This window comes from Equus asinus, chromosome 20, assembly GCF_041296235.1.
Source record: "Equus asinus isolate D_3611 breed Donkey chromosome 20, EquAss-T2T_v2, whole genome shotgun sequence".
Lineage (NCBI taxonomy): Eukaryota > Metazoa > Chordata > Mammalia > Perissodactyla > Equidae > Equus > Equus asinus.
The window spans coordinates 20,781,111-20,853,199 of record NC_091809.1 but is presented as its reverse complement, the minus strand read 5'-3'; the positions used below and the strand labels follow the sequence as shown (position 1 = coordinate 20,853,199).

At 38.4% G+C, this 72,089-nt stretch overlaps 2 protein-coding genes across 7 annotated transcripts; both read right to left on the bottom strand.

Annotated features, from left to right (window-relative positions):
• Positions 1 to 29,049: 29,049 nt before the first annotated feature.
• On the bottom strand, positions 29,050 to 45,581 carry LOC106830599 (zinc finger protein 426-like). 3 transcript variants are annotated; one of them, XM_070491920.1, is made up of 5 exons: positions 42,718 to 45,581; positions 35,117 to 35,225; positions 34,206 to 34,286; positions 33,382 to 33,476; positions 29,050 to 32,915 (listed from the first exon to the last, which is right to left on the bottom strand). In XM_070491920.1, the coding sequence occupies exons 1-5, from the start codon at positions 42,727 to 42,729 to the stop codon at positions 32,550 to 32,552; spliced, it is 663 nt and encodes a 220-aa protein (XP_070348021.1). In that variant the 5' UTR covers positions 42,730 to 45,581; the 3' UTR covers positions 29,050 to 32,549. The 3 variants fall into 3 exon arrangements, with proteins under 3 accessions (XP_070348021.1, XP_070348022.1, XP_070348023.1); XM_070491921.1 differs by having other exon boundaries at positions 33,391 to 33,476; XM_070491922.1 differs by having other exon boundaries at positions 35,121 to 35,225.
• A 1,646-nt stretch (positions 45,582 to 47,227) lies between these two features.
• Positions 47,228 to 68,892, bottom strand: LOC106823076 (zinc finger protein 177). Of its 4 annotated transcripts, XM_044751722.2 has the most exons (10): positions 68,719 to 68,892; positions 68,146 to 68,207; positions 67,519 to 67,600; positions 57,788 to 57,847; positions 51,973 to 52,058; positions 50,951 to 51,077; positions 50,422 to 50,514; positions 49,823 to 49,911; positions 48,274 to 49,282; positions 47,228 to 47,371 (listed from the first exon to the last, which is right to left on the bottom strand). In XM_044751722.2, the coding sequence occupies exons 1-10, from the start codon at positions 68,750 to 68,752 to the stop codon at positions 47,352 to 47,354; spliced, it is 1,662 nt and encodes a 553-aa protein (XP_044607657.2). In that variant the 5' UTR covers positions 68,753 to 68,892; the 3' UTR covers positions 47,228 to 47,351. The 4 variants fall into 4 exon arrangements, with proteins under 4 accessions (XP_044607657.2, XP_044607653.2, XP_044607656.2 ...); XM_044751718.2 differs by having other exon boundaries at positions 47,228 to 49,282; XM_044751721.2 differs by lacking the exon at positions 57,788 to 57,847 and having other exon boundaries at positions 47,228 to 49,282.
• Between the last annotated feature and the right edge of the window lie 3,197 nt (positions 68,893 to 72,089).

Here is a 72,089-nt window from a genome sequence, read left to right as displayed (position 1 = left end):
AACATTCTCAAGGATAGACCATATGTTGGGAAACAAGGCAAGCTTCTATAAATTTAAAAAAATTGAAATAATAAGAGGCATCTTTTCCAATCATAGTGCTATAAAGCTAGAAATTAATTACAATAAAAAAGCTGAGAAAGGGACAAAGATGTGGAGAATAAACAATAGGCTATTGAACAAGCAATGGATCATTTAAAAATTAAAGGAGAAATCAAAAAACATCTGGAGACAAATGAAAATGATAACATACCATACTAACTCATATGAGATGCAGCAAAAGCCATATTAAGAGGGAAATTCATCACAATTCAGGCACATCTTAACAAACAAGAAAAATCCCAAATAAGCAATCTCAAGTTACACCTAGCTGAATTAGAAAAGGAACAACAAACAAAGCCCAAAGTCAGCAGAAGAGAGAAATAATAAAAATCAGAGCAGAAATAAATGCTATTGAAACAAAAAAGGCAGTAGAAAGGGTCAATGAAACCAAGAGCTGGTTCTTTGAGAAGATAAATAAAATTGACAACCCCCTAGCCAGACTTACAAAGAAAAAAGAGAGAAAGCTCAAATAAACAAAATCAGAAATGAAAGAGGAGAAATAACAACAGACTCCACAGAAATACAATGGATTATAAGAGAATATTACAAAAAACTATACGCCAACAAAATGGATAACCTAGAGGAAATGGATAAATTCTTAGACTCTTACAACCTCCCAAAGCAGAGTCAAGAAGAAACAGACAATCTGAATAGAACAATCACAAGGAAAGAGATTAAAACAGCAATCAAAAGCATCTCGAAGAGTAAAACCCCAGGACCAGATGGCTTTCCTGGGGAATTCTACCAAACTTTCAGAGAGGATTTAATATCTATCCTTTTCAAGCTATTCCAAAAAATTAGGGAGGATGGAACACTTCCTAACACATTCTACGAGGCCAACGTCACTCTGATACCAAAGCCTGACAAGGACAGCACAAAAAAAGAGAACTACAGGCCAATATCACTGATGAACACAGATGCAAAAATCTCTCAACAAAATCTCGGCAATCTGAATTCAGCAATACATCAAAAGGATCATACATCACGATCAAGTGGGATTCATAGCAGGGACACCAGGATGGTTCAACATCCACAAACCAAACAATGTGATACACCACATCAACAAATTGAGGAATAAAAACCACATGATCATCTCAATAAATGCAGAGAAAGCATTTGACAAGATCCAACAGACATTTATGATAAAAACTCTTAACAAAATGGGAATAGAAGGAAATTACCTCAACATAATAAAGGCCATATATGACAAACCCACAGCCAACATCATACTCAATGGGCAAAAACTGAGTGCCATCCCCTTGAGAACAGGAAAAAGACAAGGATGCCCACTATCACCACTCATTCAACAGAGTACTGGAGGTTTTGGCCAGAGCAATTAGGCAAGAGAAAGGAATAAAAGGAGTCCAAATAGGGAGTGAAGAAGTGAAATTCTTGCTGTTTGCAGACAACATGATCTTATATATAGAAACCTTCCCAAAATCCATCAGAAATAGAAATAATGAAAAACTACAGTAAAGTTGCAGGGTGCAGAATCAACTTACAAAAATCAGTTGCTTTTCTATACTCCAATAACGAACTTACAGAAAGAGAACTCAAGAATATAATTCCATTTGCAATCGCAACTAAAAGAATAAAGTATCTAGGAATAAATTGAACCAAGGACGTGAAGGACTTATACAATGAAAACCATAACACATTACTGAGAGAAATTGATAATGACTTAAAGAGATTCCTTGCTCACGGATTGGAAGAATAAACACAGTTAAAATGTCCATACCACCCAAAGCAATCTACAGATTCAATGCAATCCCTATCAGAATCCCAATGAAATTCTTCACAGAAATAGAGCAAAGAATCCTAAAATTCATATGGGGCAACCAAAGACCCCGAATTGCTAAGGCAATCCTGAGAAAAAAGAACAAAGCTGGAGGGATCACAATCCCTGACTTCAAAACGTACTACAAAGCCACAGAGATCAAAATGGCATGGTACTGGTACAAAAACAGGCACACAGATCAATGGCACAGAACTGAAAGCCCAGAAATAAAACCACTCATCTACAGACAGCTAATCTTTGACAAAGGTGCCAAGAACATACAATGGAGAAAAGATAGTCTCTTCAATACATTGTGTTGGGAAAACTGAACAGCCACATGCAAAAGAATGAAGGTAGACCACTATCTCATGCCATACACCAAAGCAAACTCAAAGACTTGAAGATACATCCTGAAACTATAAAACTGGAAGATAATATCGGTAGTACACTCTTTGACATCGAACTAAAAGGATCTTTTCAAATACCATGTCTTTTCAGACAAGGGAAACAAAAGAAAAAATAAGCAAGTGGGGATTCATCAGACTAAAGAGCTTCTGCAAGACCAAAGAAACTAGAATCAAAACAAAGAGACAACCCACCAATTGGGAGAAAATATTTGCAAATCATATATCTGACAAGGGGTTAGTCTCCATAATATATAAGGAACTCACACAACTGAACAATAAGAAAGCAAACAACCCAATCAAAAAGTGGGCAGAGGAGATGAACAGACATTTTTCCAAAGAAGATATACAGATGACCAATAAACACATGAAAAGATGTTCAACATCACTAATCATCCGGGAAATGCAAATCAAAACTACAGTAAGATACCACCTTACACCTGTTAAAATGGCTATAATCACTAAGACTAAAAATAACAAATGCTGGAGGGGATGTGGAGAAAAGGGAACCCTCATACACTGCTGGTGGGAATGCAAACTGGTGCAGCCACTATGGAAAACACTATGGAGATTCCTCAATAAACTAAAAATAGAAATACCATATGACCCAGCTATCCCACTACTGGGTATCTACCCAAACAATTTGAAATCAACAATCCAAAGTAACATATGCACCCCTATGTTCATTGCAGCACTATTCACAATAGCCAAGACATGGAAGCAACCCAAGTGCCCATCGACCAATGATTGGATAAAGAAGATGTGGTGTATTTATACATACACACACACACACACACACACACACACACACACACACACACGTCAATGGAATACTATTTAGCCAGAAAAAGGCAAATTCATTCCATTTGCAATAATATGGAAGGACCTAGAGGAAATTATGCTAAGAGAAATAAGCCAGTCTGAGAAAGACAAACCCCAGATGATTTCACTCATATGTGGAATATAAACAAGTATTTGGACAAATAAAACAGTTCAGTGGCTACCAGGGGAAGGGGAGTGGGGGGTGGGCACAGGGGGTGGAGGGGAGCACTTATGTGGTGACAGACAAGAAATAATGTACAACTGAAATTTCACATTGATGTAAACTATTATGAACTCAATAAAAAAATTCAAAAAAAATTAGACATTTTTGGCTACAGAAAAATTAAGTGATTTGTACAGCAAAAGATAAAACACTAACAGAAAAATAGATATCAATTCAATAGATGCATAAAACACAGTTGATGCACATGAACAACTCTTGATAAAATGTATTACTAAATCCGTGTTTTAAAAGATCTTTATTAACTCCACAAACACCATCCACTGAAAACCACACCAAACATGATTACCTGGAGAAACTTTAGAACCATTCCTGAATAAGTGAAGAATGCCTGGTATCAGTGTTATTTTACAGAAATGGAAACAGAAATAGATATATGAAACAGAAAAAAAATTCACAGAAATTGTCATTATATTGGAGACAAAATCAATGATGAATCTGGCATGGTGTCCAAATAAGGCCCTAAATATGGGATTCATTGAATGGAGGACATAGACTATCTCATGGATTTGTGGGCTTATCAATATGGACAATCATTGTAAAGACTCTATGAATGCGGGGAAAGGCAGGTGGAAAAAGTTTTCTTGTGCAGGCTGTGGAGTGACGCCCTTCCCCCAGCCTTCCCTTCCACCTTCCAAACAGGAGCTGGGCCTCCTCCCACCTCCAACTCTGCCCCCACGTATGGGCCTCCGCCCTCCACCTGTAGCCCCACCCATACACCCTGTTCTAGCTTCAGCCCTGTCCTCTGTTTCTTCCTGGCCTCAGCCCCGGGAATGAGCAGACTGGGGGCCCCTCTGCACCCATGTGGGAGGAATCTACAATTTCTGTGTCTGAAGTGGTGGAACATACCTGACAGCTCAAACACTGAAGCACCGCCCCACCCCCCGCCCCCAGTCCCCAAGCAGGAAGCGGAAGTCAAGTCACACATTTTTTGTGTTCTTTTCCACTGCTTGCTAGGTGAAGTTTGGAGCTTATCAAGTTGGTCGTCGTCGGACCTAGGTCAGCTCTGGTGAGCCTCCTGTGAAAGGCAGGGAGGAGGGAGAGAAATCAAAGGATGGTTTGGGTCAGGGCCAACAAGGGGCCTGCTTAGAGACACCAGGCCTGTGCATTCGCATCCATCTAGACTGCCTGACCAGACTGCTGGTGCCATAGGTACCCAGGTTCTCTGGGTCAGAAAATGGGAGGACACACTCTTGAGGCCTTTTCATCCATGGTGCTCCCTCTTCAGAAGCCTCCAAAACAACCTTTGTGACTTTTCTCCAGAGGGATGAAAACTTCTGTTGGAGTGAACTTGACTCCACCCCTATGTCCTCACATCCTCGTGTCCACATGGGCTTGGCGATTCTAAAGTATTCCAAAGAGTACTGGGGGAAAATTGGTTCAAGAGAGCCTGTTTCCTTTTTGTATGCAAAAGAATGTTTTATCTCAGAATTTGGTTTTGTCTTTGCATGTTCTTTATTTATTTTGGACACACTACATTCAAGTAGAAAGATAATTTACTTTCTTAGATGTCTATGGTGTGCATATTTCAGTGTTTAATTAGAAACATTTGTAGATCATAAATCTTTCTGCTGAAGAGAAACAAGACTATTCACCTATCTCTTCATCTGGACTTCCTGGTCCTGTACATCTCCACAGAGCTTCAAACCAGGAGCCTCCAGGAGAAAAGAATGGAGGCCTTATTACACTACTTCTAGAATAACTGAATTTCCCACTAACAGGATTTTTGAACTATGCTTATTATTTTGACATTTTTCTTTTGAAAAAATCTTAAACCTCAAGAAAATGTAAAGGTTATTGGGTAAAGTCCCACTGCCCAATGAGCATAGAAACTAATACTATGGCACTGGCTTTTGAGAAAATAAAAGGCTGTATTGTCATATCAATTGGCAAGGAGGAAGGAGGCAAGCCTCTCAAATCTATCGCTAAGATCCAGGGTTTAGGGTAAAATTTAAGGGATTAGGGAGCAGAGACTGGTATGCAGAAGCCCTGGCAGGATAGGTTCGGATTGGAAGCACTCCAAACAAGACCATTTTGGTAAGGTATGGAAAATGGCTTTAACACTGGGTCTTCCTGGGCAACGGACCCCTCACTTCTGAAAAGGGTCTATCTTTCAAGTTCCAGTCATGTCCTGGTCCTTTGGATTCCACAGTGGAGAGAATCTTTGGTTCCAGGTTTTATTTCAGGTCACAATTTTCTTCTCTGCATAAGCTCCAGCCACATGACTTGTAGCGTTGGCTCACTGCCCTGCAAGATAACTTTGATATGATAGGGCCAGTTTGAACTGGTCCTGTGGTTACAAATCCCTCTTTTCTTCGTACATTCCTCAGTCTTGAGGGATATAGAGTGATGACCACTCTAGCTGCTTCCTGCTTATTAAGGGTGCAGATATGGTTTTTGTGAATCAAATTGTTTGGCAGTTAATTATAAATAATTGTGGGTCTTGGAGTGCTATTCACAGAGCGGTTGGTATCCTTGGGTCTCTTAGCTAATGTGACATAAAAACAATCCAGTGGCCTGCAGTCTTTGAGTAATAAATTTGACAAGAAAATTGAGAATTATCCCAAAAAGGAGGAGTAACAAGATCATAACCCAAGGACTATTACTGAGTATAGGCGTGTCCTGTTCGGAAGAAATCCTTATCTATGAAGAAATACTGATATGGGGGGAAGGCAACATCTCTATCTTTAGGGGCATCATTCTTGGCTTTGGGACATTGTAAATGTTAAAACAGATGTACAATGCATGCTCGACAGGCCACGTCATGCCTTTCTAGTAAAACAAGCTCAGACCAAATTAGTTTTAAACCAAATGTCTTCTTCACATACTCCAATATATTAACTTTCCTTATTTATTTTCATTTATTAATCATTTCCCCTTTTGACCCATAACCTTTCAATAGAAAGTGTTGATGATCAAAATATTGTCCCTCAATGCAAGGGTGGTTGCTCCCTGCCATGGGTCCATCATGTCCCTCAGTGTTATGTTTTTATTTCATTGATTTACCCCGTTATCCATGTTGGGAGAAAATAGTCAGATACAGTGGATAAACATAGAAGTATGTATTAACAGAAGAAGCATTTCATAGGTTATGTAATTTTTAAATTAATTTTAGATTGTCACACAAGCATTGTACATTTGCTTTTACTTGACTCCTTATGCTTAAGGGTATTCATCTGCCTTTTCATGTGCTTTAGCAGAGATGACACATTGGAAGATTCATCAGGTATAAAAATGGAGTATTCAGTTTGAATGATTGTACATATACCACCTTGGGATGCAGTTAGAATATCTAAGCCCATTCTATGTCTAAGTACAGCCTTTCTCACTAAAGACATTTCAGTATTTAATAAGGCTATTCCTGCTTGACTATCATTAAGGACTTGCTGAGTAAATTTATTCATTATACATGATTAGACATTATATGTGATATGACATCTTCTAGCCCCAAGGAAGGAACAAATATAACCACTAGATGGTCATACCAGTGGAATATTGAATGAGTTTATCTGGCCATAAAGAGAGAAAGATTGGCAACAGATGTTAGCTCAGGATGAATCCTTCCCTGCTTCCAAGAGAAACCCAAGGTTCAGCATTATAGCCATCAAGCTGGTAGCCAAGGGCAGAAGTTTGTTCCACATCAACGTTGAGTTCCATTAGGAGCCACCAAATCAATGCCTGGCCTTCAAGACTAGTCTGTTCCAAAGCAAACACTTTCTTTAAGTATGATAGTATTCTGTAAACCTTAAATGGAACAAATATAAAATGGATATATGGTTTAAGCATGACAAAGGTTTAAGTGAGGAGATATAACGTTGGGAATACAGGCCTCGTCCAGAGTCTTGGGACAGCTGTCTACAACAGATGCGATCTTCTTCTCATCCTGCTTTGGAGATATTTGTCTTGGTCAGTTGAAGTTGGGTATCAGAAATAGAAAATGAAACACACTCAGATGGTGAAGACTTTTTAAATGAGAAATGTGAATCTATGATTCTATGCTTTTTGACTTTACAGTGTATGAATTGGTTAAGAGTACCTGGTAGGGTTCTTTCCAATGGGGCTGCAAAGAGTTTTTCATATCGTGTCTTTTCCAACAAACAAAATCTCCAGGTTTTAGTCCATGATTCAGAAGGTCTTCATGTCCCAGGAGCTTGCTGTGAACGAAATGAGCTACCAACTTTTCTTTTTTTTTAAAGTGTCTCAATGAGACCTTGACAATAATGTAAGATTTCTCCTGTAAGCAAAATTCATCTAATTGTGTAGGCCATCCTGTTATTATTTCAAAATGAGACAGCTGATGCTTACCAAACAGTGTAGCTCAAAGATTGAGGAGCATTAGAGGAAGAGCTTTTGGCCTTGAGAGATTAAATGCTTCCAAAAGCTTTGCCAATTGAGTTTTGATAGTGCCGTTAGTTAAAATGTTTTTATTGCCCAAATGTCACAAATAGGTTTAATTATTTGCCTAGTGGATTGAGTTCCCCAGTCACTGTGTAACTCAGCAGGAATTCCCAAACAGGAATTATCCTTTCCAATAATAATTTACCTACTGCTAAATCCATTGTTCTTCTGCAAGGAATAGCCTCAATCATTACCAAGATATATGTATATCCTTGAAATGGTGGCATTTGAACAATGATCAATTGCCATGCCTCAAAGTGTCTCTTCGGAAATGGAATGTGGGCTTGTGATCCATGAAGTGGTTTCCCTGCATTATACTTTCAGCACAAAGCACAATGACCATAGGATTTAAGAGCCACTGTGGGAGAAATTTTCCAAAACTATTGTTTTTCCCATAAAATCATCTTTCCCAGTGCCCAATGGGTTAATTGATGAATATGCTGGAGCAGCAGCAATTGTGCTCTAATAGACACTGTGGGTTTTTTATCAGGTCCAAAACACATCTCCATGGTGGTGTCAAAAATTCCTCCTTTTCAATAAAATTGTCCCATTCACATCAACATGGATGGACCTTGAGGGTATTATGTTAAGTGAAATAAGCCAGACAGAGAAAGACAATCTCTGTATGACTCCACTCATGTGGAGGTTAAACATGTAGACAAAGAGAACAGATTAGTGGTTACCAGGGGAAAGGGGGTGGGGGTGGGGTGGGCACAAAGGGTGAAGTGGTGCACCTACAACACGACTGACAAACAATAATGTACAACTGAAATTTCATGAGGTTGTAAACTATCATAATCTCAATAAAATGTTAAAAAAAACTATTCCAACAACACTGAAAAAAATTCTCCCTTTTCATTGCCGTATTTCTTTCTCTTCTTCCATGGTGATTTCTCGAGCCTGTAGAAGGAAATCTTTTACTGGGTTTGCAGAGTTAATAGGAAGTAGCAGGCATTCTTGAGGCTTGACGGCACATCCAACCCAATAGTGACCTTGCTCATCGTTTAAGTAAGACCCATCTGTAAACCCAACTAGATAAAATGCAGCCATGGTCATTTTCTTTGCATGGTGCTGGAAGCAAGGCAGCAGGGTTAAGATAATAAATAATATTTACCCACACAGTATAACCTAAGAAGGTTTATCATTATTCACTTGACAATGCTTCCCAGGCAATTTAACATACCAAATAAACCTAATTAGTTTTAGTATTTTCTCTTTATAGGAAGAAAGAATCAACTCTTTGAGAAGTCCCAGGGACCCACTGGAAGTTCTCAAAGTTAATTTTTATGTCAAAAGAAAGACTTCAGGGGCCAGTCCTGTGGTCAAGTGGATAAAGGTTGGCATGGGGTCCAGGTTCGTGGGTTCAGATCCCAGGTGCGGGCCTACACCACTCATCAGTCATGCTCTGGTGGCACCTCAAATACAAAATAGTGGAAGACTGGTATAGATGTTAGTTCAGGGGTAATCTTCCTCAAGCAAAAAAAAGAGAAAGACAACAGATTTTAGCTCAGGGTGAATCTTCCACAGCAAAATAGTAATAATAATGATAAATAAATAAAATAAAGACTTCATTTAGGATTTGAATTTTGGGGGAGCTTGTCAAAAATCAGGTTTCAAAACACTTGATCAAACAAGATCATAGGTCACTGGGAAATAATGTTTAGTTATCCATTTAAGCATGACGACAAAGGTTTTCAGGCAAATACAGAAATGAAATAGCTGTAAGAAAATCCTTAGCTCCTATGGTTAAAGACCTGATAAAAACAATACAGGAAGTTAATTTTGATAAAACATAAAATCCTTACTCTTCTGGTAGACTACTTATAGGTAACAACAACAACAAAAAACCTTTCATAATCTCTTTATCAAGAGCAGACTAAAAGCCCAAAGAAATTATTCTTTAAAATAAAGAAAGCCAAATTCTAATTTTGCACCAGCTTAGTTTTGACGTTAAAACTCATTCTCTTAATTAAATTAATTTTAATCCATGCACAAAACTCTTTCCTCAGGGTTCCTCTTCCACAAACCTTCTGTAACTTTATTATGTTTAGACTTTGTCCCATGTCTTCCCTCCCTCCTAGTATTTTAGGACAAATTTGTCCTTCTTAACAAAACAAACAAAATTATCTCCATTCATTATACCTTCTTTACTGAAAAAATACATCTTACTTTCCTTAATATTTTACATCAGCAGCCTGTGGATTGGCAGACTCACAAATACTACCTAGAAACGTGTTTTTTCACAGAAAATTTCTCAGCATGACACAAAACATGTCTATCAATAAACCCAAGTATTTTTAAACTTCTCTGTAATTAGAAGCCAAAGATAGATAAAACTACGTTTAGTAATTAATATCTAATATTTTATCTCATGTGGAAATGACCTAGATACTCAATACATTTTATTGTTTAACTCAATTTAGCAAACTCTTGAAGTTTGGTAACTTCAAGTTACCAAAATGTTTTGAAGTTAAGTACATATATATTAACACATAATTATCGTTAAAAGTTCATCCAACACTTTTATCTTTCCACATCTATTTAGTTGACTTGCTCCTAATAATTATTTAGATTGCTTACAACCTCTCATGAAACATTAGGTAATATCAGCTATTACTCTTGTTATATTCTTTGTTGACAAATTTTATAACAAACGTTTGTGCCATATCCAATGCTGATAACTCTGGAAATATGTTTATTTCAATCAAACAAACAAACTTCAATAAGCTTTCATTTACCAGAGATTGTTTTATATCACATTAACTTGAAAGACATTTGGGTTAGTTTCCATTACATTTATATATGCACTTACTTTAAGCCAACTAAATAGAGTTCTTTTAAAAATTATACCATCCAGAGGTAAAAAAATACATAACACATATATAACATATATAGACACACATGCATAGAGACTCCACAGCTATTTTTTAAAGATTACTGTCATGACACTAGTTACGAAAGAGTAATTGAATGCAAATTTTGTTTTAAACTCTTTCTTCTAATATTTGTGAAGACACTTAAAATGTAGATTTTGAGCAAAGGTGACTCTACAGGCATTTTTCTTTCCTTTTTTCTTTTTCTTTTAGTCTTAGACATTGGTGATGGTTAGATAATAGTTTCTGAGGTTATTAGCTTTTTGAGAGAAAGAAAATGGGTGCAATCTTAACTGCCTCTAGAGCTGCATTTCCTCTTTGCAAGGATTTGTAAGTTAAGGACAGTTGTTCTTAATTCCCCAGAAATTGGGTTGTAACTGAAATGGTGTTATAGGTTGATCTACCTGTCCAACTACATCATCTTGAATATATTTCTTTCTTTCTGGGTGCTTAGTTTTATTTCGACTTAGGGAAGACCTAAAAAATTCTTATCAGACTCTGTATATCAGCTTCCAAGTTGGCTGAGTTTCTGATCATAAGTTGCTAAATCCTTTCAAATATCTTGTCAGGTTCCAGCTGGTATGAACAGTAATTATACCTGGCAGTATTGAACAAATCCATTAATCTTTAACGTAGCAGTTTCCCAGAAGATCTCTGAGTCTCGGTAACTCTGGGAGGGGCTCATATTGGGACCTCATTCAAAGGTAGATTACGGAGTGTCTGTAAAGCCCTGACCTAATAGGCTTTTCTTTTAGGTACCTTTTATAACTTAGTTTTCTAGGTTTTTGTGACAAAACTTCCAATAAGGCTATTTTGGAACTTTGAAGTCTTTGCTTTTAGGGCACTTTTTAAATGATCTTATCTAATTGGAATATTCCTTTTAACGGCCAATATAATTCCTCTGAGGCTGACAAGAGTTCAGTAGGTCCCTTATTTATATTGGTCTCATAAACTTTGCTATGGCCAACCAAAAGCCAACCTCTATAGCCAATTTTAAAGTGTAAAACAGTCAGACATAGACAAACATGAACAAACAAAGAAATCTAATACCCTGGATCTATAACCCAGGGTTCAGGACTGTAACCCAACCTTCTGAGAAACTCAGTGGTTGTAATCTTACATACTGTCTCCCAAGCTGGGAATATAGCCCATAATGCTAGCCATGGGACTCTAACCTAAGTCTTGGGACTCTAACTTGACTGAAATCTCTCCAGAATTGTGGGTTAACAATTCTGATGAGGTTGTTAGACAATTTGGGCACAAGCATGTGTTAACAAGGTCGCTCACCCAAAAGACATCTGATTCAGAAGAAGTTTCTTTTCACAAAAGTGAAAGAAAGGGCTGAGGAGCCTGGAGTACTGCAGCAGGAAATGGGAATTCAATCAGCTGAGTCTAGACACAAGTGCCTAGGCAGCCACTTAGGGCTGGTGATGAGACCATGCATCCCTACAGAACTTCAGACAGGCAGTGACAAGACTAAAATCCCTTCATGGTCACCAGACATTTACTGGGTAAGGGCCTACTGCCTGACATGCATAGAAGCCAATAGAATGGCAGTGGTTTTTGAGAAAATAGAAAGCTTTATTGCAAGCTTGACTGTCAGGAAGACAGCAGGCAAGTCTTTCAAACCTGTCTCCCTGATCCAGGGTTTGGGGTAAAATTTAAGGGCTTGGGGGTGGCACGCTGGTATGCAGAAGCACAGGACAGCTTTGGATGACAAGGACTCCAACCAAGACCATTTATGGCAAGGTGTGGAAAGGGGCTTTAACACGAGTCTTCCTGGACAACAGACGTCTTGCTTATGAAAAGGGTCTGTCTTTCAAGTTCCCATCATGTCCCAGTCCTTTTAGTTCTTGGAGGGGGCAGATCTTTGGTTCCAGGTGTTATTACAGGTCAAAATTTTCTCATCTGTACGTGCTCCAGCCACATGACTTGCAGTGTTAGCTCGCTGTCCCTCCAGGATAACTTTGATATGACAGGGCCAGTTTGAAGTGGTCTTGTGGTTACATCAACAACTAGTACAAGGAGTGTCCCTTGAAGTAGATTCACCCATTTTAGCATTTTGCATGTTTGCTCTCTCTCTAAATAAAGACATACATTTTTTGGTGAACTCTTTGAGAGTAAGAAGAAATTAAATTGCAGACACGATACTTGTTTAAATACTTGACTTAAATATCTAAGATATGCACTAAAACCATAATACTATTATTTCACCTAAGAAAATTAAAAATAACGTCATTTAATATCTACCCTGTAAGAATTAAAATTCTCCACACTCTTCCAAAATCTATATTTGGATCTAGAACCCCGTTAAACTTTATACATGACCATTGGTTATGGTTTTTTGTCTCTTTTAACCTAGAATAGAGCTACTGTTTCTCAAAAATACTGACTTTGAAGAGTCATGTGTTCTGTTAGAAACTCACAGTTTTTGATATTTCTGATTTTATTGTCATTGTGTGTTTAAATGTTTGCTTTATTTATTCTACTTCCTGTAAACCGATATATGGGTCCCATACAGAGATTGGCAAACCTTTCCTCTGCAGAGGCCCAGGGAGTAAGCAGCTTATTCTCTGTGGACCATCAGGTCTGGAATTACTCAGCTCTGCCTTCATAAAACACAAACAGTCATAAGCCTTAGTAGACAAATTGGTATGCCTTTGTTCCAACAAACCATTTTTTTTTTTTTTAAACAATAACAGGCTCGTGAGCTGCAGTTTGCCAAGTTCCTGTCCAGAGGCTTCAAAAGATCTTTTGCACAATTTTTTTGTAGGGTTATTTAGTGCACTTAAAATTGTATTCTATCAGGAAGTTATAAATTTATATTGAGCCATTTTTATTCCTCTCACATGCTTAAGTACTACTCAAATATAGTTACAATGTCATAAATATTTCATTACCTAAAGTCTAATACTATCTTATAATACTATCTTGTAACTTGTATATGAATAAAAGTGGAATGATATAGAATTGGATGGTTAGTATTTTTAAATACAGGCATATAAATAAACACATACAAATAACAAGCATAGAGAAAACATGCAGAACTAATACACTTTATGTTTCTGGAATTGACCTCAAGGTTGTTGTTGATACCTGTAGTTTATTTCTTTTATTGTGGTTATAGTAGTTTACAAAATTGTGAAATTTCAGTTGTACATTATTATTTGTCCGTCACCATATAAGTGCTCCCCTTCACCCTTTGTGCCCACCTCCACCCCCCTTTCCCCTGGTAACCACTGAACTGTTCTTTTTGTAAGTGTTTTTGCTTATCTTTCACATATGAGTGAAATCATAAGGTGTTTGTCTTTATCTGTTTGGCTTATTTCGCTTAACATAATACCCTCGAGGTCCATCCATGTTGCTGCAAATCGGGCAGTTCTGTCTTTTTTAAGGCTGAGTAGTATTCCAGTGTGTGTGTGTGTGTGTGTGTGTGTGTGTGTGTGTGTGTGTATACCCCACATCTTCTTTATCCAATCATCAGTTGATGGGCACTTGGGTTGCTTCCACACCTTGCCTAGTGTGAATAATGCTGCAGTGAACATAGGGGTGCATAAGTCTCTTTGAATTGTTGATTTCGAGTTCATTGGATAAATACCAAGTAGTGGGATGGCTGGGTCATATGGTATTTCTATTTTTAATTTTTTCTTTTTTCCAACCTAACTTATGTCTTCAGAAATTTTCTTCTACATTGTGGTTTACATTTATTCTGCTACCTTGTCTTTGATTTTTACATTGATGTGCTAAATCCATCTGGAATACATTTTATATATGGTGTCACTACATGCCTAATCATTTCTCTTGCATGGATATGAAACTCTCCAGGACCATTTATTGAAAAGGTCATTTTTCATTTTTTCTCTATGGTACCTTTCCTGTCATTTATCAGATTGCATATACATGTCTTTGTGTTTTTAATTATGATTCATTGATTTTTCCAATGTTAAATCAACCTTGTAATTCTAGAAGAAATCAATTTGGACATAATGAATTATCTTTTTAAAAATGCCTGAATTATGCTATTTACTGATAATTTTGAGAAGTTTTTTTGCAGTTATTTTTGGGTACCTGGTGTGCAATACTCTATCACTGCCTGAATTTTTTTTTTAATGAAACTGGGCCTCTTTATTCTTTTCTAAGTGCACTTAGTTTGTGAGTCTTTAAATCATTTGAGGGGGGAATTAGAATATTTTATGCATTGGAATTTTTATCTATAAGGAAGGCCTTTCCTTGTGTTTATCTTCAAAGACATTCAATATATTCTAATCTTCTGCAAAACATATTGTGTATTTTTGTTAGATTTATTCTTCAGCAATTTATAATTGTCTTCCTATAGTAAAGTAACTATTATTAATATTAGAATTTTTCTGATTGTTGTTGATGTATACAATGCAGTTGAATTTGTAACTAGCAGTCTTCCTAATGTTTTTACCAGTTCTAATAACAATATGTTTAGTTTTCTCACCATAGGAAATCATGTCTGTAAATAATGACAGTTTTACTTTTCCACTTTAATCCTTAGGACATACATATCTTTTCTGGCTTTGTGAGTCTGAATGAGATCTACAATTTGGACTAGAAGTAGTAAAAGCAGCAATCTTGCATTCTTCCCAGTTCTAACAGGATATGCTTTCCACCTTAACATTCAAGATTGTTTCCACCAATATTGTATTATAATCATTAAATTTTATAAAAGACTAGATTTAATTATCCCAACTACTAACAAAAAAGGACAATCATGTAATGTGACAGAGGTACAAACTATTGCTACAGTAGCAATAATATTACAATATATAATGTATCAAATTAACATGTTGTATGCTTTAAATTTACACAATGTTATATGTCCAATAGCTCTTTTAATTAAAAAGAAAAGATTGTTTCCAGAGTTTTTTTTTCCTATGTATCCACTCTATATATGGTTATAGAAGTTCCTGATATTTCATAGTTTGGAAGATGAATGCCTATGAATTTACCGAATGCTTTCCCTGCAGCACCTGAGATGATCGTTATTTGTTCACTGAAATCCAAGCATCTAGAACGGCAGCTGGCCCATGACAAGTACCGAATAAATATTTGAATGAGTGAATGAATGAAAGGACTATTTAAGGAAATAAATGTGGTTATTATAATTATCACTTTTCTATGATTAAGTTAACCTTGCATTCCTGAATAAACTCAACTTCTACATAGAGGATCAATTTTTTCTTTTATATATATATACACACACACACTTAGTTGGATTCTGTTTACTAATATTTTATACAAGCATTTTAATGAGATGGTTGAGTAACATTGACATGTAATTGCTTTTCCCCTATTTTGTCCTGAGTGGCATTTAAATGTAGATTAGGACAGCCTCCTTTACAGCAATGGGAAGTATTCTCACCTATCCTTAAGTCTTAAACTGTTTCCATAATGTAAGACATATCCATTTCTTTGATGTAGGGTGCACTGAACTAGTAAAACTTCCTGGATGTAGGATAATTGTTATGATAGTTGTTTTTGGTACTTTTCCCCTCCAATGATATTAAGTATTGACTGAATTCCTTCTATGGTTATAGGACAGCTAAGCCTTCCAATTTCATCTTCAGCAGGTTGAGTATACGTTTTTAGGCATTTTGCCCATATTAAAATGGATAGTATGGATGCACTTGGTTAAATTTTTAATGTTTGCTGCTTATATAATTAAATTCTATTTGTGACCTTTTTTCATCCCAAATATAATTTATTTCTGCATTCTCTTTTTTTTTTGCATTCATTGTAGCAGAAATTATTCAGTTTGTTGCAAAGACAGTCTTGAATAATCTGCACCATCGATTTCCATTTCTTTGATTAATTTATTTAATTTATTTATAAATTAGTGTGTTTTCCATTTATTTAATTTCTGTTATGTATTTATATACCTATATCACTGTGCTTTTGCATTCTCAGTCTTTCTGCACCCTGCTTTTTTATCATAGTAAATTATTCATTCTGCCATCTTAGCCATTTTTAAGTGGACATTTCAGTGGCATTAAGTACATGCACTTTGTCCTGCTACCATCACCACCATCCATCTCCATAACTCTTTTCACCTTGTTAAACTAAAACTCTATATACATTAAACATTAATTCTTCATTATCACATCCCCCCAACTCCTGTCAACCACCATACTACTTTCTATCTCTATGATTTTGAGTATTCTAACTACTTCATATAAGTGGAATCATACAGTACTTGTTTCCTTGTGACTTGCTTATTTCACTTAGTATAATGTCCTCAAGGTCATTCGTGTTGTAGCACTTTGCAGGATTTTCTTCCTTTTTAAGGCTGAATAATATACCCTTGTGTGTATATACCACATTTTTCTTAGCCATTCATCAAGTGATGGACACTTGATTTGTTTCTACATTTAAACTACTGTGAATAATGTTGCTATGAATAAGGGCGTACAAATATCTATTCAAAACCCTGTTTCCAGTGTTTTTGGGTGTATACCCAGAAGTTGAATTTCTGGATTACATTGGAAGTTTATTTTTAATTTTGTGAGGAATGTCATACTGTTTTATACAGCAGCTCTACCCTTTTACATTCCCACCAACAGTGCACAACGGTTCCAGTTTTTCCACATCCTCACCAACATGTTGCTTTCTGTGCTTTGAGAGTAGCCATTCACAAGGGTGTATATTGCTATCTCAGTGTGGTTTTGATGTGCATTTCCTAAATGATTAGCGATGTTCAACATTTTTATCACGTGTTTATTGGCTATTCATATATAAACTTTGGAGAAATGTCTATTCAAGTCCTTTGCCCACTTATGAATCAGCTTGTTTGCTGTTCTTGAGATTGAGGAGTTTCCTATATATCTTAGATATTAATCTCTTATCAGATATATGATTTGCAAATATTTTCTCCCTCTTAATAGATTCCCTTTTTACTCTGTTGATAGTGCCTTTTGATGAGCAAAATTGTTCTCTTATAATCCTATTTCTGTAGAATCTTGGTAATGCTCGCACTTTCATTTCTGGTTTTAATAATTTGTCTCCTGTTTTTTCTTAGTACACGTAGGTAAATGGTTGTAAATTGGTTGAGCCTTCCAAAGAACCAACTTTGGGTTTCATTGATATTTTCTATTTTTTTTGTATTATCTATGTCATTTACCTCTGCTCTAATATTTATTATTTCCTTCCTTCTGCTAGCTCTGAGCTTAGTTTCTCTTTCTCTAGTTCTTTAAATTATAAAGTTAGGTTGTTGACTTGAGATCTTTCTTGTTTTTTAATGTAAGCCTTTAAAGCTGTAAATTTCCAACTTAGCACTGCTTTCACTGCTTCCTGTTAGTTTTAGTATATCACGATGTGTTTTCAGTCTTCTCTCAATGTGTTCTAATTTCCCTTGTAATTTGTTCTTCGATCTATTCATTGTTTTAAAGAGTGCTATTTCATTTCCACAATTTTCTTGATGATCCAGTTTTTTGTTGCTGTTACTAATTTCTAAATTCACCCTTTTTCGATCAGGGAGGATATTTTATATGCTATCTATTAAATCTATATACAATTTTTGGCCTAATATATGGTCCTTTTTGGATAATGTTCCATTTGCACTTGAGAAGAATGTGCATTCTGTTGTTGGGTAGTGTTCCATATATGTGTGTTACATTTAGTTGGATTATTGTCTTCCATTTGCATGCTTATCTTCTGTCTGGTTGTTCTGTTCTTTATTGCGACTGGTGTATTGAAGTCTTCAAATGTTATTGTAAAACTGTCTATTTCTTTCTTTAAATCTGTCAGTTTTTGCTTCACATAATTTGATGGTCTGTCATGAGGTGCATATATCTAATTGTTATATTTTCTTGTATTGAACCTTTTAGTAATATATAATGTTCATCTGTGTCTCGTGATCTTTTGAGTTAAAATCTATTTTGTGTGATATTGGTATAGCTACCTCTGCTCTCATTTTGCTACCATTCGCATGAAATATATTTTTCCATACATTCACTTTCAACCTGCTTGTGTCTTTGGATCTAGAGTAAATCTCAGTAGACAGCATATAGTTGGATCATGTCTTTTTATCCATTCTGACAATCTCTTTGTTTTCATTGAAGTTTAATCCATTTACATTTAAAGTGTTGATAAAAAGGGGTTTACTTCTGTCATTGTGCTATTTTACATATGCCTGATACTTTTTTGTATTTCACTTATTGCATTATTTCTTTTGTGTTTAGTATTTTTTCTGTAGTGAAATGGTCAAGTTCCTTTGTCCTTTCCTTCCTTGTATGTTCTATAGCTGTTTTTTGTTGTTATTGTTACCATGAGGGCTACATTTAATATCCTAGTGTTATAACAATTTATTTTAATTTACACCAGCTTAATTTCAATAACATATAAAATTTGAACCTTTAGAGCTCCATCTCTGTGTCAGTTATTGATGTCACAAAATTACATCTTGATATACTGTTTGCAAAAAGTAAACTAATAATTCTTTTGAATGCACTAGTCTCGAATTATGTAGAAAACAAGATTTAGTTACAAATCAAAGTTCTAGTAATAATGGGCTTTACAGTAATGATTTTTTTCTTTAAATGTATTAGTCTGAAATCACATAAAATACCAAAATTACAGTTATTAACCACGATAAAATAGTATTTGGTTTTATAATTGCCTGTGTATTTACCTTTATTGAGCTATTTATTTCTCCGTGTGGCATCAAGTTACCGTTTAGGTCCTGTAATTTCATCTTGTAGAGTCATTCGAGCATTTCTAATAGGGCAGGTCTTGTGGTAAAAAGTCCCTCAGCTTTTTCTTTTTCAGTATTGCAAGTGACTTCTTTTTTTATTGCAGCAACATTGGTTTATAACATTTCAGGTGTTATAAATTTAAGGTGTGCATTATACTTTGATTTCTGTGTAGATTACATCATGTTCACCACCCAAAGACTAATTACAATCCATCACCATACACATGTGGCTAATCACCATTTTTGCCCTCCTCCCTGCCCCTTTGCCCTCTGGTAACCAGCAATTCAAGCTCTGTTGATTATCTAGGAGTGTGTTAATTTATCCCTCAGTTTTGAAAGATAGTTTTGCCAGACAGAGGAATCCTGGTTGATATTTTCTTTTTTTTAGTACTTTCAATATGTCAGTCTACCGTCTTATGGCCTCCAAAGATTCTGATGGGAAATTTGCTAAGCTTTTTCATTGAGCATTCCTCATGTCTGACAACACAATTCTCACTGGCTACTTTCAAGATTCTCTCTGTTTTCTTTTTTTTTTTTAAAGATTTTATTTTTTCCTTTTTCTCCCCAAAGCCTCCCGGTACATAGTTGTATATTCTTCGTTGTGGGTCCTTCCAGTTGTGGCATGTGGGACGCCACCCCAGCGTGGCTTGATGAGCAGTGTCATGTCCATGCCCAGGATTCGAACCAACGAAACACTGGGCCGCCTGCAGCGGAGCGCGCGAACTTAACCACTCGGCCACGGGGCCAGCCCCTCTCTGTTTTTTGAAAATTTGATTTCAATGTGTCTTCATCTGGTCAATTGGCACTCATCTTCTTGGAATTCATTTGGCATCTCTGACGTTTGTATTCAACTCACATATCGAATTGGGAAGCATTCAGCCATTGTTTCTTCAAATATTTTCTCTGATCCTTCTCCTTCTAGGACTTCCACAATGCAGTGTTGGTTTGTCTGAGGATATCCCACAGATATCTTAGGCTGTGTTTGCTTTTCTTCAGTCTGTTTTCTTTCTGTTCCCCAGACTTGATTATTCCCATTCCCCTATTTGGAATTCACGAATTCTTTCTTCAGCCTGCTCAAATATGTCTTTGATTCCCTCTAGTGAATTCTCCATTTCACTTACTGTACTTTTCAGCTCCAGAATTTCTTCTTGGCTGTTTTTAAAAAAGGTTTTTCTATCTCTTGATTGATATGTATATTTTGTTCATCCACTGTTTTCTTGACTTTCTAAACATCTTTTTGGAAAATGTTTAACACAGTTGTTTTAAAGTATTTGCCTAGTAGATATATTATGAATTCTTTTCAGGGACAGTTTCTGTTATTTTTTCCTGTGAATGGGCCATATTTTCATGTTTCTTGGTATATCTTGTGATTTTTTTTTGTGTGAAACACTGGACGCTGGAACCTTTTTGTGAAACACTAGATATTTTAATCTAATCTTATGGTAACACTGGAAACCAGATTCTACTCCTTTACCAAATTTTGCTGGGGTTTTTTTGTTATTGTTTTTGCTTAATTACTATAGGCTCTCTGTGTACTGAGGATCAGCTCAAAGTGTAAACACAAGGTCTTCTCAGGTCTTTTCTGAGCCTTTCTCTGGGTACGTACAGTCATTTCTAAGTTTTGCCATGACACAATCAAACTAAATGTAAAAAAACTTTAATGCTTCTCTCAACAGAAGATGGAATTTCTTTTACACTTTTGTCTGAGCTGGCCTTATGACTTGCTTTGACCAACAGGAACCAGCAGATCTGAGTTGTGCAAATTCATTTTCAAGAAACTTCTGGTATAAAATGATTGCTGTTTTCTGCTGTTTTGGGGTTTGCTACACAGCAAAGGGCACCTGACACACACCCTGTGGCACACAAGCCTATAAGCTGTAGCATCTCAGTGACAAATTGGAGTAGTCTCCAGAACCAGGCTCCATGTTGTTAACAGTGAGGCTATCCCTGAGAGACTGGGCATCTCCCTTATGACATCAGATGAGAAAGTCAAGATCTGAGCTCTTCTTCCTCTGCTTCAGGTCTCCAGGACAAACATTAGGGCTCAGGGCTCAGAGACTAGTTGTAGATGGGACGAGATATGAGTGGGTTACCAGAAGTTAGAATCCCCTGACTCAGTCAGCGGTTATGTCAGTGATTTCCAAAACCACTGTTAGAGGGAATCTTCCAGCCTGTCTCAGATTATTTCTATTGCCCCCTGAACCTTTTAGGAGGAGAATGTGGTGGAAAGATGTGTGGAAGCCCCCAAGTGGCTTCCCTTCACTCTAAAATAGTGACTCCAACACTACCTAGTGTTCGCCAAGTTAAGTTCCCAAACCACTCAGGGTTTTGAGTGGTTTTGGGGTGAGGCTGCCATCCTTTCTCTAATTGTGTTAATTGGCTGGAGCAGAGGATTTTGCCTTTGGGTTTAGCTAGAGCCGTCCTTCTGAGAAGTGGGAGTGATCATCCTACTTGAGAAAGGGTATGTCTGACAGGGACTCGACTATACCTTTGGCCAAATGCAGCATACCAACAGTGAAACAAATGGGAATGGGGACCATTCTGCCGGGGTCCAGCCTCGGCAGAGTCCAGGTTCCCACGGGAGAGATGGCGTTGGCGAAAAACGAGGGAGGGGAAATAAAGAGGACGTGAGACTTGGGTTGGTGTTAGCAAGTCCAACTTTACTGTGCACAAGTGTCGTTTATATATTTTTCAGGATTAGTACAGAAATAGTTCTACAAATATTCTCAGAGAGACAAGGAAGTAAAAAACGAGCACAAGAATATTTATTAGCATTCTATTCTATAGAGCATAAGGTTAATGGTAGTCTTCTCCGCAATTAACTAGTGTTTGTTGTCTCTAAGCTAAAGGAGATAGGTACCTAGGCATCTGTTGTGATTCACGGTAAAGTTAAATCAAAGAGAGAAGGTCCAGGCCTCCAGACAGGACAGCAGTCTGTCTGGTTACATCCTGGTGGAGCCATCCCTTCCTCCCTCAATCATTTACGCCATTAGTGTAGATGGTTAATGGGAACAAAAGGCGACTCCACGGTGTCTTATCCCCAGGGCTATCTATGCATTCTCAGCGGGCAGTTAAATATCTTTACATTTTTGTGCCCTTTAGGGGGTGAAAGCATTCCTTTGTCTTCTAGATTGTGGAGCTAACAGTCCCTTGAGCACACTGCCGGAGAAAGTATCATTTTGTTAGTAAAGGGCTGAAAAGCTAAGCTAAACTATATATCTTCAAGAATAAAAAACAGAAATAAGTATAGACATAACCTTGATAGAAAGCATGCATATAATTCAGAAAATATCAGGGGTCTCGGCCAGCCATTCTTCACCGAGGGGCATCCCTGCACCCCTCGGCCCTTCTACTCATCAATTATTTATTATTTATCGCTTTTAGGAGAAAACCTCTATAACATTTTAGCAGAAAGCAGAAGGTCAAGAATAATATATAGATACTTCTTGATCATCCAATTGACCAGCAAACTTAGAAGGACGATGCATATATATTTAGACAAAGAACTGGAGGGAGAAGGAAACATTAACCAGACAGAGGCCATAAACCTAATTCGACATCTTATCTGGACAGGATTCCTTTCTGCTTGTCTCAAATGGGACTGTGTGCTCCTCCATTAATTAACTGAAAAATATCTTGAAAGTTACCTGCAGGAGGTCACATTCTGTTACTATACCTAATTTTCCCGGGAGGTAGTGCCTCCCAAGCAGCCACCCAAAGGAGTGAAAACTGGAGGTTAAGAAAGGAAAAGGAATGAAGGGCAATTAGAAGCAGCACAGGTTTCAGAACTATGTGAGGGGCTGGCCAGTTATTCTTCACCAAGGGGCGACCCTGCACCCCTCGGCGTTAATCGGCTGGACCCTGTCAAACAGCCGATCAAATGATGTAGCCACGGCTCCCAGCACCATTCCACAGTTTGGCCTTGGGCATACAGCTTTCACATTGACCTCTTCTCCCAGAAGTCCTTGTCAGTGCTGTCTCCTCATTCCCTGACAGGTGCCATTTATTGGGTTTCCCCTTGGCCCTGACATTGTGGGGACCACTCAAGTACCTACTGCTCTGGCCGTTCACTTTTAGCCCTCATCATCCTCTATCACAGCAACCTTTCTCACACCTTTTCTCCCTCCCTGACTGCTCTGGCACTTCTCATTAAAGGGTGGCCAGTGGGTGGGGGAAATATCAGAGGGAATTACAGCATCCAGGAAATGTCTTTGCAAAGGAGATACCCTCTGAAACACAATGCTTTGTTGTAAGAGCCTTAAACTGAGGCCAAATGTCTTTAGAAATGAGGTGTAGAGGAGGGTCACCTTGCATTTGTGCGCAAAAAGGGGAGGTGAGATGTTTGACTTTGAGCTTGTAAACCATTTGGTCAGTGAACATGTTCAGACAACCACACCCCTCACTGATGATGTTCTGTGTTCACCCCATGGTGACTCCTGGGGCACTGGGTTGCAGGGCTGTTCTGGAGGGCCATGTGATGACTCCTCATGCTACACAGCCCCATGGCAAAATCTGCACCTGGGCTCCTGAGCTTCCACTTCTGGGTAGACAGTTACTGGAAATCTTCTGGGTATTGGAAACTACCTTTTCAACTATAATTTTATGAGATCTAAAGACAAATCAATTACGTCTGCTGAAAAACAGTAGCCAGCGAAGTTCTGAACACTTAATATGAAGAATTTAAATATCTCAATTTTTATACTCCTTACAATATTGAAATATTTTGGATATGTTGCATTAAAGAAAATTTATTATTAAAGTTGACCTGAGTTCTCTTTTGGTTTATTGTGGTTACAGAAAATTTTTAAACTCTATAAAACATGTTATGTTTCTTTTTTTTTTCCCTTCTTCAGGATTAGCCCTGCGCTGACATCTGCTGCCAATCCTCCTCTTTTTGCTGAGGAAGACTGACCCTGAGCTAACATCCGTGCCCATCTTCCTCTACTTTATATGTGGAACCCCTACCACAGCATGGCTTGCCAAGCCGTGCCATGTCCACACCTGGGATCTGAACCGGCGAACCCCGGGCCGTTGAAGCAGAACATGTGTGCTTAACCACTGTGCCACTGGGCGTGCCCCAACCTTATGTTTCTAAACTACTGCTGGGCAATAAGAATGGAAAAATGAAATATTGTATTCATTTGACACAGTTTACTTTCCCTTGAAGGTGTATGGAGGCCTGTATCTTCTTTAAAGTTCTTATCTCTAGTTCGTCCTTTATCCTTTCAGCAAATAATTAAGTTCTGTCCCTGTGTTAGGAAGTGAGAAGATATAAGTAATGCATACAGAAAACGTCTGATGCCTTGAAGATCCAATATTCCTATGGAAGTAGGTAGATAATAAACCAATGATTAATATATCAGGCCCAAAACAATGTGGGAAAAATCAGGAAGGTAGGAAATTAAGGAGTCCTATATATACCCACACTGCCAAAAATATTCTGGGGAAGATAATGGCAGAAAATGGAAACAATAATCATTGGCTATTCCACCTTTGAACACAAAAAATTAGAAACAATGTCAAGATTTTTACCAAAAAAATCTCTGAATACATTGCAAGTATGGGCAACTTCAAGAGAGTCTTAATTGGGAACACTCAAACGAAACAGGTCTGCTCTCTCCCCATCCCCTTTTCAGAGGGGAAATGCCAAATCAGACTTTATCCAACATCTGTGTATTTTATGGTTCTCTTCAGATAAGTATCTCTTCAGAGAAACACCTTTGCACATTATCAGTTCCTTTGCTTTGCTTTGTATTAATTTATTCTTCAGATTTCCTTCATGTTCATTTATTTTACATCTCTTAACCTTATGTGATTTAAAGCTCAATTCTTTTTCTTTAATATAAATTGCACTCTTTAATAAATCAAAAACAGAAGACTAGCCTAAATGGTAATCTACACAATGGTATTCTAATGGCGAACACAGAAAGTTCCATGGTTCATTATCCATAAACCAAACAGCCTCACAATGACCCCATAATTGAGAGGCCTAAAATCCTATGCATAAAGTCTATGCTGTCTGACACTAGGATCTGTTTTCTTTTGGAGAGTTTTTGCTTGTCGTGGCACCATTATGTGTCTTTTGTCTACCATTGTCTTTGTTACCCTGAAACCACATGTGGTCACAGAAAAAAAGAGCTATTTCCTAGTTGAGATTTTATTTAATACTACAATTCTCAAACTGGGGGACTTTGTGCTGATGGGGCCAACAAATTTGTTTAGATTTGTAGCAACTGCATAGATTTTTTTTTATTGTGATACAATTAACACACAAATACACACCTTAAGTGTTCAGTAAATGACTTGAAAATTGCGCACTTGTGTAATCAGCCTAAACAAGCTACATAACATATTCATCTTCCCCAAAAGCCCTCTTGCCCCTTCTAGTCCATTCCATCTCTTCCACAGACAAGCACTTTCTGATTTCAAGTACCAGATATTCTGTATACATATATTAGGCAGTTTGCTCATTTTCAAATCTATGTTTTACCTGATTTTTCACTATTGCTTAGAGAAACAATAGGGGAGAAAGATGTTTAAATCTCCCACTGGAATTGTGGACTTAGAGTCTATTTCTCCTTGTATTTCTGTCAAGCATTGCTTTAGATATTTTGTATCAATATTTTTAGATGGATTCACATTTCACCCTTTTGTATGTTGAAGAATCTGTGTCTTTTATCTGAACTAACTCTATCTCTAGAAATGCTTTTTGACTTAGAGTCTTATGTTATCTAACGGTAGGATCTGCTTCTTGAGGAGAATTTTTGCATATCATGGGCAGCGTTATGTATCTTTTGTTTACCAATGTTCCCCTAGCATCTGACATCGAGCCTTGATCATTGGCACCCGTGATTCTTGACTAACAGACAACTGAGGTCTTTCTCAAAATTAAGGAACCTACATATAGCAAAATAACTGGATCTTAGGTTGCTAGATGTAGCACAGAACCCTGCAGGGGAAATAATTAAATACCCATCTAGAGGAAGAGGACGACAAAAGCATAAAGTGCACTGGTGCTACAGCTGCTACTGCTACATCTTGATACCCGAACTAGGGGCTTTCCATATATCAAAGTCTCCCCAGTTTGTGCATTTTCCCAAAATCTGTATGAAAAACACCTGTCCAGATAAGGTAAAATTTAAAAGTGAATGGGGGAAACAGGATCACCATAATATCTAGCAATTTTCCCTGAGTTTCACCCAAAAAAATCAAACGGGGGAAATTCAAAAAGACATATGCATACCCACACTATTCACAGCACCCAAAAAGTGGAAGGCACCCAACTGTCCATCGATGGATGAATGGATACACAAAATGCATATACACACAACGGACTATTTTGTTCTTAATAAAGAATAAAATTCTGTACATGCTAAAACATGGGTGAACCTTGATGACATTCTGCTATGTGAAATAAGCCAGACACAAAGGCCAAATAGTGTATGATCCCACCTTTACAACATAACTCGAGGAGTCTACTTCATAAACAGAGAGACAGAAAGCAGAACAGTGGTTTCAAGGGGCTATAGAAAAAGGCTATGGCGAATTAGTGTTTAGTAAGTACCAACTATCAATTTGGGATGATGAGAAAGTTCTGGAGATTGATGATGCTGACGGTTGCACAAGGAGTGTATTTAATGCCACTGAGCCGCAGTTAAAAAGGTTAAACGAGTAATTTTTATCTGATATATAACTTATTGCAATAAAAATTGCAAGTGGAGGATTATTATTAGTATTTAATGGAGCCTCCCCAAATCACAGATCTTGGTAAAAAGAAAGTCAAAACTGGCCCTCATAAAAGTCAAGTTCAATAAAATACCCACCCATAGGTACAAAGACCTTAAAGTGCTTGAGATTTTTATTAATAATACTAAATTTATACATCTGAGCTGTTTATTCAAACACATTATAAATCAACTTGCAAATAAAAAGCCAGATTTTAAAATGGTAAATTTAAAAATGACTACTAAATTCACATCCTGAACCGAGGAATATAGCATGGTAAAAAAATGAGAATAAAAAATCCAACTGCTCTGCCAGCATTTAAGAGAATACAACAACTAACACAAAACAGTACTTTTAAACACCCACATGTTGTGTCACCCCTGAACACAGGGAGGTTAGTGGCCTTATGAGTACAGCTGCCACAGCCATTCAAAAACAGGAATGCTCTGCTATTGACTAGGCAGGCTCTGGCAGGTGGCTCACACAGGGACAGCTAGGATGTCACTGAAGGCCAATGACTGCTGAAGGAAGATTGGCTTTGATACAAATCAGCCAGTGAGAAGTGCTTCAAGGAAGAAGCCCACACAACATAGTGTCTATCTACCCAGCTGAAAGTAGCTAAGTATCTCTGGGAGCCACCCTTGCAGAAATTTCACCTCCAATCTGCACAGTGGAGGGAGGGGTCACATGGGTCTTCGAAGTAGCCCGGGGACCTGGAGCCCCAAGAGTCATCATGGGATGAACAAAGACCAATATTCATGAAGGGAATGGGCACCTAAACACATTTTTTGACCAACAACTCTGGGCTTTGCTCTAGAGGAAAGACGTGCAATACTGAGGCAGAAGTAAAGCCCCCAACTGTCGCGTTACCTTTTCTGTCACCTTGAGGAAAGAATGATGAAACTGATCTCACTGATGGAAGCAATTCCATTTCCCACGAAGGGGTTATGGTGAAAGGTGGTATGTTCCAATGGGTGAGAAGTTAACTGGCTCAGAAGCCCAAAGATAGAAATGAAATATCTCCTCTTTCTCTGAACACAAATGCAGGCTGATCCTCACTTCTAAAGAACATTCACGCTCACCTCAAGGCTCTTGTACTAAAGGGACACTTTTCTGCTGTTCTATCCTGTGGACAGACACACTACTCAGAGACAATCACTTCTTTGGTGATATCCCTCTCCCCAGGATGCACACCCTTTATGTGAGAAGTAGCAGAGGAATCAAGGAGGGAGAAAAGCTGGGAGGAACATAAGTCTGGGCAATGAGAGAAGAAATGACCAGAGCTGCAGTCACTGCAGTGGCCCCCAAAAGACCAGGGAACAATGCCAATGGGAAACCCAATAGACGGCACCACTGGGGACTGAGGGAGACCATCAGGAGAAAATTCTTCAGGGATATAAAAGGCTAATGTGAAGCTGGTATGATCCAGGCAAAGCTGAAGAATAACAGCAGCTGTCCCGACCGTCATTACTAAGTTTTGTCCACAGCAGGGCAATCATGCAATCTCCATCTGTGTGTCCCCTTAAGGAAGTGGCCAATTTTCATCATAAGATAGCACATTCTGTTAAGTGTTCGATGACACTGAGCACTTCCCCACAGGGGCATATGTGTCCCTGTCACATAGCGTCTCACAAGAAGGGGAAGCTCTCCCACCTCTCAGGGTCCGGGACCTGCTCATCTTGCACCTGGACCTGCTTAGAGGCTCCTCTGACTATGGACTTATTTCTAAGTCTCTCTGCCAGTGTGCTGCTCAGAGGCTGAATAATAGCCGTTAGTGGATTCATAAGTCCCAGTACACTTTGTAGGAGAGAAAAGGTGTTAATTCAGAATTAAATGAAAAACCTTAATGGATTTTAGGGTAGCAACTAAAATAACTGGATTGCATAAATTATGGATTACATAAATTTCAATCATCAAGAGTAAATTCATTTACATGAAAAAAAGAGCAGAGAGGGAAGAAAAACAAGTTAAATACTGAAAACAAAATTACAAGCTAGACATAAATCCAAATTTATTAGTAATTACATTATGGACAATGTTCCAGGTCAAAAAAAAAAAAGGATTTTAAAGACAATTTCAAATACCTAGATATTTTAAAATTCCACATTAAGTATGTATAAGACATTTAAAAATTAAGGGTACAGTAGACTAAGAAAGTAAGGAAAACTGATATAGTTATTGACGTACTTGTTGACGAGCTTCATTACTAAGTAGGACACTGGGGATCCATTTCTCACCCTGCTCGTCCCTATCAAGCGGAAACCTCTGGGAGAAGAGATTTCATGACTGGGTTGCAGATACCCTTATGTCTTCATACCCAGCCTGGCACTATTGTTCTTCCAGAAAGTCACGTCTCTATCAACATGCCATTCTCATCATCAAAACCGTTGGACCTGTAGTTTGATCACTCCCTTCTTCCAAGGTATTAACTGTTCACTATTTCATGAATGTTGGCAGAGGACCCGAGACACTGAAGTCAGAGACAGATATTTAACTCATGAACAGCCAACGCATGAACATCAGCACGTTCATACTGGTCACCTTTGTCCCTATGTCTCTGAAGGAGACCTGGCATGAAATGTGGTTGTTCTTGCACGCGAGGCATCCACAAGACTGGCTGGACTTTTCTGCAAACAGAATGTTCTGCCTGGTGAACTCACAAGGCCCCAGGGAAAACACTGCTTGCAAACAAGAATGTTTTATCAGCTCCTCAAAAGGAGCAAGCCTGGGACCTTGGGAGTTTGAAACATTATGAAGGAACCTATGAACAGATGTGTAGGGGAAAGGTCATTATTGTGGGACGCTTGCGCAGGCTTAGGTTGCTGACTCACTGCTTTGGCAAAAGGCTGGCTTTGTTTATGGGCTATAAGAATAAAGAGCTCCAGGAACTCGAAACTACTGCACAGCAACCGGTGTTCGTGTTTTCATTTCCTTGGCAGCATGTCTCTCACACACAAAGGGCCATATGGATGTCTGCACACTGGGCTGTGTTACAGAAGAGGAAGGCGGAGGTTGTGGAACCTAGTTTACTTCAGGTAGTAAGCAAGTCTCCTCTTCATCTCAATGGGAGAGATGATCTCCCTACAACTGTGTTCCTCACTGCAAACACTTGCAAGAAATGGCCAAGGGGCACAGATGTTAGCTTAGAGACAATCTTCCTCAGGCAAAAAGAGGACAATTGGCAACAGATGTTGGCTCAGGATCAATCTTTCTCACCAATGTCCCTCCTCCCCTGCCCCCCAGCCCAAAGAAATGGCCACGGGGAAGAGTGGTCAAGGTATTGTTGCATATTCAAAAAGACGAGTAGGAGCAAGATAGAAGGTGCACACATACTTCCTGTTCAGGATTTGCTAAGCTTGATTTGGACTATCATTACAATGGCTTGATTAAGCCTCAAGAAATTCTCAGGAAGCAGCTGCAGCCTTGATGGCCATCCATGATGTAACCCACAGCTGCTCAAGCATCAGAACTATATGAATTTGTATCACTGATGCTGCAGTGAGGTTGTGCTGGTCTGTGTCTGTGACCAAGGTTCACAATCAGGAACTGTCAGTGATGGCATACACAGCAGAGTATCAGGACTAGCCATATTTGCACGAGTTTCTCCATTTTCACAGCATATGGATGGAATGACAAACACAGAAGCAGGTCCTATCACTAGCAGCAGCTCTTCTTTGAGCTGGAAAGATAACATAATTGTTACGCCACGCTGTGGTGCTAGATACAAAGATGAAAGAACGTTCACTGTTCTCACCCTCTTTGTGCACAACTTAAGGTTAAACACCCTCCACAGGTGCTAAGGTGGTTGTTTTCCCACACAGGTATGAAATCAGGGTGTCTCCCAATAGTAGGTAAAACCTCACTTTTTCTAAACTCTTCCCTTGCTTGACCCTGACCTTTTATCCAAAGGGAGCAGGTGTGAGAAAGGAACAAAAACATTCCCAGATAATTTACAGAGACATATCATATCCCCCACCTTGGGTGGCATGAGGCACTGTAGATGGACTCTGTGAGTAGTGAACTGATTGAAGCAGTCACTACGCTCACCATCTTAGACCAGGACAATACAACAACAGAATCCAGGTAACTCTAAATCTGGCAGTCACACTTTTGGCCAGGCTGCAACATGGAAGATGTAGAAACTCTGCTGGTTTAGCATTGCTATCAGGGGATTGCTATACCATTCCCAAAAGTGATCAGGGCAGAATGGCACATGTTCAAAACACATCTATAGATCCACCCTATAAGCTAGAGCACTACATGTTTCTTACATTTAATGGCTTCAGCATGAATTCTTACATGCTGTATAGTAGCAGATTCTGATTGCTTTGCCACATTGCTTAAGTTCCTGAGGCATCTAATTAGTGTTCTTTCATGTATTCAAAGCAAATATGGACACTTGTAGGCTTTTCCACATTCTCACATTCACAGGGCTTCTCTCCATTGTGAGTTCCTACATGTTTACTAAGGATCGAGGACCAAGTGAAGTCTTTCCCACATTCCTTACACTGATAGGGTTTCTCTCCAGTGTGAATTCTTACACTTGCTTAGTCTTGAGGAAATAGCGAAGGCTTTTCTGCAGTGCTTACATTCACAGGGTTTCTCTCCAGTGTAAGTTCACAAATGGATGCAAAATGTTGAGGCATATAAATATGCTTTTCCACATACCTTAGACTCAAACGGCTTCTCTCCAGTGTGACTTCTCAAATGTGTACTCAGATATGAGGAAGTAGTAAAGAATTTCCCACACTCACTACATTCAAAGGTTTCTCTCCAGCATGAATACTTAGATGTCTCCTTAGGCTTGTCAAAAAAGTATAGGCTTTCCCACACTGCTTACATTTATGGGGTTTCTCTCCAGCGTGAATTCTTGCAAGTGCAGTTAGGTTTGAGGAAACACCGAAGGTTTTCCCACATTTCATACATTCATAGGGTTTCTCTCCAGTGTGAATCCATTTATGTTAAGAGAGAATGCCTAATGAAGGCTTTCCCACAATTGTTGCATTCATAGGGTTTCTCTCCAGTGTGAATTCGTTTATGTTCAGTTAAGTCTGAATATATATTGAAGGCTTTCCCACATTTGTTGCATTCATAGGATTTCTCTCCAGAGTGAATTTGTTTATGTCTAGTTAAGTCTGAACGCCTAATGAAGGCTTTCCAACATTCATTGCATTTATAGAGTTTCTCTCCAGTATGAATTCTTACATGTTAGCTTAAATTTGACTTAAAAGTGAAGGCTTTCCTGCATTTCCTACACTCACAAGGTTTCTCTCCAGTGTGAGAACACAAGTGAATGGTAAAATGTGAAGAAGTAGCAAATGCTTTCCCACACATATTACATTCAAAAGGCTTCTCTCCAATATGAGTTTTTATATGTCTAGTAAGGCAAGAGCACGTAGTGTAGGCTTTCCCACATTCCTTACATATGTAATCTTTCTTAGCAGTGTGAGTTTGTACACATAAACCAAGGCTTGTGGAGTATATAAAAGCTGTCTCACATTCCTTCCATACTTAACAGTTTTTCTCTATTGTGACTTCTCATTTGTGCCTGAAAGGAAGACTGATTAACAAAGGCTTTCTGACTGTCACTGCATTCAAAGCCTTTCCCTTGCATGCTAGTTTTCCAGGACACAATATTTGGAGTCAGGCTGACAGTTTTTCCAGACTGATTGAACACAGAAAGTTTCTCTCCAGTAGAGGTTTTCTTGTGCAGAGTAAGGAAGTTTTTTCCATACTGACTACCCACATAAGTGTTCTTTCCATTTTGAGTTCTCCTGGGTGTCTTGAAGCATGAATGTTCACTGACGTGTTTTCCACATTCCTTACAATCACAGAGTTCCCATCCATTGTGGCTTCTTTCCTGTTGATGAACGAGGATTAAAAGACTTCTCAGAATCATTAATTGATCTTATCCATCTAAAAATTAACACATCATTACAATGGTGATTTGATGTTTACCATTTTCATTACATTCATACAACTTACTACTCTGTTGATTTCTTTCAAGTTGAATGATAAACTCCTGCCCAAATGATGTGCGATCAATTCTGATCATAAAAGACTGCTGTACAGTTCCATGGAAAAGTTTTAAAAACCCAATGTTTAGTTACATATGCAGGAATGAGTACTTGTGCAAATTATGAATCAATAAGTTTCAACTTAGGTATTCCCCAAATTCACCATATTCACAATATCTCGCCAGAGACATTGTTCTCTCAGGAGAATGCCACTTATCTCAAATATCTATCATTTGTGCCGATCTTCTATCGAATGAAATTCCTAGCCTTTCCTGAATGTGGAAAAGAAATATTTCTTTTCAAACTTACCGATCTTACCATTTCTATCCTATTGGATGTTTTTTCCACTAAAATATCCTGTGGAGGAACTGTGGACTCTTTGGTTTTAAGTTGCATTTTCCATTCTAAAGTAAAAGAGGTCAACAAATGCAAAAGTTTGCAAAAAGAAATGGTAGGTTAAAGGAATTAAAAACAAAAAGACTCATTTGTATTATTTACAAATTAACCATGGTGAAAAGAGAAAAACCATGACAGATTGAGTTGTTTGACTAGGTCAACAATTTAACGATGATAAAGATATGGAGGTAAAATTGAGTAGTTGATTAAAAAATGATTCTATGAAAATTAAAAATGTTTGGAAAAGAGACACAATATTATCAGAGAAATCAAGCAAGCAAGCTCTGGACTAAAAGCATACATTAAAAAGATAAACTTAAAAAAAAACAACCAGGGGCCTGTGCAATGGTTAAGTTCACACACTCTGCTTCAGCAGCTGAGAGTTCTGTGGTGGCATGCCACCTAAAAAATAGAGGAAGACTGGCACAGATGTTAGCTGAGGGCAAATCTTCCTCAAGCAAAAGAGTAAGACTGGCAATGGATATTAGCTCAGGGCCAATCTTCCTCCCCACAAACAAAAAAATCCACCCAAACCAGAATAAGTCATTTGGTGAAATCACAGGAAATTCTGAGTAAACGTACAGAAAGAACTTATGTGAAGCTGAAGATGTCCCAAAGATTCAGAGACCAATGACCTCAGCCATCTGAGAAAAAGAACATCTTACACAGTTTCCTCATTACTATTTCAAACATGGTGAAATATTCATTAACCAGAGAAGTTCTTCACCATGACTCACCTTGGAGGATTCCTTTCTTCACTGTCCTCAACTCTTCTTGTTCCAACCAAGAGATCAGATTGGGTTTGAACAGTTGATACCCTGTCCAGGAGGAAAGATATATTAGTGGACAAGGCTCTTGTAAAACATGATAAACACTTGGAAGTATCAGGTCTTATATTTCTTTTTTTTTTTCTGCTTTATCTCCCCAACCCCACCCCATACACAGTTGCATATCTTAGTTGCAGGTCCTTCTAGTTGTGGGATGTGGGATGCCGCCTCAACGTGGCCTGACGAGTGATGCCATGTCCGTGCCCAGGATCTGAACCCTGGGCCGCCACAGCGGAGCGCGCGAATTTAACCACTTGGCCATGGAGCTGGCCTCCAGGTCTTATATTTCTAATGAATATTGTAAAATTATTTCAAATGAGATAAAAATGCAAAACCCCCCCCTTCTGTGTCCCAAATAGACCGTTGATCTCTGGCCCCTGAAACTCCCTTTAGAGGTAGACATATATATGTTTACAAAACACCAAGACTTTCATTGAAAGAGGAAATAAAGTGCAAAAAAGACATTTTCATTCTCATGGAGAAACCATACACCAGTGGCTGTCAAACTCCAGTGTCCATCAGAAAGAATCCTGTCCAGTGTTTCTTAAAACACAGATGACTGAGGCCCCAGTGCCAGAGTTTCATTCACCATGTCAAAGGGGAATCTGAGAATGCACATTTCTAACAGAGTGATGGTGAGGCTGTTAGTCATACAACCACATTTTTATAGCAACTATGCTGAATTAAAACCCAATAGGGCAGAGACTATGTATCTCTTATTTCGCATTGTATTCAGATTTCACATCACCCATCCAGAAACATAGAAAGTACGTAATATTTACCTATATCATAAGAGGCTATAGGAATGATGGCAACTTTACCTACTGTGGTCAGGTTCTTGTAGGTCTCCAGCATAACTTCTCTGTATAGGTTTTTCTGAGCAAGGTCCAGTAAAGTCCACAGCCATTTCTCATCAAAGGTCACAGAACCCTAAACCATCATACATAAGCTGGCTTCAGTAAAGTGACATCTCCACCAATATTCACTGGGGAATGAAGATGGGAGATGTAACTGCAATAGAGAGTTTCAAGGTCTCTCATCATCTCCGCCAGGGTGAAATGGTCCTAGGTACTCTTCTATCTAAATTCGTTCACCATTTATATCCTTCAGTTATACCTGTAATGGAACCTGTAACACTTGAACTTTTCTCACCACAACTAGACTAAAAGCTCATCTTATTTCCCTCTTGCAAGACGCTCCTGAGAAATTGCAGACACTTGTAAATGCTGGTGAATAAATAAATTCTTTGGAGAAATGCACACTCTTATCTTCCTTACTATCTGTCACTGCACTAACTAATATAAAAATTATGCAGCCACTCTCATCAGAGTCAATATTGGTGCTAATAATGGAAATAGTCAGATTATTGACGGTAATCCATCACCAATAGGAAGCACCATTTTGTGAGGAAATTCAACAGGAATTCCATCCTTGAGTAGCTACGTTTCTTTAAGAAGCTCTGGAGACAGGTCAATCTAGAAGGAAACACGTCTGTTTGGTGGATGGAGCATGTCATTTTGTAGAATACACTTCTCTCGCTGTTTGCAGATGACAAGATTTTATATATAGAAAGCCCTAAAGAATCCATCAGAAAACTAATAGTTTAGTAGTAGTAATCAACTACAGCAAAATTGCAGCATACAAAATCAACTTACAAAATCACTTGCATTTCTCTACTTTTATAATGAACAACAGAAAGAGAACTCAAGAATACAATCCCATTTACAATCACAACAAAAAGAATATATTATCTAGGGAACAAATTTAACCAAGGAGGTGAAAGACCTATATACTGAAAACTATAAGACATTATTGAAAGAAACTGAAGATATAAAGAAATGCAAAGACATTCTACACTCACGGATTGGAAGGATAAACATAGTTAAAAAGTCCATATTACCTAAAGCAATCTACAGATTCAATGCAATCCCAACCAGAATCCCAATGACATTCTTCATGGAAATAGAATACAGAATCCTAAAATGTACATGGAACAACAAAAGATCTTGAATAGCCAAAGCACTCCTGAGAAAAAGAACAAAGTTGGAGGCATCACAATATCTGAATTCAAAATATATCACAAAGCTATAGTAACCCAAACATCACGGTACTGGTATAAAAACAGACACAGAGATCAATGGAACAGAATTAAAAGCCACACATCCAGGAGCTGGCCCAGTGGCGCAGCGGCTAAGTTTGTATGTTCCGTTTCGGTCCAGATCCTGGGTGGGGATCCGGGGTGCGGACATGGCACTGCTTGGCAAGCCATGCTGTGGTAGGCATCCCACATACAAAGTAGAGGAAGATGGGCACGGATGTTAGCTCAAGGACAGTCTTCCTCAGCAAAAAGAGGAGGATTGGCAGCAGATGTTAGCCTTGGGCTAATCTTCCTCAAAAAAGAACAAAAACAAAAACAAAAAACCACACATCTATGGACAGCTAATCTTCGACGAAGGAGCCAAGAACATACAACGGAGAAAGGAAAGTCTCTTCAATAAATGGTTTTGCAAAAACCAGACAGCCACACGAAAAAGAATGAAAGGAGAGCATTATCTTTCGCCAGACACAAAAAATTAACTCAAAATGGATCAAAGACTTGAAGGTAAGACGTGAAACCATAAAACTCTTGGAAGAAAATAAAGACAGTATACTATTTGACATTGGTCTTAGAAGCATCTTTTTGAATACTATGTCTATTTGGGCAAGGGAAACAAAAGAAAAAAATAAACAAATGGGACTACATCAGACTAAAGAGCTTCTGCAAGGCAAAAGGAAATGAGGAAGAAAATGAAAAGACAATGCACCAACTGGTAAAAAATATTTGCAAATTATATATCCAACAAGGGGTTAATCTCTAAAATATATAGAGCTCATACAACTCAATAACAAAAAAACCATCTGATCAAAAAATGGGCAGAGGAGATGAACAGACATTTTTCCAAAGAAGATATCCAGATGGCCAACAGACACATGAAAGGATGTTCATCGCTAATCATTAGGGAAATGCAAATCAAAATGACAATGAGAAGTCACGTTACTCCTATTAGAAGGGCTATAACTACCAAGACAAAAAACAACAAATGTTGGAGATGATGTGGAGAAAAGGGAACCCTCACACACTGCTGGTACAAATGCAAACTGGTGCAGCCACTATGCAAAACAGTATGGAGATTTCTCAAAAAATTAAAAATACAAATAGCATAAGATCCAGTGATCCCACTTCTGGGTATTTATCCAGACAACTTAAAATGAACAATTTAAAGGACAATGGAGAACCTTAACACTACTCTTCAAGTGTATATAGATTATAGGTAAATAATTGTTCACAAGACAATGTACATCTCATTTTTCAGAAATGTATTTAATTACCTTAAGAATGTAAGGGTGGGAGGAACACTGTCATCTTTCGAGCACTCATCCACCAGCCTCGGCTTCTCTGCACACCACTCAGTTGATTCCCACGGCCTCCTTATATGGATACTTAGCACTCTAGCTCTTGCACATGTAGTGTCACCCCAACTCACTCCACATGTATCCACCAGTCATGGCTTGTCTGCATTCCAGAAGGTTCCTTCCTGCTTGCCCTCTGACTGTTGACTAGTTCTGGCCCTGGCAACCTAACAAACTTCTTCACCATCCAATGGACTGCCATGACACCTTCTCCAACAAGATCTGAAGTCAAGTCTTGGGGAGAGGGCTGCCCTAAAACTTTGGTCTGCCTTAGGTACTCTCCATCAACTCTAGGATATCTGTTATAATTCTCTTTATATTACACTTCTCCTGTTTAAATCAAAGTATGATTTCTGTCTCTTGATTTCATGCAGACTTACACAGACTTGAGAAGGACAGTGATCCCTGGAGACAAACGAGTAAAGAGAAGATTTTGGGATAGGATTGGTCAAGCCTTTGAACTTCAGCAAAGAGCTGAGTTCCTTGCCCATGGGAAAGACATTCACAGAGTTACAACAGTCAAGCTATTACCTATGGCTGATTGTGATACAGTGCCAACTGAAGCACGTGCCTTGGGAGAACCAGTGAATGCTACGATTAACAATTATAGCAATAATGATGATTATAATGGTTGTGACGAGGGCTGGGTTCTTTTCACTGTAGTTGCCTAGAAAATGGCAAGCTCAGATCTGCGATCTTGGCACTCAAGTCAAAGTCTGTGACCAGAGAGATTCCATGACAGCTCTTAAAAACTCACTTCTTGTGGTCACAGGGGGAAGATACTGCTGAAAACCAAACACAAAATTGTTCAACCACAGTTAAATTCAGTCTCATGAAGTTGTTAATGTGAAATTGAGGGCACTAATCAGGGAATAAGGAGAGGGAACTTGAAATGGGGACATCTAGTTGGACCCAGATGAAACTCAAAATCTTGAACACCCAAGACACTCTGACTCTCCTTTACCATGAAGCAGGTAGCTTGCCCTTTGCTTTCTAATGAGCCTAGCCTTCCTCTGCTTGACAACTCTGTCATAATCTCACTTGGAGTAGATGCCTTATAAGCAATGCTCACTCTCAAGACCCACCACAAACATCTGCTATTGCCTCTAGACTCACAACGAATACAAAATCCAAGGGAACAGGTATAAAATGTAAAATTAGGCAGGCAAAAATAGCTTACACACAAAATAGAAGAAACCAGGCAACATGAAAGCTTCTAAGGGCTCCTAAGAGATCAAGCTCGGGCAACTACAGTGAATACAAGCTGTATGGCAGCTTGCAAAGGTTCTTCCAACATCAACTGCAGTTGCACTACCTCCAGTCCATGTGTATACCTTTCTGTGGCAGTCCTTACACTCAGGTGACTGAGACAAGAGTCTAGTTTACAGATGACTCTGCATAGTAAGCTAGTACCACCTGGAGGAGTAGAGTTGAAGCTCTATATCCTTAGTTATATGTCTTCTAGTAAATCAACAGATGAATAACTTCATCTAGTAATTAAAATTCCCTCAATTTTACCTTCTATAAAACTCTCAAGTCATTTCATTTATTTTTTTTCCCATAATAATCATCCAGTTGTAGGTTGCCACTATTATGTTTTAAAACTTAGTCAACATCATCTTCTATGCTGACTCCACACCTTCACATTCACATTTCTTTAAGACCATTCTCAAACTAGGAGTTTGTGAATTCTATTCAAGTTGTAAGTAGATTCAAATTACTCTCTTTCTTAAAATATTTCATAAGTTTCCCATGGCCTTAGAGTACAGTTCAAAGTATGTAATTCCCTTGGTCCCATCCCCGCTCTCCAATTTACCTCCCATTATTCTCTGGTTCTGCTCTGATTCAGCCAACTCTCTTTCCTCAGCTTAGGAAACACACTAAAGCTTTCAACTGCTCTTGTATTTTGCTCATGAAGTTCTCTTCGTCTGCAACGTTTTCATTCACTCTATACCTCCCCATTCTTGCTCAAAGACCTGACTAGCTAAATCATATCCATCCTTTCATTCTCAACTGAAATATCAACCCTTTCCAATATATCTTCTCCCTTCATATTAAGCCATTATTCTGTCCAGATAACAACCCCTCCCAATATATCTTCTCCCCACATATTAAGTCACTATATGTCCAGTATTCACCTAAAATCTGTCTTCCTAAATAGACTGTAAGCCTCATGGTGGCAGTACTATCTCTGTTTTGATGGCCATTGTTTCCCTGTCCTTGGCACACCGCATAGCTCATTAGAGTATGACAATGATCATCTGTGGATTGTCAGAGGAATGCCATTCACCACGAAAATGTTACAGTGGAGGATACACACAAATTGAAGTCACAAAAAATAGAACTACAACACAAAAATTAAACAGGAAGCATACAAAATGTCTGTGAACAACACAATATAAGCCTAAACACTGTACTTCTGAAATGTATTTGAGTATTCTTACTCAGGAAGAAAGTGGACCAGCATTCATTTTGAAAACAAGTGTCTTGCAGTTAAAACTCAGATATGTTCCTTGTGTTTTTCCAGAATGATTTTTCAACATGTTTTGAAGTTGATTCAGAAACTACCAAATGGCACAAGATTTTTACAGAAGGGATTTATATATCCAGAAAAATTAAATATGTACCTGTCCTTTGACCAACCTTAAAATCCTGCCCTGGAAATGCACTTCTAAAAACGTGAAACAACCTATACAGAAGATCACTGCTGGTTACTCAGAGACGCTTGAACAATTGATAGAAAGGTTGCGGGGGAACCAGATACTATGAGTGTCAAAATACCACCCCACATATGACTTTCTTATTCAAAAGGAAAAGTCTACCTGTAAAATAGACGTCTCTGGTGATCACTACCTTCATCAATCAACTATGGCATCATTAATTGAAGGACAATGTAAGTCTATGTCTTCCCAATGAAATGCAACTTGAGGTATACAACATCACCTAAAAAGTATTTTGTAAATGATCTTTTGAAGCCTCTAGACCAGAACAAAGCTGGAGGCATCATGCTGCCTGATTTAAACCATATTACAAAGCTACAGTAGTCAAAACAGGATGGTACTGGTACAAAAACAGATGAACAGATCAATGGAATGTAACAGAGAGCCCAGAAATAAACCCACACATATATGGTCAATTAATTTACGACAAAGGAGCCAAGAATATACAATGGGGAAAGGACAGTCTCTTCCATAAATAGTGTTGGTAAAACTGGACAACTACATGCAAAAGAATAAAACTGGACCACTATCTTAAACCATAAATAAATGGATTAAAAACTTGAATGCAAGACCTGAAACCACAAAACTCCTAGAAGAAAACAAAGGTAGTAAGCTCTTTGACTTTGGTCTTGGAGATGATTTTTTGGAAGTGGGACTACATCAAAGTAAAAAACTTCTGCACCAGAAAGGAAACTATGAACAAAATGAAAAGGCAACTTACAGAATGGGAGAAAATTTCTGAAAATCATATATCTGCTAAGAGGTTAATATCCAAAATATATAAAGAGTTCATACAACTCAATAGCAACAAAATAAACAATCTGATTAAAAAACGGGCAGAGGATCTGCATAAGCATTTGTCCAAAGAAGACATACAGATGGCCAACAGGTACATGAAAAGGTGCTCAACACTACTCATCATAAGAAAAATGCAAATCAAAACGACAATGAATATCAACTCACATCTGATGGATGAATGGATAAAGAAAATGTGGTATATATACACAATGATATATTAGTCAGCCATGAAAAAGAAGGAAATCTTGCCATTTGCAATAACATGGATGGACCTTGAGGGCATTATGCTATGTGAAATAAGTCAGAGAAAGAGAAATACCATATGATTTCACTTATACATGGAACTCAAAAGACTGAAACTCTTGGATAGAGTAAACAGTTGAGTGAATGTCAGAAACGGGGTGGGGGGGGTGGGAGAAATGAGTAAAAGTGGTCAAAAGGTACCAACTCCCAGTTATAACATAAATAAGTCCTGGGTACATGTAATGTACAGCAGTGACTATAGTTAATAACACTGTATTGTATATTTGAAAGCTGCTAAGAAAGTAGATCTTAGAAGTTCCCACCACAAGGGAAAAAAATTGTATGTGTAGTGATCATTTCAGAAAATATACAAATATTGACTCATCATGCTGTATACCTGAAACTAATGTAATGTTGTATGTCAATTATATCTGAAGAAAAAGAAATATAAAAATGTGTGACTATATAAAAGAATGTATTACTCTTCGAAAAGTCAATATAATGGAGAAACAACAGCCAATGCTCTAGGTTAAAAGACTAAAAGACATAAAAATTTGCCATATATAAACCCTGACTGCATCCTAGATCCAAACACACCCAAAGGCATATTTGGAACAATGTGGAGAATTTTACTTTTCACACAGAGTAGGTAGTAACTGACATTATTTTGTATATTTTTTGGAAAATAATGGTATCGTGGTTTTCTAAACACAATGTGTTTATCTTTAGGAGATGCATCACCAAGTATTTAAAGGTCAAGTATCACGTCTGCAACTTACTTTCAACTTACTTTCTCAAATAATTCACGAAAAAATGGATATTAGTCTAGAGAGAGGAAACATGCAAAATGCTAAAAATGGGTGAACCTACTTCAAAGGACAGTCACTGTACTGGATGTTCACACTTTATTTACGTTTAAGGTTTTTCAAACAGAAAATGTGGGAAAAACTATACTTAGTCCAAACAGCCTGTTTACCGGAAGTTCAATTATTCCAGAACTAGGAGGAAAAAAAGCCTACATCCGTTTTTCTGAGGCCCATGTTTTGAAGTTTTGTGTACTTGATCTGAGTATTTGTCTTTATTTTTGATACATTATGTTCAGGTAGAAATATGATGTACTTTTTTAGATGTCTATGGTGTGCATATTTCTGTATAGAAATGTTAGCATATTTAGACCGTAAATCTGTCTACTAAAGAGAAACAATACTCACCTCTCTCTTCATCTGATTTCCTACGGGCCGGAGTCAACCCATCGGAAAGGCGGAAATCCTCTTCCTCACGGAGAAAAGTCACAAGGCTGCTGTGGAGCCTTGGAGGGAGGAGCACAGCGGATGACGCGACCCCACAGAAGCGCCCTCACCCCACTGCAGATCCGGCTCCTCGTGGAGAACGACGGAAGCGAGCGGCGCGCACCAGGCCCCTCTGAGCAGGCCCCGGGCGGCTGGCCAAACCCGTCCCGTGACTCCCTCTTCCACCCGCTCCCCCTCCTTCACGCCGGCCTCGCCTAAGCCGATCCGGGCCAGACGACGACCAACAAAAACCGATTTAAGACGCACCGCGAGCGCAGCGGCAAAGACTGTACCTAATTGTGACGTCACTTCCGCTTCTTGCCGGGGGGCGGGGCTCAGGCGATGGAGCGCTGGACCACGTGGGACCACTTCAGAGAAATTCTGATTTCCTCCAGCGTGAGCGCGCATGGGCTTCGGACTAGCTGGGCGCCAGGCCTGGGGCCCGAATCAGGCCCAGGGCCGTGGTTGAATCTCGAACCAGCCCTGTGGGTGGAGCTACGACGGAGGGCGCGGCCGATCCCTGAGGGCGGGGCTGGAGGTGGGATGAGACCCAGCGCGCGTTTGGACGCTGCATAGTCAAGCCTGAAGGGCGAGGCTGAGGGTGGAGACCCAGCCACCAGCGAGCACATCAGAAGGTTTTCTCCCTCTTCTCCCCTCGTTCCTAGAGCCCTTAGAGTGAGTGATTCTCCCGTATTGATAATCCTGCCAGTCCAGGAAGTGATCTGTCTCCTCTAATCAATCCTGTCTTTAGGCTTTTATTTGAAATACACACAATGGTAAACTCCGAACTCTAAAACGGATTCCTCTGGGTTTTCACTGTAATGACATTTTCTGCAAATCTTTTATTTTTTTCCTCTTCTAGTATGTATTTCTTTTTTTTAATTTTTATTTCTTTTTGAAATAGCACTGATCCTGGGCATTCTTAACTTATTCAGGAATAGAGCTAAAGTTTCTCTGGTAATCATGTTTCCCGTGGTAGTGTATATCATTCATTTTTATTGCTGAATATTCCATTGTATGGATATACTGTTATTTATACATTCTATATACAAATTCCTATTCGCATATATGAATTGCAAATATTTTCTCCCATTCCATGGGTTGTCTTTTACTTTCTTGATGTGTCCTTTGGAGTACAAAAGTATTTAAGTTGATTGACCTTTGACATACAAAAGGCCTTAATTTTGGTAAAGTCCAATTTATCTATTTTTTTCTTTGGTTGCAATTGCTTTTGGTATCACATCTAAGAAACTATTGCCAAATCCAATTTCATGAAGTTTTCCCCCTATGTTTTACTTCTAGGAATTTTGTAGTTTTAGCTCTTATGGTTGGTCTTTTATCCATGAATTTTTGTATGTGGTGTAAGGTAAGAGACGGAAAGCAGTAACATTCCACTGTGCTTCATCACAGATGATGGTTAGCAGTGATCACAGTTGGCATAGTCCAGGAACTGTCATTGCTGTTTACTCAGCTAATCCCAAGGCATGGAAATAGTTGTTTATTTTCAGTTTTTAGAACAGGCAAAATTAAATTATTATGCGGAGAAGCAGTACATTATTATGTTTATATAATAAGTTTTAAGTGTTGAAGGCCCAGTTTCAACATACATTGGGCCATATTAGTTATTTTAACTAAGCGTCCATGAAATCACATTTTATCAAGAAAATTAAAAAATGCCAGACTTATCTTAAATTTATTTTTCATGGTGTCAGGGCATCTATGCCTAAGATGGGGTGTTTTAGAACAGTGGGTACAATGACTATGGGAAATTTAGGCAAGCCTACAGTTGAAGTGAGGTACACTTATTTTCCTCTATTTTATTTTTAGTTACTTTTTTTATGATTATAGGGGAAATTGTGTTTAAATTTAGTGGGGTCCCCCAGGTATAACTATAATTTGAGACCAAGTATTGATTAACTCTATGAAGCTTCTTCAATTAGTATATGTTAGCAAATGTTAAGTTTAATTTAGAACATATTTTGAAGGCACAAAAGCCAATCACAGTGCTCCTTTTATCTTTTTGATATATGAATTTTTAAATACAGTCATGCATCACTTAACTGTGGGGATACGTTTTGAGAACCACGTCATTAGGTGATTTCATTGCTGTGCGGACATCACAGAATGTACTGACACAAAGCTAGATGGTATAGCCTCCTACATACCTAGGGTATATGGTACTAATCTTATGGGACCACCACTGTATATGCAGTCCATTGTTGACTGAAATGTCATTATGTGGCACACGACTGTATATAAATTTTGTCACATATTTATTACATATATGATAATTATATACAACTTGTTATGTAAGTTTTAGTATATAAGTTTTAATATATAAATTTTGGTTTTTCAGTTGTTTGAATTATGGATATTTGATTTAGTTCTATTTGTGTGTATATATATTTATAATTTATTTACATACATCAAATATTAAATATTACATTTATGTATTTAATTTACTTATTTACTCACTAATCATCAGGGAAATGCAAATCAAAACTACAATGAGGTATCACCTTACAGCAGTCAGAATGGCTGTAATTACCAAGACCAAAAACAACAAATGTTGGAGAGGATGTGGAGAAAAGGGAATGCTCATACACTGCTGGTGGGGATGCAAACTGGTGCAGCCACTGTGGGAAAACACTATGGAGATTCCTCAAAAAACTAAAAATAGAACTACCATATGGCCCAGCTATCCCACTACTGGGTGTCTACCCAAACAACTTGAAATCAACAATCCAAAGTAACATATGTACCCCTATGTTCATTGCAGCACTATTCACAATAGCCAAGACATGGAAACAATCCAAGTGCCCACTGACTGATGATTGGATAAAGAAGATGTGCCATATATATATATATAATGTACTACTCAGCCATAAAAAAAGACAAAATCATCCCATTTGCAACAACATGGATGGACCTGGAGGGTTTTATGCTAAGCAAAATAAGCCAGACTGAGAAAGACAAACAGCATATGATTTCACTCATATGTGGAATATAAACAAACACATGGACAAAGGAAATAGTTCAGTGGTTACCAGGGGAAGGGGGGCGGAGGGTGGGCACAGGGGGTGAAGGGGAGCACTTATGTGGTGACAGACAAGAAATAATGTACAACTGAAATCTCACAATGATGTAAACTATTATGAATCTCAATTAAAAAAATCTATAAAAAATTTTACTTATTTACCTTTTATTTTCTCCCCTGTATCTAGGGGTTTATTTTTCATTGTTGTTTTTAAATCAGTAAGACTAGCATTGTGTTTGCTAGACCTGACAGTTACTCAGTACATAGAATTTAAAGTTCCCTTTTTTTGGAAGGGGGGAATTGCTTGTAGCCACGTAAAGCCCAGGCCTTTATACTACTTCTTTTTTGTTGTTTTATTGTCAGTTTCTCGTCTTTCCCCGCTTTTTCCTTTAGGTATTTGCCTGACAAGCTCCTGGTGTCCTGAGTGGCCCCTGCTCACAGCAGGGGGCCTCCCTTTCTAGACTGTCCCTATCAACCTCAGAAGCACTGGAGTCTACATCCAAGAAAGCAACATGGGGGAATCCCAATTTTGGAGTAATTGAGTTTTTAGGAAGATGCTCTTACATGTTGATAGGCAGTGGCACTGAAGACAGCCCAAGCACATTCACTGGGAGATTTACAAACCAATTTGAGTTGAGAAATCTCCTGAGGATTCTTAGGAGGAGCAAGAACAAATTGTCTCACCCCTTTTCCTTTTTCATTAAACACTGAGCCACCAGTCTCCATTGAGCAGATCCCTCCTATCCCACTAGGTTGGTGAGCAAGTCGTGACAGAAGCAAAGCAAGGAACAACAGAGAGAAGCGAGGGCTGCTGGTGTCTTTGCTGGGGACTTCCTGATCTCTCTGTCTCCCACAGGGGATGTCACACCGAGGATATCCCTCTTGGTGTTGCAAGGAACATCATAATTTACATAGTGCCAAGGGAAGATGTTTCTGATTGTCTTTACAAATTGGTAGGGAGAAAATACTATCAATTAGGTCAATAGCTCACATTTATATCAAATGAATTAATGAACATTCATTATTAGGGAAAAAGGGTAGGCACTATATAAGAATGTAATGACAATTTAACAGAAACATATAAAATGACTATATTTGTATGCATGCAGTTATATTGCCTCGAAATGAAACGAGAGAAGAATTTAAAAAATAATCTGATTATCCACAGTCATAGTGGGGCATTTTGACACAACTGTCTCAATAAAGGACAGATGACAAGGTAAGGTCTGTAATGATACAGATCTAAAAAACACAAGAAGAAAGAATCTATTATACCCAACAATTACAGAATATACATTGCTTCCAACCATAGTTGAAGGATTCATAAAACCTGACCACATATGAGATGTATCAGTTGAGACTGATATCCACTGTAACAGAATCTTCCCACAAGAGTAGTTTAAACCAGGTAGGAGTTTATTTTTCTCATGTTCCATGAAGTCCAGAAATAAGCAACCCAAGGCTGGTACAGCCAAATAATATTGTATGTCCCTCTCGTATAATCAGTAGCCTATGACTGTCATCCTCTTGGTCTATTTTCTAGGAAAGAAGAAACAAGGCAAAGGGTAAAGAGAAAATGCCAAATGAGATGCTCCCATTTCCATGGGCTTCTTTAGAACCAACAAGCAGTGACCTTTGCCTATTGCTCACTGGACAGAACTATGGGCTTATGGGCAGTCAGAGCTGCAAGGAAAGCTGGAGCTGAGTCCTTAAAAAATTGTCCACCCTGCCAATGTGAACAAAATTGTAGTTTTGTTACTTTAAGGAAGGAAGGGAAAACTGGACATTGGGATGGCAATGTGTAGTGTCTCACACATTAGGCCACACAGCAAGTCTCCAACAATTTTCTGTTTGAATCTATATTGTTTAGCATCTCTATCATGAAGATCGTGCATTCTGTGCATAATTCAATTAAGTAAGAAATCTAGGACAAAAAGATAACTAAAATATGATACAGTCTGCACATTAAAAAATAAACTTCTAAATAACCTATAAGTCCAAGACATCTTGATGAGGATTGGACAATGTTTAATACTAAATTACAATGAAAACATTATACATCAAAACTTTTGTGATGTAGATCAAGGAGAATTTAGAGTGCTACATAACCTTTAGCACTCATCAGTTAATAAGCTGTCACACTTTAAGGATGAAACACTCACTGATAAAGATAATCACAGAACTATAACATTTATAAGGTTGGTCCTGGTATAAGGTGAATCAAGAGATGTACCTAAAGGCTTTCTACGTTGATCACAATGTAGGTTTCTCTCCAGTGTGAGTTCTAAAATGAGAAGTGAGGTGTGAAGGACCACTTAAGGCTACTCCACGGTCATTTCATTCATAGAGTTTCTGCCCAGTATGTATTCGCTTGTGCATTATAAGGTTAGTGCTGGTGCTGAATGCTTTTCCACACTGAGTACATTTATAGGGCTTCTCACCTGTGTGAGTTCTCACATGGACCCTTAGGCAAGAGGAATTCCTAAAGGCCTTCCCACATTCTTTACACTCATAGGTTTTCTCTCCAGTGTGAGTTCTCTTGTGTACAATGAGATAAGAGCCTGTGCTGAAGGATTTTCCACACTGATTGCACTCATAAGGTTTCTCTCCAGTGTGAGACCGTGTATGTTTCTTAAGGGATGACTGATCAATGAAGGCTTTCCCACAGTCACTGCATTCGTAGGGTTTCTCTCCAGTGTGGGTTCTCATATGTTTCTGAAGGGAGGAAGGAACAGTGAAAGCCTTGCCACATTCCTTACAGTCATAGGGTTTCTCTCCAGTGTGAGTTCTTTTGTGCACATTAAGATGAGAGCTCTGGCTGAAGGATTTTCCGCAATGATAACACGCATAAGGTTTCTCTCCAGTGTGTGATCTAACGTGTTTCTTAAGGGAAGAATGAAAAATGAAGGCCTTCCCACAGTCACTACATTCATAAGGTTTCTCTCCAGGGTGAGGTTTCACATATTTCTGAAGGGACAAGGGGCCAGTGAAAACTTTCTCATGTTCATTAAATTTTAAGCTTTCCTCCACAGTATATAGTTTTTGGTGGACACTGAGAGAAGATCTTTTCCCATAGACACTGCATTCACAGAGTTTCTCTCCTGTAGGTATTTGGTCATGTACTGAAGAGGAAGAGTGTAAGCTGAAGGATATAAGACATTGATAACACTCATAAGATTTCTCTTTTGTGAGAGCTCTTAAGCATTTCCTAAGGGATGACTCTTGATTGAAAGCTTTTCCACAATCATTAAATACAAGAGTTTTTTCTCCAGTGTGAGTATTCACATGACTTCTACGGGTTGAGGGATGGCTGAAGTCTTTCCCATATTCTTTACATTTGTAGCATTTCTCTCCCTTGCAATATCTTGCACAAATAAGGTGACAGTTCCTTCTGAAGAATTTTCCACAACGATCAAATTCTAAGGGTTTCCGGCCAGAATGAGTTGGTGCCTGTTGAATAAGGAATAAGTGGTGACTAAAGGCTTTCTTACTTTCGTTACACTTATGGGGATTCTTTTCCATGTGGATTCTACCATATAGAGAAAGCATATTATTATGACTGACATTTTTACCATTTTTAGAGAGTGTGTACGATTTTTGCCCTACTAGTTCTTTCAAGTTGAATAAGCTGAATGCTCTTCCCAAGGCTCTGTCATATTCATTCCCATCAAAGGGCATCCTAAATATGGAGCTTTTCTAATGAGTGAAGAATGAATGAGTTATGTATTAAATATTTAATAATGGAATCACATTTAAGTGAATGTTTACTTTTTGATATTCTCTGTGAGGCAGCAAGTGTTGAGGTAGGTTTGGAGATTCCTTCAATTTTACGAGACTCCTAAAGTCATTCCTGAGACAGCTTTCTGGTGAATGAAGCCTACTTGCCTCAACTGTCTCCCCTTGTTTCAGTGCTGCTGCCATTTTAACTCATAGAAATTCACAGACCTCTCCTACTGTAAAAAATTAGCAATCATTCCTAGTGAATCTTACCATTTTTCTGCCATTGGAAGTTTTTTCCCCAGCAACATTCTGCATAGGAATTGCATCTTTGGATCTCAGTTGAGTATCCCAGTCTGAAACTGAATAGGGAGAATTTTTATAACTATTGGGAGAAAAAGTAGATGAAAGAAAAAAGGAGGCAGGCATCCTATGGATCTGTTTTCAAATAATAACACTAAATATAGGAAGAAAATGTGAAAGATCCAACCAGTGACCAGAGAAATTATTTTAGGCACTACGCTCTGGGAAGAGATGCCAATGACAGGAACAAAAAAATGGAAATGGGAGGTATTTTACATAGAAAGGATTCTGGAGGCTTGAGACAATAAGAGAGGGTATTATCTGGAAAGCAAAGTAGGGAGAAGTAAACGAAAAGTATTCAAGGAAATGTGAATTTGAAAGAGGAATTAACACGGTTTTTTTCTCTGAGACCAAATGAAAGTATGAATGAATGGAGAGATGGTAAAAGAAGGAAAGCTCAGGTAGTGGCCTCAGAATTCTTTTCCTTCACTGATTGACAGTCCCAAATGTACTTCCCCTCACTGGCTATGGCTGCTCCACACAGTGACTCCTTTCTGCCTAGGGCTCACCTGTACAGGCACCTTGGAGAATTCCTCTCTCCTCTGGCCTCAGTTCTTCCTGCTCCACTTCAGTGATCAGATTGTGTTTGCAGAGATGATACCCTGCTCATGGGAAAGACACATGACTGTAGGAGACAAGAAATCCTTCCACAAAATTGAGTCTAATACTTTCATCTTAAAGGATTCTGAAGACAGGCAAGTACAACTTTAGGAGCAGCAAAGCAATCAGATCAGAGCTCTTTCACAAGGGCCTCAGAACAAACCCCCACACTCCACATCCCGCATGGAACTGACCCTTGAAATCCATGCCCAAGATCACAGACATGCTGCAAATTACCTAAATCTTTTAATGAAAGAGAAAATGAAATCAGCACATTTTCATGGGAAGCCATGAGACTGCCCCACAAAGGCAGGGACCATCCATTTTGGGTTTACCACATACTGCCATTCTTTACAGAGATCCTGGAACACTACATGTGATGAAAAACTGTTTAGTGCATGCACAAATGTATAAATAAAGGAATGAGCCCAACCTTACCCACTGAAGCCAGGTTCCTAAAGTTCTCCAGCATTACATCTCTGTACAGGATTTTCTGAGCAGGATCCAGCAATGCCCACTCCTCCTGGGAGAAGTCCACTGCCACTTCCTCAAAGGTCACTGAGTCCTAAAACATCACACACACATTCTGGCTCAGCCAAGGACCAGCTCTAATGCTGACCTGGGAGGACGGTGGGTGAGGCCGACAGGACTGGGGAGGGAGACCAATGCCTAGGAAGCTCAGACATCTCATTATCTGACCCAAGGTTCAGTTCTTGGAACTCTCTTCTTTTGCTCTCACTCCCTGGACCATCTCATTCAGGCCTGTGGTTTTAGCAGCTTTTCTAACACACAGTTGGCCTGATATTTCCACAAGTAGGTTGTGAGGACTCTTCCAGTCTTATTTAAGATCCAATACAGACTGAGCACATTGCAGGATGAGAAAAATACTTGGAAAATGGATGAAATGGTTTTCCTAGTGAAAAATCTTTCTTTTCTTCATAGCACCAAGCAGAATATGGAACCAACGCTTACCGTGGAAGAATATATGAAAAAAATTATATGAAAAAAATTAACAAATACTGTAGGAATAGAAGGCTTTCCTAAGGCATTCTCTCTCCCATTCTAAGAAAACCAGAGAACTAGGGAAGCCTGAGGCTGGTCTAGTTGGGCTGTGACGCTGTGGGTCACAGGCAAGGGATATGTCCTTTGGGGGGGTCAGCCCCATGGCATAGTGGTTAAGTTCAGTGTGCTCCACTTCAGTGGCCCGGGTTTGCAGGTTCAGATCCCGGGCGTGGACTTAAACTACTTCTCAGCCATGCTGAGTTGGTGACCCACATACAAAATAAAGACAGACTGGCACAGATATTAGCTCAGGGCTAATCTTCCTCAAGCAAAAAAAGAGGCAGATTTGGAAGAGATGTTAGCTCAGGGCAAATCTTCCTCAGCAGAAAAAAAAAAAGAGAGATGTGTTCTTTGGGAACAGTGATGTATTTTTGGAAACAGAATAATTTCTCCCATACCTGTGACCAGGTTCTCAGCAATCCTGCAGCCATAGTTCCTCTGGTGTGTCTCTCTCCTGGCCAGGCAGGGTCCTGAGCAAGCAGAGCTAGAGCAGAAGAAAGAAGCTGTGAGAGCCTAGGACTGACAGATACACTCAGAGGCTTGGAAGCTTCTGCATACGAGCTTCAGAGTAACCACATACACGCATGTGCAAACACACGGTACAGTTCACTCTTAAGATTGTATCTCCCTACCCAAGAACAATTAGGAATTGGGAATATAGTATGTACTTATCTTTTCTTTGTAACCTTTTTCCTAGACTGAACCACCGAAAATGCCTGGAGTCCTTAACAACTTAAGAGCAATGAGGCCTTCTAGTGCCAAAAAGCCTCTAAGTGCCATTTACCTGTGAAAGAAACCAGGACTCATCTGGGAAATAGCTGAGTCTAGTGTAGACCAAGAAACGTTCAAGATGAGCCTGGAACATCCTATACTCGGAAAGCAAGGAGCCTTTCAAAGACTAATTGGGTTGCGTCAAAAAGATATGGGAGACAACTTAAAATGGCTCCTTTTAAGTCTGGCTTCAGGTGGAACAACTTAATAAAGAATAATGACTGGAGTCAACTGAAATATAGCAAATGTAAAAAAAAATCATGAGTCCATAATGATACCAAAAAAATCCTTCAATGGTCACTGTTGGAGGTGGGCAGGATATTAATTCATTATTTCGAAATTCATAATAAGAAAGAATCAAGCATGTATCCCCTCCTCTCCTTTATCAACAATATTTTATGATTACCAAATAGTTATGATAAAGGAAAGCTTATCCTTTATCCTACTGAAGAATCATAGAAGCCTTATTAGAAGCTCCATTTATTATGAAGATAATGCTAGAATTAGAAAGTCACCATTGTACAACCACTAGTGAATTAACGATCTAGGCAATGACAATCAATGGCTACTAAAATATTAGGTAAAGAGTGGGGATGTTTCTTTCCAACTTTTAACCTTGAAAAATATTTCAAACTCAAATAAGTAAGAATAGCGTAAATATGATGAACTTCCATATACTCTTCACATAGACTCTTCTCCAACCGTTAAAGTTCTGTCACATTTGCTTTCTCTCTCCTCTCTTCGTAGGGGGCTGTGGATGTGTGCGCGTGCATGTGTGTGCTTTAGCAAGAATGATACTGACAGAAATTCATTTGAGAGGAAACTGCAGATGCCATGACTCTTTCCTCCTACATATTTCAGTGTCATAGGAAGTTGGACATTTTCTATCACAACCACAACAATCAAAACCAGGAACATTTAACATGGATTTAATATCATTATCTAACACAGAGTTCACATGCAGGATTTCACCAACTGGCCCAATCATGTCCTTTATAGTGTAGGGGAGGAAGACATTTCCTCTATCCAATGTGGGTTCGTCTGGCAGGAGAACAAATTAAATTCACATGAGACAGAATAGCAAGAGAAAATTAAACAAAGCTTTATGAGGACCATGGCCCGGGGCCTTTCTTCCTGAAGGAAGAAAGGGCACCGAAGAAGTGGGGTGCACAGAGCGGTTATACACCCCCAAACAGGATATTTCACATATGATTGAAATGTCCCTCCCACAATAGTCACAAGATTGCCCTGTCAGCACAGTGCTTGATGGACACAGCAGGTAGTGGGTCTGCTATCTCGGTGGGCGTAGCAGGAGGCAAGTCTATTGTCTTGAGCTGGGTGGTCACAGGTGAGAGCAGCAATCAATTCCTAGCCTAAGGAAAGATGCTTAATCCTTAAAGAAATGAGACGGGGAGGGAAGTCAGTTACAGGAGGTTAAAAGACAAGCACAATAAAATGCAGATTTAAGTCCTTGCCTTTGGCACTGATTAAGAGTTTCTAGAAAGAAGGTCATCTCCTTTTTTCCTCCTGGTACAGAGAGGGAAGCACCTTTACAGATAGAGATTTAGTTCTACTTTTTAGTTGCTTTCCTGTCTGCAAAGAAACCAGCCTCAAATAGTCCTCATGCCAAAGAGACATATCTTGGGGTGGCCAAATCCAGGTCCCCACAATAGCAATCACTTTTGAAATTTCCCATCCAGAGCATGCCCTCAAACCATCTTTCTTTAATCTCTTTTCATCTGGACCAGTCCCTCAGGCTTCCTTTATCTTTCAAGATATGAAGAGTGCAGGACGAATGTTTCAGTCTGTAGCTTAGTTTTGGTTTGTCTGATGTTTTCTTATGATTAGATTCAGAAAGTTCATTTTCGGATGAAGCATTACATTAATTGATGCAGGTCCTTCTCAGGGCATAATTTAAGGAGGCATATGTCACCAGTTTGTCTCATTATTGGTGATAACTTTGATCACCTGGTTAAGGTGGCATGCAACAGGTTTTTCCATTAAGTTACCCTTTCTCCTTTTGTAATTAAGAAGGAATCTTATTAGTTAGGGGATAACTTAAGACTCTATAAGTAAGCTGGGGAACTTTATAAAGGAAGGGTCAAGCTGACATCAGAACCAACTGATAACTCTTGTCACAAAAGAGGCATCTGGACGTCACGTGAGTTCTGATATGATGTAACAAGAAACAGCACCAACTATAATTTTGCCAAAAAAAAAACCCTGACAAATCTTTTCATCTAATTAGCAGTTTATTTAAGAAGAGGAAGAGGAGAGACTGAGGGATATGTTAAATGACATCATGAGGTTACAATCAGCCAAACCCAATTTGGAGGAGAAAGTGGAAGGAGAACGTTACTGACTAAGAGACTTAAGAGACATAACAATCCACTGAATGTGTGGACCCTGCATATTGATTCGAACAAAACTAAGGGTAAAAACACATTTTGAGGCATTTGGGGTGAAGTGAACACAGACTGGGTATTAGATGATATTGGTAAAGAGAAAAGCAGCCCCCGACATCTAGGAGCTGCCTGGGAACCATCAGCTAGGTCTGGGTGTTCTCCTGCTGAACATAAACAATTTCACAGAACAGCAACAGCAGACAAGGCCACTCTGGGACCATGATTTATCAACAAAGACAAGGCCGCTCTGTAATGACATCTGAACACAGACAAATCATAAACATCAGCTGGGCCTCAAAAGTGACCAAACATCCCTCTCTTCTGGCTAATATGAGCAATTGCTGCTTCTTTATCAATGACAGCTTTACTCCGGCCTAGTGTTTCCTCCTTCTAGGTAGCTTTACTAAGATATGCAATCATAGAATTACCCTCGCTTCCTGACAACATCTAATCTGGAACCCTCCCCCAAAAGCTTCTAACACAAGCCCAAATCCTTTAAGTCTAACACTCTCTTACTGAGACATCCCACAGTTCACCATGTTACGTGTTCTGCCTTCCTGCCAGCAGAATAAATCCGATCTGTTTAACTATAGGTGTGTCCCAACTTGTTTAGTCAAAGACCACTGACAATATCAAGAACTATGATTAATTTGGGGGGTGTGAGAACGGTATTGTGAAAATGCCAAAAACTTGGGTTAAAAGTTTATTCTTTTTAATGGATCTGTAACAGTTTTCCCTTCCTTTTTTAGCCCCTAACTGGGTTAAGCTGGTTGTATCCTCATAATACCCTTTTGTTTTAGAGATACCACTCAAATTATGGGTGAAACGATATGATGTCTGGTATTTGTTTTAGAATGCTCTAGGAAAACAAAACTTAACTACAATAGTAAGCTAGGGGAAGAACAGACATATTAAGAAGGCAAAAATACTGGTAATCATTGAAGTTGGATGATGGGTACAGAGAGGCTTCATCATAGTACCCTCTACTCCTCAGTATATTTGAAAATCCATAATTCAAAGTTTTAAAGAAAACAAAGAAATTTTCCATACAGAAGGGGACAGTGAGAAATGTACTGGTCTAGACCTTGGCATAAGATAAGGGAGAAAAACAAAATCTTAGGTTTCAGTCCAAATTCATATTATTTGTGTAGTCCAAAAAACCTCAAAAGAATAATTTCATTTAAAGAGGGTCCTAGGTTGTATTGCCCCCAGACAATTAGTGTGAGTAAATAGACCTATCTCTGGAAGCCAGGCTTCATAGAATTCCCACATATAAGGTTTTAAGTAAATTGAAGAAGTCACAGTTAACAAAATTTATGAAATGCAAATATACAATGTACCATGGGTGCAAGGCAGCCAAAACACAGGCAGCAGGAAAAAAAACCCCACAACACTTCAGATATTATTAGACTTTTTCAATATGGAATACAAAAAAACTATATTTAGCAAGCTTAAAGAAATTAAGAGAAATGTGGATGAATATGGAATAAGACAATAAAAACAGTCAAGCACTTCTAAAAAACAAACATAATTTTTAGAAATAAAAAATATACTCATTGGGGCTGGCCCAGTGGCACAGCAGTTAAGTTCGAACGTTCCGCTCCAGCTGCCCAGGGTTTGCCGGTTCAGATCCTGGGTGTGGACCTACATACCGCTCACCAAGCCACGCTTGATGTGAGAATGCTTTATATGTGGGAAGCCAGGCATCCCACATATAAAATAGAGGAAGATGGGCATGGATGTTAGCTCAGGGCCAATCTTCCTCAGCAAAAACAGGAGGATTGGCGGCAGATGTTAGCTCAGGGCTGATCTTCCTCAAAAAAAAAAAAAAAAAAAAAAGAAAAAAGTATACTCACTGAAGTTAGGAACTCAGTGCAAAGACTCACTACCAGATTAGAATTCTGTTACACCATTTGATGAGAAACTAGCTAGGAATTTCCTAGAATTAGTAAAGGACACTAACCTCTGGATCCAGGGGGCACAATAAGTCCCAAGCTGAATGAATAAAAAGAAATCGACACCTAGATTCATTATAGTTTTTTCTTCCTTGGTGTTGATTAATTTTTCTACAATATTAAAAGCAGCCAGGGGAAAAAGAGGTCACCTAAAAAGAAAAGCAAACTGATGGCTCACTTCTTAAGAACAACAATGAATGTCAGAAGAAAGCAGGACGATATGCTCAGTGTACTGAGAAGAAAGTAACTATCAACCTAGAATTCTAAATCCAGTTAAAATATCTCCTTTAGGTTTCAGGGTGAATTTAAAAAAATCCAACCTCAATCTATTCAAGCTTCTAGACTAACTACTTTTAATAGGAGATAGAGAGATAAAGCAGTTAAATACCACAAAGAAACAGCCAAATCCATAATGTAGGACATTTTAAGGACAAATGACTTGATATGTCCAATAAGTCAATGGGTAAAAAACAAAAAAAAGACAAAAGGAGGAGGAGAGAAAACAGAAACTTAAGAGAGATATATTCAAAAAGCAATGTGGGGACCCCGATAGGATCCTGATTTGAACAAACCAACTGTAAAAAGATATTCTGGAGACGATCAGGGAACTTCGGAGTTTGCCAGGGGGGAAAATGCTGTGATGGTTGTGTACCAGCTCAAGATGCATACTTAAGTATTTACCGATGAAAGCACATGTCTGGAATTTGCTGTAAAAAAAAAAAAAAAACCCTCCAGAAATAAGGAAGAGCAGGTAGATAGGTTACAAGCACTGTCCAACACTATTATCTAATATGGTAGCCACCAGTCACATTTGGCTATTGGGCACTTGAAGTGAGGCTAGTGTTATTTAAGCAATTTAAATACCACACGTGGCTAGTGGATTACACAGCTCAGGCCTAGGTGATCCAAGATTGGTAAAATATTGATAATTGTCAAAGCTGAGTGTCAACGACATGAGGATTCATTATACTCTTCTCTCTAGTTTTGTGTATGCTGGAAAATTTTCAGATGAAAAGCTTAGAAGTTTAAAAGAAGGAGGGTAAAATAAAGACATTTTAAAATAAAGATATGAGAGAGCTTACCCATCAAAGGATCATCCCTAAAGTAAATTCTAGGATTCCAGGAAATAGGAATTTGAACACCTGAAATGTTAAGAAAGTAGAGTGAACAAAAATAAAATGGGTAAAACTAATGAGCCTTGATTATATAAAATAGTAATAATAATATCTAATTTGTGAGATGGAAAAGCAAGCTAGAATTCTAATACTGAATAATAAAAATATACAAATTGGGAGGGAGGTAATTACAGTTTTATGTTCCTTGTATTCTTCCAGTAGAGAATAAAGATATTGATTAGCTTTAGACCAAGTATGCATGATAACATAGCTAGGGTAACAGCTGAAGAAATGGACATAGAAGGTTTAACTCACAATCTAGAAGAAAAAATAGAATGAGAAAAAAAAAACCCTCAATTATTCCAAAGGTTAGAAAAATAAGGAGGGAAAAGAAACCAAAAAAAGTAGTAAAATAAAAAGCACATGTGAAATGGTAGAGAACGTCTATTTCAATAATCACAATAAATGTACAAGTAAGTGGCCTAAGCTCTACAGTTGAAAACCAGAGACTGCCATGGTAGATGAAGACAAACTCCAGCTCGAAGCTCCTTCATAAGATGCACTAAACATCAAAATAACACTGAAAGTCCGAATCTCAAATATGAAAACAACGCACCTGCCAGGCTATATTAACCAAAACAGTTTGTTTGGCTAACTTCACTTCACACATTTTAAGACAAAAGGCACTGCAAAAGGTGACTACATCAGGGTACAAGATTCAATTAACCAGGAACTTATAAAGATTCTGAAGTTGGTTATATGAGTAACGTAGTCTCATAAATTTTATAACAGACGCTAACAGAATTAAAGTGGAAATAGACAAGTGAAAGAGATTTTAACACACTTCTCTCAGTAATGAACAGATCAGAAGAAAAAAAGAGGGCATGAAGATTTGAATAATAAAATGAACAAGCTTAATCTAAAACACTTACAGATACTATGCTCAAGAAAGGGAGAATACACATATTCTTTTCAATCACATGTGGAATGTTTGCAAAAACTAGCCCTACTGTTATTCTACAAAGGTAGTCTTAAACCTTTCAAAGAATTTGTATACAAGTATTTTCTCTGAGAAAAATGTAATTAACTTATATAGTAATAACAGAAGAAAAGTATTATGTTGAATCACATGAAACTAGCATTTTAGCAAGTTAAAAAAATGGTTGAATGTTAGCAGCTTCATATGGTTCGTTCTAATAGAAAAAAGTCATATATTTGGAGTTTAGGAAAAAATCACACTTATGATTAGTTCTAGGTACCAAAACTTGTAGGTTGTAGCTAAAGTGGGTCTTAGGAAAAAAAGTAAGCTTTAAATGCTTACATTAGAAAAGAAATGAAGTTAAAAATTAATCTAAGTTTCCAACTAAGAGGATGGAGAAAAAATTCTCAAAATACATGAAGAAAAGTTGAGGGAAAAAAAGAATATGGTATGAATATGAACTAGAAAACAAATAACAGAGAGGACCAATCAAGTAAAAAAATTGGCTCTCTGAAAACAAATAAAATAGGAAAAAAGCAAGATTATTCAAGAAAAAAAGGGAGGCCTATAAAGAAAATGAAAAAGCAAAAGAGAACACAATTACAGATGCTGCAGAGTTTAACATATGATTAAACATTATGTGTTTAATTATGTTCATAACTAAACATTATGAACAACTTTATGCCAATCAAGCTCAAAACTCACACACAATAGGTTACTAGAGAAATAAAATTTACCAAAAATGACTTGATATAAATAACTGAATAGTATTAAATAATTGCAAATATGAACTGGAAGGTGATGGTTGCATGATATTGTGAATTTAATTAATGCCACTGAATTTTACGTTTAAAAATGGTTATGGGGGCTGGCCTGGCGGCATAGTGGTTGAATTTGCGCACTCTGTTTCAGAGGGCTAGGATTCACAGGTTTAGATCCTGGGCTCGGACCTACACACCACTCTGCAGGCCATGTTGTGGTGGCATCCCACATACAAAGTGGAGGAAGACTGGCACAGATGTTAGCTCAGGGACAACCTTCCTCAAGCAAAAAGAGGAAGGTTGGCAACAGATGTTAGCTCAGGGACAATCTTTCTCACCAAAAAACGTTTTAAAAAAAAGAAGGTTTTAAAGGCAAATTTTATATTATATACATTTTACCACAATAAAAAATGTATTAAAAAAATGAAATAATCTGGGCTGTTGCTGATCCCTTCAGTGAGGCTCCAGGTCTCCCCAGCCCTGATAACTCACTGCCTGGACAGATTCCTTAAAAAGAACACCCGAAAACAAAAGCAGTAGCAGAATAAAGAACTAGGTATTTAAATTACTCCCACAAAGAAAACACCAGGCCCAGAGGTTTTATAGGTCAGTGCTGCCTTTCAAAGAAGAGAACAGTCCAATCTGACTCAAAGTCTTTAGGGATTAGACATACGAAGATTCTGGTAACTTAAACTATACTTCAATATATTTGGTCACATGTCTCCATATTACTAACCATTAGTAGGGGTAATGACTTATCAAATCTATAAGGCAAGAGTTAGATATTTGGAAGGTTTTATTTAATTTAGCCTGCATGTAAGAACTCCAGAATTGGGCATGATCCAAAACGCCATGTTTGCATTTTGATTAGTCTATTACAGTACCGCAGGGGAGGGATGCGGGGAGACAGACATGGCCACTTTTAAAACAATTTCATGTAACAGTTTGACTTATCTTTGTTTAAGAGTATAAAGCGAAGAGGAATGTTCTTTGAGACTGACAATATTGATATCAAACACGACAAGCCATTATAAGAAAACAAAATGATAGGTAAATATCATTTATAAACATAGATACAAATATTCCAAGGAAAATAATTCTAAACCAAATACATCAATAAACGAGAAAAATGACACATCAGAACCAAGTTGGATTTATCCCAGGAATGCAAAAGGGGTTTATTAGAAAATTGATAGATCAAAGGAGAAAACAGTATAATCATCTCAATGATACAGTAAAAGTGTCTGATAAAAGCTAACATCGCATCATGACTTAACAGCCTTAGCAACTCTATAAAAAAAAAGACAACTCAAAAAATGGGCAAAAGAGGGGCTGGCCCCGTGGCCGAGTGGTTGGGTTCGTGCTCTCCGCTGCAGGTGGCCCAGTGTTTCGTTGGTTCGAATCCTGGGCACGGACATGGCACTGCTCATCAAACCACGCTGAGGCGGCGTCCCACATGCCACAACTAGAAGGACCCACAACGAAGAATATACAACTATGTACTGGGGGGCTTTGAGGAGAAAAAAAACAAAAACAAAAACAAAAAATGGGCAAAAGATCTGAATGGATATTTTTCTAAAGGAAATATAAATGGCCATTAAACACATGAAAAGATGCTTCTCATTAGCCACCAGGAAAACATAAATCAAAACCACAATGACATAGCACTTCACACCCATTCTGATGGTTAATCAAAAAGACTAACAGGCATTGGTGAGGATGTAGAGAACTCGGAACTCATATTTTCCTGGTGGAAATGTGCAATGGTGCAGCTACCTTGGAGCTGTCTGGCAGTTCATCAAAATGTCAAATATAGAGTTACCATATAAACCAGCCATTCCACTCCTAGGTATATACCCAAGAGAAATGAAAACATAGATACACACAAAACTTGTACATGAATGTTCACAGCAGCATTATTTATAATAGCCGAAAAGTGGAAATAACCCAAATGTCCATCAAATGAGTGGATAAATAAAATGTGATGTATCCATACAAGGGAGTATTATTTGGCCATAAAAAGGAATTAAATATTGACACATACTACAATGTAGATGAACCTTGAAAATCATATGCTAAATGAAAGAGACCAGTCACAGAAGACCACATATTGTATGATTTCATTTATATGAAATGTTCGCAATGGATAAATCTATAAAGACAAAAAATAGATTAGTGGTTGCCTAGGTCTGGGAGGTAGGGAGGAATGAGCAGTGACAGCTAATGGGTACCGGGTTTCTTTTCGGGGTTATGAAAATGTTCTAACATTAGGTTGTGGTGATGATTGTACAACTCTGAGAATATATTAAAATCCACTTAATTGTACACTTTAAATGGGTGACTCATATGTGAATTTTAACTCCATAAAGCTATTATAAAAAATAATTTTAGTAAGTGAGGAAAATAAGGATTGGAAGAGAAGATCTTTAATCTGAAAATATATCAAAAACGTAGGGGAAACATCTAACTTACTGGTGACAAATTGAAGGCCTTTATTTTGAGACACGGAAAAAGACAAACGTGGCTCCTTCTAACCAAGTTAGGATATGGGCCACATTTTCAGGTTTTTACAAATAACTACTTTGGAATTTTCTTTTAAAAAACAAAGGTCCCTCTCACCACTTATATCTGGATCAAAAACTGGCAAAATTGCACCACATATGGGTTAAGAGCAGAGGCATATTTGAATACAAATTCCCAGACTAAATCTGGGATATCTAGGGATTTAAAATCAAAACCTCCAGCTTCATTACACACTCATGTATATTTTCAAAAAAATATGTATCTTTCCTTATCAAATATTAAGATTTTTTTGCAATTGACACATGAATGAAAGTTTTGTTCCTCTTATTTCTGATGAGAGCAATAAATCTTTCATTTTCTTGAGATTCATGAAAACCAACATATATAACTGTGATAACCTGAAATTAAACCAATTGTACTGTTACAGGTGCCAAAACAGTGGGGAAAAATAAACAGTCCTTCTCTCTACTTTTCCCTGAGTTGTGATGGCTCTTAATTTGAAAAATAATGATTACTAAGAGGCAAAATGATTGAGGAAAAAAGGTCAGTCTTATTCAGATATGATTTCACCCTGATGTAATAGGTCTCTGGGGCCGCTGATGGGTGAGTTTTCAGGTTCATCTTGGGATCTGCAGAGTAAGTGGCTTAATAATAAAATCATGTGCTTCACTAGCGTCATGCCGAGCTATCTGAGGTCTAACAAGAGTGTATATGATATGCACATTCAATCAGATGGATACAATTTGCTGTGTAACTTTCAAGAGAGGGGAAAGAAATGGAAGGAGATAAAAATTATCCATTCCAGGATCACAGTCACAGAACCATGGATGAGTGTTCACCCGTAAGGGCCCAGCCTAGGACTACCTACCTGTCTTAACTATTCACTTTTTTTGTGTGTGTGAGGAAGATTGGCCCTGAGCTAACATCTGCTGCCAATCTTCCTTTTTTTTTTCTCCTCAAAACCCCAGTACATAGTTGTATATCCCAGTTGTAAGTCCTTTTAGTTCTATGTGGGATGCCACTACAGCATGGTTTGATGAGCACAGTGTAGGTCCATGCCCAGGATCTGAACTGGCAAACCCTGGGGCACCAAAAGAAAGCACTGGAACTTAACCACTATGCCGCCAGGCCAGCTCTTTATTGTTGTTTTCACTTGCATTTCCTTGATGACATATGTTGTGGAACATCTTTTCATATGCTCATTTGCCATCTGTATATCTTCTTTGGTGAAGTGTCTGTTAAAGTCTTTGGCACATTTCTTATTCAGGCTGTTTATCATCTTATTGAGTTTTAAGAGTTCTTTGTCTATTTTGGATAACAGCCTTTTAACCAGATGTGTTTTTTGCAAGTATCTTCTGTAGTTTGTCTTCTCACTCTCTTGACAACGTCTTTTGCAGAGCAGAAGTTAATTTTAATAAAGTCCAGTTTATTTTAGTATCATGCCTTCAGTGTTATATTTAAAAAGGTATTACCACACCCAAGGTCATCTAGATTTTCTCCTATGTTATCTTCTAGAAGTTTCATAGTTGTGTGTTTTACACTTAGGTCGACAATGCATTTTGAGTTAATTTTTGTGAAGAGTGTAAGGTCTGTGTCTAGATTCATTCTTTCGGATGAATGTCCAGTTGTTCCAGCACCTCTGCTGAAAAGAATTCTTTACTCCATTCCATTGCCTTTGCTCCTTTGTCAAAGATCAGTTGACTATATTTACACGGGTCTATTTCTGAGCTCTCTATTCTGTTCCACTGAACAATTTGTCTACTTTTTTACCAATATCACACTGTCTTGATTGATGTAGCTTTACAGTAAGCCTTGAAGTCAGGCAGTGTCAGTCCTCCAACTTTGTTCTTTTCCTTCAATACTGTGTTGGCTATTCTGGATCTTTTGCTTTTCCATATAAATGTTAAGAGTTAGTTTGTCAATATCCATAAAATAAGTTGCTTGGATTTTGAGTGAATTTATGGATGAAGTTGGGAAGAAGTGACATCTTGACAATATTGAGTTTTTCTATCCATAAACATGGAATATCTCTCCATTTATTTAGTGCTTGATTTTGTTCATCAGAGTTCTGTAGTTTTCCTCATATAGATCTTGCATATATTTTGGTGTGCTAATGTAAATGGTATTGTGTTTTTAATTTCAAATTCCATTTTTTCCTTGCTAGTATATGGGGAAATGATTGATGATGGTTTCAAGGATATGTGTGTCTGCACCAAAACTTAAATCGTACACTTAAAGTATGTGCAGTTTATTGTATGGCAATTATATTTCAATAAACCTGTTCATTAAGAAAACCAACCTCAGTAACTCAAACCAAAGACTCTAACAACAAGAAAAAAGCTATTTGAACAGACAGTTCACTGAAAATACATGAATGAGAAGCACATGTAAAGATGCTCAACATCGTTAATCTTTAAAACTATGGGTCTACCTTAAAAAACACACACACACAAAGGCAAATATTTAAATAAAAATTTACTTTGTTTTCTTATCCAGTATCAATTTTCTTGTAGGCAGTAAGGGAAAATTTGTACTCCAAAAGTTTCCCAAATTCCTTACCCTTAGGTTTTATTTAAAAACCTTTTTTTTTTTGCTGAGGAAGATTTGCCCTGAGCTAACATCTGTGCCAATCTTCCTCTGTTTTGTATATGGGTTGCTGACACAGCATGGCCACCAACAAGTGGTGTAGGTCCGTGCCCAGGAACTGAACCCAGGCCACTGAAGCAGAGTGTGCCAAACTTAACCACTAGGCCATGGGGCTGGCACCTTAAAACCCTTTTGATAACCAAATTTTTTCATTAAGGAAAAAAACCTTTTTAGGATTTTTATTTTTATAAAAACATATTTACTAAAAGCATTCTGATTTTTTTTATTCAAACAAAATTTCTCCAGTGTGACTTTTTACATGTACAGTAAATTAAGATAGCCTTTTCCACATTCCCTGTATTTCTTTCTTTGTTTTTTTTTAAAGATTGGCACCTGAGCTAACATCTGTTGCCAATCTTCTGCTTTTCCCTTCTTCTTCTCTCCAGAGGCCCCCAGTACATAGTTGTATATTCTAGTTGTAGGTCCTTCTAGTCCTGCTATGTGGGACACCACCTCAACATGGCTTGATGATCAGTGTGAGGTCCACTCCCAGGATCTGAACCAGCGAAACCCTGCACCACTAAAGTGGAGTCCGCGAGCTTAACCACTCAGCCACAGGGCTGGCCCCCACATTCCGTATATTTCTAATTTACAGTCTCTCTCCAGTGTGAATCATGTTTCCTAATGACAAAGAACAATCAAAGGCTTTCCTTTATCCATTTCACTCATGGGATCTCTCATAATGTGTGCTTTCATACTTTCCCATAGAGGAGGATAAAAATTCCTACACTTTTTACATTCGTAAGATTTTTCACACTTGTGAAATCACAGCTGAATATTAAGGTATAAGGCAGAGCTAAAGGCTTCCAACCTCCTTAGAGTAAGGTTACCTCCAGTATAAATTAGTACATGTTCAATAAGTGTGAGAAAGTGTTGAAGGCTTTCCCACATTCTTTACAAGCATAAGCTTCTCTCAAGTGTGAATTCTTATACATTTGGTAATGCATGAGGAATTACTAAAGGTTGTCCCACATTCCTCATATATATGGCTTATCCCCACTGTGAGTTCTTAAATGTCGAATAAGATATGTGGATCAAGTAAAGGCTTTCCCACATTCCTTAAATTCAAAAGGTGGTTCACCAGTGTGAGTTCTTATGTGTACTGTAAGGTGTGAGGAAATGGTAAAGACTTTCCCACATGTTTTACATTTATATGGCTTCTTTCCAGTATGTGTTGTTTTACGTTGACTAAGGTGGAAAGGATATCTAAATGCCTTCCCACATTCCTTACATTCAAACGGACTTTCTACACTGTGAATTCTTAAATGTTGAATAAGAAATGAGGATCTAATAAAGGCTTTCCCACACTTCTTACAATTACAGGGTTTTACTCAGGGTGAGTTTGCAGGTGATATTAAAGCAAGATGAATTACTAAAGGCTTTCTCACATTCCTTACATTGATAAGGCTTCTCACCATTGGGCATTCTCATATATACAGTAAGGTGTGAGAAACTAGCAAAGGCTTTTCCACATTCCTTACATTTATAAGGCTTTTTTCCAGTGTGAGTTCTTCTGTGTTTTATAAGACCTGAAGAATCAATGAATGCTTTCTCACATTTATTACGCTCATATGATTTTTCTCCAGTGTGAACTTGCATGTGAATATTAAGTTTTGAGACACAAGTAAACTCTTTGTCACACTTCTTACAAACATAGTGTTTCTCTCCAGTATGAAATTTTATATGTTTAGCAAGATCTGGGGAATAAAGAAGGCTTTCTTAAATTTCTTACATTCCACAGGCATCAGTCCACTGTGAGTTCTTAAATGTTGAGTAAGATGTGAAGACCCAGTGAAGGTTTTCTTAAATTCTTACATTCATAGGGTTTTTCTACATTGTGAGTTCGCATGTGCACAAAAAGGCTTATAGAAGGAGAATAAACTTTCCCATATTTCTTAAGAGCATACGTTTTATCTCCATCATGAATTCTCATACATTCTCTAAGATGTGAGGAAGAAGGTAAGCCTTTTCCACAGTCAGTGCATTTACAGGATTTCTCTTGAGTATAAGTTTTCTTGTGAACCAGAAGATGTAGATTTTGGCTGCAGGCTGTTGCACATTGATTACACTTAGGAGGTTCCTCTCCACTATGGGTTTTCTTAAGTAGTTTAAGGGCAGAGTTCTTTGTGAAGGCTTTGCCACACTATTACACTCACAAGTTTTCTTTCTGATGTAAGTACTCCTGTGAGTTTTATGGTATGAGTGTTCACTCAAGGCTTCCTCACAATGGGAAAAAAACGATTCCTCTCCATTGTGTTTTCTCTCCTGTTGAAGAGATTATTGAGAAAAGTTTCCTAGGTTTATTATGTTCAGAGATTCTCCCCTCTGCCTTGAATTGTGGTAGACTATACAGGAAACAAATCAGTATGACTGAAGTATTTTTGTTTTTTCTTCCATTTTCACTGCAATGCACGGTACCAGACCTGCGTGCTTTCAAGCAGTATGAAGTGACAATTCTGTAGAAAGTTCTGTTGTATTCTTTATTTCACAAGGATTCTTATAGAGTTTAGCTGGTAAGTGATCGAGACAGAATTATTTATCAAAAACTTCATCTGAATTATATATATGGGAATATTTAGCTGAGTGAACACTGATGAAATATATTGTGAAGGGTATTTAAAGTATTTGCCAAGTTCACTCTCCAAGACTCTATAAGAAACAGCTTCTTTTTGGGTGAATAACACTAGCCTCAAACGTCTTTCATGATTATTGTGCTGCTTTTCTAATTTATGGAATTTCCAATCTTCTACTAGTGTGGAAGGCAAGGAATTACACCTTGTGAATCTTACCATTTCCACCACACTGGATGTTTCCCCTGCAAAATATTCTGCTGAGGTGCTGACCATTTGGTATTAAGACATGCGTCCCAATCTGAAATAAGATAAAAAAAAAATAAGTTCTTGGAGAAATAAATGATGGAAGGAAGGTTTTAAAAATGAAGGCCAATGTGTATTTACTTTCAAACATTAACTTAAAATATATTGAAAAAAAGAAATAAATGAAAACAGAGATTGAGAAGTTTGGTTGTATTAAGAGTTTGGCAGTGATAAGGTACTGTGGTCACAGTTAGGTGATTTACTAAGAAATGATTCTATAAACATTGAGACTAACAGTGAACAGAAAGCAGTATAACCAGGAAAACAAAGTTGAAAGAAATGGATAAAGAGCTAAATGCAAATGATAAATTTGAAGAAGAAATGGGACAGATCTTACTGTCCCCAGGCGAAAAGGAAGTTTAAGAAGGTGGATGAAAAGTTAAAGAAAAAGGGAAGTTTGAGGTACGAAAGGAACCTTAGAAACCAAGTGGCCTCAGTATTCTTAGGAAAAAAAAAAAGATCTTCAAAGCTTCCTATTTAACATTTCCAAATGGTCTGCACCTTTCATGGATTAGAGTTGTTTCACATAAAGAACCACACCTGCCTTCTCCCTCGCTTTGCAGAACTCTTCCCAGTGTCCTCAGCTCTCCTCTTTGTTCCACCTGAAAGATCAGACCAGGTCTGCTCTCAAAGAAAGACGACTGATGTAAGAAGAAAATGCAAGGATGGCAAATACTTCCATAAACCAAGGGGCCAAAATTCTGCTCTTCAGGGATATCAAATAGTGTTGGTATAATTTGAGAAACAACAAAATGCTCATGCCAACTCTAATAAACCAGTAAACCTTCAAATAAACTAAAGTGCAAACACACATTCTGTCTCTCATTGGGCACCAAAAGGGTTGCTGATCTTTCCCCTGAAATCCCGGCTCAAGCTTGTATAAACATTTTTGAAGTCCTAAGCCTTTTACCCATAGAGAAAGTAAAGCCAGTGCAATGAACAGATCTTCATTTTCATGAGGAAAACACTTGATGGTAAGGTCCCTGAGAGCAGAAACAATGTCTGCTCTGTTTACTACTGCATTGCGATTAATAAGCACAGAGCCTAAGATACACTCACTTTAAAAATATTTGTTCCTGAAAAAACTAAATGAAGAAATGCTATCAGCCTTACGTATTGCAACCAGATTCTTGTAGTCCTCCAGCATCACATCTCTGTACAGGTTTCTCTGAATTTGTTCCGGCAAAGTCCACTCCTCCTGGCTGACTTCCACAGACACGTTCTCTCACTGGGTCCTAAACCATCACAGACATCTTGGCATCAGGCAATTGCCATCTCCACCAATATTCACTGGAGAAAGAAGAAGGGAGATCCAATGCCTAGACAGGGTTCCACGTTCTCCCACCACCTCCCTGAGGGCTTGACCTTCTCCTCTCTACCTGGACATACTCACTGGTGATCTCATCCAGTTACATAGCTTTAAGAGCACCTCTTTCACCCGACTGAATAAATGTATCTATCTCCTCACAACCAGATTGTGACCTCTTCTAGTCTGACTTTTCTCTACTGACAGGATTTAACACAGTGCTGAGCAGATTACAGACATAATAAATGCTGGTAAATGAACGAATCATTCCTCCAGCGACAGCACAAATTCTGAGACTTGCATGTCCACTCTCTCACTGTCTATCATAGCAAAATGACAACACACGATCAACATGGATGAGAATCGTATTGAGTTAATAAATATTGTCCTCCCTCGGAATCCGATGGAGACTGGTGCCAGGACCCCACCCCCCGCACCTCCCTCCCCGAGGATATCAAAATCCACAGATGCTCAAGCTCCTTATATAAAATGGCATAAAACGGCGTGGTATTTGCATATAACCTACACACATCCTCCTGTATAGTTTAAATCATCTCTAGATTACTTATAATACCTAGCACAATGTATACAATATGTAAATAGTCGTTATACCGTATTTTTAGGTAATAATGATGACAAAAAAGTATTCCTGAGGCTGTAGCACTTTACATAGCTAGCCTTAAACTCCTTGCTCTGGCTCTCCTCAACCCCCTCACAGTAGTGCTCATAGAGGGTAAGTGCTGTTCCACTCATAATTTCGCCATCAATAGGGATATGCTTCTGTGACATGTCCTCTAGCCACACACAATGCTTTCTCAGTCTTTGCAAGTGCTTTATCGTGAACCAGAGAGACCACTTTTGCCACTGTAGGGGCAGCACTAACACTTCCATGAGTTCAAGTTCTTTCTGCTTGATTGTGCAAACGCTCAGTTTCTTCTTCCTGACCTCACAGCCCTTCAACAAGCGCCATGACACTTTTCAAAAGATCTAAGATTTTTATTTTCTCAGAGAGAGAGCACTTAACACTCCCTCTTAGCCTTCAAGGGATTGCTTTTACCACTTAATTGCTTTTTAGGAGCCATTTTTTCACAGAAACAAAGGGTGCATACAACACAAGTAGCAAATGAGCCAGACTCAAGGTGAAGCATGCTCAAACAAGGAGTGCTGAAGAGACTGAGGATCTGTGAAATGGCAGCAGGCTACAGCAGGGTATGCCTTCACATCACTTCATTTGCATGGATTCTGCATAGTACTCAGCATGCAGCAAATTCAAGTTTTGCTTTTTGGAACTTTCTGCAGTTTTCCTTTGTTTTGTTTTTAATATTTTTGATCCATGGTTGGTTGAATCTGCGGATGTGGAACCCGCAGATACAAAGGGCCAACTGTACTGGGACAACAGTACCATTTCCCTATGTAACCTGTCAACCACATGAGAGGTCCTGAGGAAATTTAACTGGAGACTCAGGCCCTAAGCAGGCCCTATTTACATTAAGCAGCTCCGTTCCACTAGAAGGAACCCTGTCTACCTGGTAGGAAGAAGCATGCACTTTAATAAAAGAACATATTTTCTACTTACCTGAGAATAATTTGTCAGAGATCCAGCCACAGTCTTTTCCCCTTCTGACTTCTCCTTATGAAGACAGAAAAAGTCTTGGGAAAGACAACCTTGTGGAGAAGAAATAAAACCTGAGAACCCAGGCTGCCCACAGTTTCCACACTCACAAGCCTGGAAGCCATTCCACACTAATTCTAAATGGACACACACACACACCTGCCATAAAACGCCCGAGCAGCCTCTCTCATCTGAAGTTACGAAAGAAAAGGGGTTCTGGACTTTGATAAACAGGAGGAGGAGTTTAATAATCCCATTTTACAGATAAAAAAATTCAAAGTCCAGAAAGACAGAGTTGTTGTTTGCCAACAATGATAAAACTCATCATATGATTAAGCAAAACTTCTCCCACAAAAATATACATACTTACTCCTCCTTTCCAAATACCAGGACTTGGACAACAGGATAGTCTATCTGCTTAAGGCCCCTCCTAGACAGCTGAGAAGCAGGACTGCTCAGGCCCTGATCACAAGACAGGCCGTTCATGGGCTAGTTAACGCAGGGTCTCTGAAAGGAGCATCAACAAGGACTTACCACAAGGGGAAAGATCAATGTCTGGCATCCATTGAGTCAGAGAGTGAAATCTGCCCAAATATTTCTTGTTCCCAAAGTCTCTTCAAGACAGTGTCTGAATTTAATGGATAGGTCAATCTCAATTCCTCTTGATCAGGTAGTAACTGGGAGTCTTGCCTCCTACCGTCAATCTTTAAGCAACAGGTAATACTCATCTGCCATCAAGCATCATTCATCAGCCTCTGTGGAAGATGAGGTTATATATGTGAAAGCCAATAGAAACTGTAGAGTGCTAAACCACATGAATATAAACAATAACAACTGTCATTTACTGAGTACTCATTATATGTCAGAAACAGTAGTAGCTCATTATCAAAATAGTTATTATTAATGTCATTCAACAGTTGAGGCAACCTATGTTCAGACAGGAGTAGTAACTGGCCCAAGATGACCAATTAAGCAGGAGTGAGTCTGGGTTTGAATGCGGGTTATTCTGTCTCAAAAGCCTGAACTTCTGAGGTTACTATTATTCTCCAACATGACTGGAAGATGATCTCGAAATGGTGTGCAGGAAATGATTAACACAGCATATCTGGGTTGCTCAAACTCGGCACTTTCCTGAGAAAGTCCTGTCTTCAGGACGCACCTTTGGCTTGTCTTGTGGAAAATGACCTCCGAGCCCATGGAATATCCTGCCGGATAAGAGTTTCTGTATGCCCCAGGACCTGGACCATACTATACTAGTTTGACCGCACAGTTTAAGCTAACAAGGTGATTGATAGTGACCACCTGTTTATATATGCCTCAGACTTTGGGCAACGTGAGTAAGTTCAAACCCTGGGGGGCTGAAGTCAGTCATGCAGGTGCTACACGGCCACGTGACTGACCTCCAATAAAAAACCTGGACGCCAAAGCTCAGGTGCTACAGACTGAATGTTTGTGCCCCACCCCATTCATATACTGAAACCTAATCCCCAAAGTGATGATATTTGGAGGCGAAGCCTTTGAGAGTTGATTAGGCCCCTTATGCAAAAGGGATTAGTACCCTTATAA

Bases quoted from the DNA above. Each gene is read 5' to 3' on its own strand.
- LOC106823076 (XM_044751718.2), bottom strand. From the start codon at position 68,752: ATGCTGGAGGACTACAAGAATCTGGTTGCAATAC. The intron at 50,515-50,950 runs GTAAGGTTGGGC...TCCCATGAGCAG, and splicing joins TAGGAACCTGGCTTCAGTGG to GGTATCATCTCTGCAAACAC. The intron at 49,912-50,421 runs GTGAGCCCTAGG...CTCCCTATTCAG, and splicing joins TCTCCAAGGTGCCTGTACAG to TTTCAGACTGGGATACTCAA.
- LOC106830599 (XM_070491920.1), bottom strand. The intron at 34,287-35,116 runs GTAAAGTTGCCA...CCTCCTGGACAG, and splicing joins CAAGAACCTGACCACAGTAG to GGTATCAACTGTTCAAACCC. The intron at 32,916-33,381 runs GTAAGTTTGAAA...GTTCATCAACAG, and splicing joins GGATAGAAATGGTAAGATCG to GAAAGAAGCCACAATGGATG.